The sequence below is a fragment of the Rhinolophus hipposideros genome (genome assembly GCF_964194185.1).
Source record: "Rhinolophus hipposideros genome assembly, chromosome: 11".
Lineage (NCBI taxonomy): Eukaryota > Metazoa > Chordata > Mammalia > Chiroptera > Rhinolophidae > Rhinolophus > Rhinolophus hipposideros.
The window spans coordinates 34,583,193-34,649,832 of NC_138057.1; the positions used below are offsets into that span (position 1 = coordinate 34,583,193).

At 42.9% G+C, this 66,640-nt stretch overlaps 1 protein-coding gene and 1 pseudogene across 2 annotated transcripts; one reads left to right on the plus strand and one right to left on the minus strand.

The window, feature by feature from the left end:
- Window positions 1-19,555: 19,555 nt before the first annotated feature.
- On the plus strand, window positions 19,556-20,523 carry LOC308504981 (14-3-3 protein zeta/delta-like; annotated as a pseudogene). Its single transcript has one exon. The product of its transcript is annotated as a 14-3-3 protein zeta/delta-like (transcript).
- A 26,353-nt stretch (window positions 20,524-46,876) lies between these two features.
- Window positions 46,877-60,587, minus strand: DMRT3 (doublesex and mab-3 related transcription factor 3; the record flags this gene model as incomplete). The annotated part of the gene is made up of 2 exons (XM_081065966.1): window positions 46,877-48,172; window positions 60,134-60,587. The coding sequence occupies 2 exons, from the start codon at window positions 60,585-60,587 to the stop codon at window positions 47,208-47,210; spliced, it is 1,419 nt and encodes a 472-aa protein (XP_080922092.1). The 3' UTR covers window positions 46,877-47,207.
- Window positions 60,588-66,640: the final 6,053 nt, after the last annotated feature.

Here is a 66,640-nt window from a genome sequence, read left to right on the forward strand (position 1 = left end):
CATCTTTGCCTGACATTAACAACTTCCCAAGATCTCAAAGAGCAGAGTTTTTGTTGTTGCTGTTGTTTTCTTTTCCGCAGCTTTTCTTCATCCCTATTTGCACAGTTCATACAGACATCTGTACACTTAACTTTCATCTACTTAAGAATTACAAAGTCGGTAGATTTCACTTATCTCTTCCAAAAGAACTAGATCTGGCCTCAATACACGGTCCAATATATGAAAGCACATAATCAAATTCCAGTTATAGCATTCTCTACAGTATTCCCAGATGCCACGCGTCATTTGGCAAATCTATAATGTAATAAATATTGATGGTTCCCTTACATGTGGTGTCAATATCTGCCCAGCCAAATATTTTTTTCCTGCACTCTCTTTTAAAAATATGTCACTAGAGTTGTTGTCCTGAAATTTGTTTGTACTCTGGCAGTTTTATTTAAATGTCAACCAGATGCAGAGTTTCACTATAATGTTTTTATTATTATTACTATTATTATTATTTGTCCCTATGGATTGTTGGTGTTTTATAACACTTTTTTTAAAAGTCTTTCTAAGATGTCTGTTCCTGACTGAAGATAAAACATTTAAAAAAAAAATGAACTTCCTCGCTTAACATGTTTTAATTTTTCTTTCTGGCTCTGGGATCACAGTTCCTGAATTTCGAATGTTTTTCAATTCAAGACACAAGTAGAGTAACTGCTTAATTGACTGTAGCTGAATATTACTGTAATGGTGACTTTTGCATCACAGAAGGGACCTGTCAATTACAACCTTTTCACCCTTCACTTACAGTTACACACACACACACACACACACACACACACACACACATTCACTCAAAGCTCTGTTTTCACTCTTTTCCAAAATATCCTTCTGAGGTGAAATTTTTCATGCATAAACTCAGCTCAACCAAAAAAAAATATTTTTACAGAAAGTTCGAGAAAACTAATTCTTAGTAATATTTCTTGTGGGTAGCATATATACTTGTTTTTTAAACCTAGACTTGAGCATGTCAATAATTAAAAATTGAAAGAGAAGAATCCATGCATTTAGCCTGTGATAAGCAAGCCTGTTGAGTCTTTTGGAAGTTACCCAATGCTTAGTAAAAGTGGTTTAAAAATCAATGTATATTACAGATTCTATAACACAACAGAATTTTTCCGTTTTCCGAAAGTTCCATAACTATAAGATTCATTGCTGTAGAGATATACATATTTGGTAGGCTCTGATAAATAACTGTAATGTTGTTATCACTACGACAGGAAAGGTTTTTTTTGTTGTTGCTGTTGTTGTTTTTAACAACTCCTCCATTTAAAAAAACAAAGGGAAACAAAAGAAACTGATTTTTCTGTGCCGTACACAGAAAAACAAGATAAAGTATCAGGAAATTTTCGAACATTCACTTAAAAATCCACATTGTGTATAAGGGATATTTTGGGGGAAGATATTAATTCTTAAGTGTGGAATTTTATCTAGAAATTTTGATAAATTTACATCATAATGAAATTACTCTCACATTTTTTTGTCTGTGTGTTTGTAAAGCATTAAAGTTTTACTAACCAAATTTCTCATACTTGATACAAATAAGAAATAGAATTTTTAAAAGCTTTCTAGAAATATAATTACCTTTTACTTTGGCTGTAAAATTAGTTTCTCTAAAAACTATAAAACGAATTAAATTGATATGAAAAATACAAAGTCTGTCATGCCTGGTTTGGAGGATAAGACTTATCTCAGTGGTGCTAAGCATTTCATGTCTATTTCTTATTCATTGTTTGTAAAATTTTAAATGAAAACAGCCAAAATAGGCTACTTTTAAATTATTCAATAATTACAATATTCTAACAAAGGAAGTTGGGAGTGCAATTTATCATGCACACTAGAGTCATTCAGGAGTGACAGGCAAGGGAGTTTCCATGTGAGCCACTTGCTTTATGCCACTGTGTTATTTGATAAGCATCCTCAGGGACCCAGGTCTCAGTCCTACCTTCATTTGAGTCCCATCCAACCAAGAGGTAATTAATCTCCATCCAAGTCAGCCCCACTAAACTTCAGTAAAGTCATGTTGAAATGTTGGGCAGCTGCTCACAGCACAACCAGAAGAGAGGGAAAAGCTACCCATAATACTCGAACATGTATTGCCGCTGCGAAAGCAGATCTCAATGGGTTTTAAGATGCGTTTTTATGAATGCACTTTTTCAATCCTATGTTCTTATTCCCCAATCTGCTTAAGAGTGAAAAACACTAAAGGGGCTTCCTTCCTTTGTCGTCTGCAGTGAGTTGATTGTTTTAATTCAACTGTCTATGAAATTATAAGAAGAATTTTAAGTCCACATTTGATGGTTCTCCAAGATTCCAAAGTTGTAACTAGATCATTCTAATGCGTTTTAGAAGTGAAATGCACATCCATCGCATAGGCTGTTACTAAAAGCACCCCCAGAGTACAGTTGAGGCAACAAGCTAAGTCATCAGAGACGTAAACCACTCTGCCTCTATCACTTGGGTTCGGGGTATAGGGAAGCAGGCCATGTCTCTAAACAGACAGAACAGACAATTCTTACAGGCATAAGCAGTGATCCATTGACCTGATAGGGCCTCAGAGACCAGCAAAACATTTCACTCCATTGTTTCGCCTGGCCAGTGGAGCTGGGTCTGAGCAAAACACACTCGGGAGCATTGGTGTCTGACCGTCAAAACAGTTTACAGAAGGGAGCCCACATCTCCATCCCTGGGCACTTGGGAATGGGAATGGGCAGGTGAAGAGAGCTAATCTTGCTAAACATGCATTCTGATGTAATTAATGTTTATAAAAAATGATGAAACACCAAAATTAATATTTATAATGTTTATATTTTAAATGTTTATAAAAGCCCCGGATTCAAGTCTCCTGCCTCTCTGCAACCCAATTTTAAAACAGGGGTTGAGAAAGGTTTAAAAGACTAGGTTTCACCCTTCTTATCTAGTTTAAAAGTTTAAAAGGGGCTCATGGGCCATGAAATGGCCAAAAAACTAAATGTTAATATAAAAAAGATAAAAAGCAACATTAGGCCTTGATAGTCCTAGGCCAAGGTCTCTAACCAGACTCAGTGTAATCAAGAGTTTATTTTCAAGACCAGCCTTCATCTCTGGTATGTGAGCCAGTCTCCCATGCCCTCAGCCTGGTCTGTCTCCATAGCCTGCTCTGTTGGCAAGCCTCTCCAAACTCAGTGCTCCTACATGTATCAGCAGATAAATCATCACACAACATCACTGTGGTCCACTCTCCAACGCTACCACTCCCCAACACAATGGCCCAGTCCAGTGTCCCCAGCCCTAACTCTTGTCCAGCCTGCAAAGCTATCTGCAACCTCAATTCCCACTCAGAATCCACCTACACGGAGCTACCCAATGCCTTCTACATACCTGCACGTCTTTACTGACACCTCCTCTGTATCTTTCTCTGCTGCCAGCCCCTCAGTTCCCTATTGATCACAATCTGATCACAATCTACCATCGCTTAAGGATTTGTTCCGTCTCAAGTTTTATGGAAAACCTTCTCTGTCCCACCCGATCCAAGAAATACCCTTCTTCATTGACTTCTGATTTATCTCAATGTCTATGGTCTTTATAATCTACTACCTTGCATTTTTAATTATCTCTATATTGTTTTATTTAGTTTTTATCATTTTAGTCTAAGTCGTTTTTCCAAATCTAGGCTATAAGGTCCTTAAGAGTAGCCACCATATCTTAAAAGTCTTCATGTTTCCTAATAGCACCTAGAACGATACCTGAAAGAAAATATGTGGTCAGTGGATATCTGTTGATTAAATGACTAAGTTGTTAATTTGTGAGTGACACATAAAGGTCTTTCCTTCATTAAGTTAACAGACATTTATTTAGTGCTTTTATGTGTTGAACCCAGTTTTAAGATCTGAGAACATAGCATTGAACAAAACAAAATCTCCTGACCTCATGTAAGGGAGACAGACAATAACAAATAAATAAGAAAAGACATAATACGTCAGATGGTGATGAGTGCCATAAAAAAATACCTAAGAAGGAAAAGGAGTGATTGGATAGGGTGCTATTTTATATACAGTGGCCTCACAAATAAGAGACATTTGGGCAGAGACCTGCATGAGGTGTTGCTATCTGATGGAAGAATATTCCAGCCAGAGAATACGACAAGTGCAAAGGCCCTGAGGTAGGAACGTGCTTGGCATGTTTAAGGAACAAGAAGTGGCAGATGCCACTATATCAGAATGAGTAAGGGAGACAGCATGATGAAAGAGTGTTTGAGGGGTGAGGAGGGACACGTCATACAGAGTCTAGAGGACCTGGGTCTTCACTTTGAGGGAAATGGGGAACCTAAGTAAACAAAATTATAAAGCATTAAAGCAGTTTGTATCATTCAGCATGGATACCAGTGTCTAAGATCAGACCAGCACTCAAGCTACTTGTGTAAAATAAAAACACTACTACATTTATAGAACACCCATGTGGGCCAGATTCATGAATAGATTACCGAATTCATTTCTCAACACAGTGGTCCGAGTCAGCATTGTGTCCATTTTTTAGACTTACAGAGTTTAAGAAACTTGCCCAAGGTCATATATCTGATTAATTAGTGACGGGCCTGGAATTAAACCTAGGTAGATCTAACTCTGGAGCCCATTCTCCTAATACTGTCCATGGAAATGGCAAAAATCTCAAATATACGTTAGAGTATATACACTCGAGTACAGATGACTTGTGTATAAAAGTCAATGTCACCTGTATGAGTGTACCCTTTCACTATCCCGAACATTTGAGAATCTGGATATACATTGTTGGCAAGTGGCACTACATAGATAGGTGATAAACAGCTGCCATGAATGTGTTGTTAGCAACTCTCTCATGGCACTAAGTTGTATGGAGGCCTGAGAGCAAGAGCCCTATACATATGTACAACCCCTCAGCATCCAGGCCCCAGCACCCTGTTACTGCAGCCTCTCCACTAGCCTCCACAACACTCAAAGGGGAAAACACTGTACCTACCCCGGGAGCAAAGGTTCTCAACTTCTGTAACAGATGGAAACCATCTGTGAGATTTGGGCTCCCCCTTCCCCCTAGTTTTTATCATTTATGCCCAGGCCAACATCCCGCAGGTGCTGAATCCACAAATGTGAAGTGGAAACCAGGCACTTTGATGCCAATTGTAGATTAAGAACCATTGACCTAGGGACTCAAATAGTTTGTAAGAGACATGATATCCAGGGAATTTTTCCAGCTCTGACTTGGTAACTGAAAGACCCACTAGGTGACAAATTCTTTTTGCTATCCAATAAATTCTCTTTTTTTTCATTTTGGAATCATCAAAAATTCTGTCAGTCAGATAAACGTCTAGACTCAGTGTATCTGGATATGTAAAAAGAGGAGCTATTGATGGGTACTCTCAGAAGCAAAAAATGAGTCCGGGATATTGTCACTGCAAAGAGAGGGACCCACCGGCCAACTGGATCCTTGAATCAATAAGCAGCAGTGGTCAGAGGCAAGATGGCACACGGGTTTCAGTTCCAGTACCAACTCAGATTGGCAGTTATGACTGCCAGTAACACTGCACCATGAAAAGGATTCTGAGGCCAGGCAGGAAAGAGCAGAGTGATCGATTAGTGATGTCTACCACGGGTGTGCAGATGAAACAACATGCTTTACACCAGAGTTAAGTGGGAGAATATCATGTTTAGAAAAAGGCACCTTACCTGATCTAAAAAAAAGAACTGAAATTGCAAGAAACATCAAAATCTATAGTTAGCAGATAAAAATCCTGCTTATTCTCTACTTAACTATAGGAGTATCCAGACTGAGAATCCAATAGAAAGCCCATATAATGCTAATAGTTAAGAGAAGTATAAATTCAATTATTGGGTGGTTTATCAACCACATGACGGTTAATGAAGCTATGTTTTAGTGTAATCCCACAGCTGGATCAAAGCCCTCAACAATTAGCTAATTATCAAATTGTCAATGTGCTTGACACTGCTATTCTTAATCTCATGGTTTATTTATTAAACTGCTGGCTACTGTCTCTATGATGAGTTTTTCTTTTTTTAATTAAATTTTACTGGGGTGACAATGGTTAGTAAAGTTACATAGGTTTCAAGTGTACAATTCTGTAATACATCATCTATACATCACATTAGCTCATGAACCCGACAGTGTGACATAGTTTATTTGCGTTGTTTGTCTTTTTTCCTAAAGTTTATTATTGGCTTGTTTTAATATTCTTTTGAGGTATTTACTTGTTGGATAATTAAATAAACAAATCCATAGGCTAAGAATATGTGAAAAAGAAGCCATTATCTACCAACAACCTTATCTTTAAAAATGCTTAGGCAGGGAGGAACACAAACCATTTTTAGGTCATCTTTCTCTTTCCATGCAACACAACTCTTAAAAGTATTTAAAATTTTTCTCCTACTTTTATGAAACTATTTTTCATATGTAATTTTTTAAATATTATAATATTCTAGATTATGTATAGTTATCATTTTCTATTTCGTGTAACTTCGGTATATGTGGCTTTTAAACAAACACTGCAATATCTTGCATTATACATAACTATTACTTTTTCTACACTATATGTTAGGTATACTTCAACATGAACACATTTGTTGATTCTGGAGAGATAATAAAGAACATCTCACATGAGATGTGTACTCACGCAAACACATCTGATTACGCTGTAGAATGATAGATACATTAAATTGAGACCTGGGAGAGACCTTAGAAGTCATTTTACGCTAGTGATTTTCAAACATATTTTAGCTTAAGAACCCTTTGCCACAAAAGAAAACATCCCAGAAGGCTGCCATGTGAAAGTTAAATTCTGAGCCACCTGATTGAAACAGGAGTGGGGAGCCTAGGCTTCTGGGCTGCACTTCTCTCAGGCCAGCCCAGCCGGTGGTCTTTAAATCATGGAAACTGAGGAAAGAGGGGCTTAGCTGGATGCTGCCTTATGCAGGATTTGTTTGCTAAGCATTTCAACACCAGACTACAAACACTTTATCATGTTTCCCTTGGATCACCCGTTTATGAGAGGCCTCTAAAGCAGGAATTTTTAATATTTTATGTACTAACCACTGCTCGAACAGGAGGCTCCACCAGCAACGGGCTTTAAACATGCCCTTCCTTTTACGTTTTTTCAAATAATTTATTTTATAAGTGTATACTCGGAATCCTTTCAATTAATGAGAATAATGCCCACCATTAGAGAATAATGGCCACCATTAGAGAATAATGGCCACCAGATTGAACAGACAAGGTTATGGGTCCTATTTTCATATTAACCTTAGCATCTGTTTTCTATGTCTTGTTTTGATTGTGAGACACTCAGAAACTCCTAACTCACTCAGACAGGTAACTGCCACGGGTACTGTTTACCACTTTTTTCATTGAGGGAGAAAGTATATACAGTGAAATGCAGAGGCATTAAGTGTACAATTCAATGATTTCTGATAAATGGGTACACCGTGTAACCAACACCCAGTCAAGACAGAGACGCCTTCCTGTTTGGCAGGCTTTAGGTGAGGGATAAATGCTCTCTGCAGTGTGCAGGGGAACCCGCGCTCAGTCAGACAGGAAGTCTTCCTGAGAGGCTACCTTTAGAACGGTGATCCAGGCAAGGCCTGAAATGCCAGTCTGAACAGTAGCCCAGGGTGTTAAAAAAATACTTGTGATGCCCAGTCAGGCATGGCTGGTGAGCTCCACCCCGCTACTCTCTGAACTCGGGTGCCATCCCTGAAGCCAAAATGCCAAGTGGACAGTAGGCACCTCAGTTATAAGGGTGCACAGAAGCATTTTTTATTTGGTGGGGCAGGTCTAGCCAGGGAGAAGGGTCTGGAGCTCCTTTTCCCAACGCATGCTCGTATGGGGTCAATAGTGAGATTGTTCTAAGAGCGTAACCCAAGCCAGGTAATGTGTGTAGGATCTGTGGCTTGATTGTGTCCCTGCTATGTTAATTAGTATTAGGAGCATGATGGATTGGCAACACGTGTGTGCTCTGAGTCTTAAACCAGCCCTGAGAGTTTAGCACTCCATTAGTTACACATCACAGAAACCCAGGGGATGTTTACTCAAAAAGAGGATCGCTTTACAAGAGGGAAACATACTAATTCATTCCTGATACCAGCTGGGGAGAGGGACACCCCATCGGCCTGTGAGTGCTGTAACCTGTCCTCCAAGACAGAGATGGAATGAGAAGCTGGCAGGAAACTACAGAAAGCCCTGGCCCCCTGGCCTGGGAACCCTGAAATCTCAAATCCTCAGTTGTTCCTACATGAATCCCTCTGAGACAGAAGTGCAGAGAAGGCTCTGTGTTGACATTTCAATTCATTACCCTGTCCCAGAAGCAGGGAACCCACAACCACATCTCTCCCACACCCTTGCCAGGCCAGAGAAGGGAATTCCCACTCTGCCCTTCTTCTCACTAAGTTTTCCACCAGCTGCTGCCTCTCAGGCCTGGACCAGCTGTAGGCACACCCGCCTCGGCCCAGTGGGTACCAAAAGGGCCCAGAAATGATGTCTAAAATCCTAGAGCTCCTCCAACACAACTGATTACTCTGACCTTTTTTTTTTTAACTCAGAGAATTGAAAGATAAACTTCAAGTTCCCATGTCATTGTAAGGTTCTAGACTTTTCATGTTGTCAAAGAAACGTTGTAGACATGACAAAATATAGGTATGGCTAAAATACCAATGAATCCACCAATGGTGCTAGCTTTAAATTAACCTGTATAATTGGTATGTAATATTACTAAGAATATATAATTACTAAGAATACACTTAGGCAGTGGAGTGCCAATAAATGTGTAACAACTGGCTGCAGGACTGGGAGTTGGGGAGCCCTGATTTGCAGCACCTGATAGTTTCTATGGTGTAAATATTCCCACTGCGGCCAATTTCAAGCCACCAACTTGACATCACTGAACTCACAGTTGGGAAGAGCAGATGTTCACGATTGGTTCTTGCGAACCAGTAGGGACAGGCTGCAGCACACTGTTACAAGCTGGGAAATGACATTTGAATAAAAATCATCCCGGCTCCTCATTATCTCTCAAGCTTGTCCTCCTCTCCCTTTTTACTATCCACACATCTCAGTGTCGTGGTGAAGATCTTGGGCCCTAAATCAGCATATCTGGTTCAAATCCCAGGTCTGCTGCTGGGAAACACTGGGTGTATTCCTTTGTCTCTTTCCTCCTCTACCAAATTGAGACTTTTTAAAGTAGGTTCTACTGCATAGGGATGCTGTGTGGATTGCTTGACTTACTCAGCACACTCTAAAACAGTGACACTCAAACTTCAGCATGCATCAGGCTCACCAACCCAGCTTGCTAAAACCCCCAAAGTTTCCAAGTTAGTAGGTCTGGGTTGAGTCCTGAGAATGGACATTTCTAACAAGTTGCCAAGAGGGGCCTGAGTGTGAATTTCTAATAAATTCTCAGGTGATGTTGATTCGGTGATTCCAGAGCCCACCTGGAGAACCATCACCCTAAGGGTGTCGATTTCTTTACAAGAATCCATTATCTATTGGCTGTTACACTGTCAGTTCTAACTGCTCAGAGCTGTTGTCTCTAAATAAAGACCATGCCACAAAAACCCCAGGCCCTTCCTAAGGGAACAAATTATCCCAGAAGGGCTCCTCAGAGTCTAAAGGAAACCTCAGTTGCCCTCAAACAAGGAGTAGCAGGGAGAACATCCATTCTTCCCTTGCTGCTTCTTCCATCAGTTAACAAGTCACCCCACCTGAGTGTCCGTGGTGGCCACCTCCACTAGATAATGATCAGGTAGGGTGAAAAGGCACATAAATTAAAGAGGCAGGATCAAAAACAGATTACCTCCTGAGGTCACTAGTTGAAAGGAGCAATCCCCAAAGGGCAGCTATGCTTCTATCACGAAGTTTGCCTGTTTGCTTGTTTTTCAGTAGTTGGTCATATGGATGCCTGCACCAGCACTAATATTTATTGGTGATGACAGGGGCTGATAGGGGCCACTTGTAGCACCAGACATGAATGAATCCTGAGTGAGGCACATAATTCATCTATGTCATTAATAATTCATAAATCTCCCATTTTGAGTGTGGCAATATACTTAAACAGCTCACAATTATGTAACTTCTTATAGTCACCTCTCATTACAATTACTAATTGCTCTACCCTCACTATGTTTGCTACATATCCAAGATGGGAAGTATGAATGGATAAATCTTAATGGCTTTTTAGGTCCATTACGCTAGTATATCAAGTAATTGTTTTTTGCTAAAATACATCACACAAGCCACATGCTGTGGTCAGGCCATAGGGCAATGGTAGCTCATGCTTAAAATAACACAAAAGAAAGTAGGACTCACCAACTGAGAAAGCGAATGTTTATGCCCCCCTCATATTCCCATGTGAACTGCCTGGACAGTAGTTCCCGGTGGCTGGGGCGTGGCACATATGGTTTGTTTGATTATGTAAAAACGAGCATCCTCCCTGCCCTGCACACGACCACCATGGGAAACACAGCAGATATTGAAAATCCAGATGGGAAACCCTGGGAGGAAGGCCCTTTGGACCTAACCTTTTGGAGCCTCTATATTCTGATTTTCAGATATACCCAGATAGGGCCTGGCCTAACATTTCCATCTTCTTTAATGAAGAATTTTCTCCCTTTCATGTAATGCAGTTGCACACCAGAGCCTACAAAGAAAGACCCCCTAACTTCAATCCTAAAAGCCAGCATTGCCCAAGCCAAGAAACACTGACTCCATCCTTCCTCTTTTCATATTTTTCACTTACAAGGTAGTTAGTTGGTTCCTCCAAACATACTTCACAATGATAATCCCCTTCCTTCCTCCAATACTCAAGCCACCTGCCTTTCTCCTCTCCTGCTGTCTTCATAGTTTCGACAAAAGGAGTGTGGAAGAAGGAAGAAGGAAAGTGAGCTTTCTGCATGTTTGTTCCTAAATCTCATAGAACAAAGGCACAACGCCAAAAGTGTTGAAACTATATCATACCCTTCAAACTATGAATGAATCATATGACTCAAAAGTTGCTAAAATAAATATGGAATGAGGTGTAAACTAGCCAGCAACACAAAACGAGAGAAATTTTCCCACCTCATGTATCAGGTGTCTGTCTTTTCCCTCTTACCAGTATTCATATTTTTATGGCTTATAAAGAAAGAAGTCAAAGGAAGAGATCAACACATTTGACTAACAAAACAGTCAAACAATAGAAGGAAAAGGAAGGAAGGAACTAAGGGAGGGAGGAAAGGAGGAAAAAGGAAGAGAAAAGGAAAAAATAACAGACTAGGGAAAACATTTGCAACAAATAAGATAAAGGGTTAATACCCTAATTAGATAAAATGTTATTTAACTGATAATAGAAAATAGGAATGAACAGAATTCACTAAATAAATACAACTAGTAATCAAATACAGAAAAATAGTCAGCCTCACTGGAGATCTAAGAAAAACAAAATTAAAATATCTAGATAACATTATTCACCTAATAAACTAGCAAAAAGGAATTTTATGTTAACACTCAAAGCCAGTAAAGGTAGTGTGAAACTGGCAACCAAACACTGCTGGAAGCATTTGAAATTGGTACAGTCCTTGAGCAAAAAAGTTCAGAAATACATATCAAATGCCATAAAATTGTTCATACCATTTGACCCAGAAATCCCACTTCTAAAAGAGGAAATAATACAAAGATAACGTTATACACACAAATATATTCAAGATAACACTATTCATAATTTTTTAAAAAATAGAATCAACCTAAAAGCCCAACAACAGGGAACAGCCAAGTAAACTATGGTACATCATCTATTCATTTATTCAACAAATATTTATTAATCATCCTCCATAGGCTAGTCATTCCTTCCTTACTGTCAAATTCTAAGAGTAATCAATAACCAGAATATGCATTTAGATTATTTCCCTTTAAATCAAGAAATGTCAACCTTCAGTAGACCATGGACATACTATCACTCCCAAATCATCAGGGAATAAAATGCCAAGTGTACTGTTAGAATGGCTATCGTCAAAAAGACAAAAGATAACAAGTGCTGGAGAGGATGCAGAAAAAAGGAAGCCCTTATACAATGTCAGTGGGGATGTAAATTGATGCAGCTACTATGGAAATGGTATGAGGTGCCTCAAAAAATTAAAAATAGAACTCACATATGACCCAGCAATCCCACTTCGGGGTATTTATCCAAAGGAAATGACAACAGGATCTGGAAGAGATATCCGTACTCCTGTGCTCATGGCAGCATTATTCACAGCAGCCAAGACATGGAAACGATCTAATATCCATCGACAGATGACTGGATAAAGCAGATGTGCTACATATATGCAGTGGAATATTATTTAGCCACAAGAAAGAAGGAAATCCTGCCATTTGCAACAACATGGGTGAACCTTGGTAGAGTTATGTTAACTGAGATAAGTCAAACAGAGAAAGATAAATCCTGTACGATGTCACTTATTTGTGGAATCTAAAAAAGTCAAACTCATAAAAATGGAGACAAGCATAGTGGTTACCAGGGGCTGGGGGTGGGGGAAATAGGGACATGTTGGTCAAAGGGAACAAACTTCCAGTTGAAAGATGAATAATTTCTGGGCATCTACTGTACAGCATGGTGACTGTAGTTAACAGTACTGTATTTTATACTTGAAAGTTGCTAAGAGAGAAGATCTTTAATGTTCTCACCACAGGAAAAAAAATGGTAATTACAGGACACGACGGAGATGTTAGCTAACCCTATGGAAGTAATCATTTTACAATACATAAGTATCAAAGCTACACGTTGTACACCTTACATTTACACAATGTCATATATCAGTTATATCTCAATAAAGACAGAAAAAATAAAAAAAAATTTTTAAATAAAATGTCCAGTGAAAGTCTTAAGGAAATTGATGGCAATCGTCCTTGAGACCCACATAACTGTTTAAGGCATGTGAGTGTGACCTTGGGGAAAATCATGGGGCACAGCTATGCCAAGGGCTCCCAGTAGCCCAGAATTTACAATCCACTACTTTAAGGACTTGAACTTAAGTGTACTGGAGCCGCCAGTCCTGACAACCACTTGCCTTCAAAGAGGCCTATAAATGTTTACGTGAGGCCTGGGTCCTGGGGGCAGCAGAGATGAAAGGCAGAAGCAGGTGATGAAACAGCTTCACTCCCCAAGGGGGCTCCTTTTCTCAAACACATTCCCTTAGTCCTTATTTTGTGCCAGTCACCGCACCTCCAGCTCTCTCGGAGGCCCCCTGACTGTCTAGGAAAACACGGAACACTGAGCACGGTAGGAGGGGAGCAAGCTTACAGCCTTCAGACCCTGGGCTGCTCAGGTTCACCGGGCCAGAGTTCTCTGAGCTGCGCTACCTGCCGCTTACCTCTGGGAGGGGCACCCATCACCCTGGCAGAGAAGGCTGCTCCTGGCGCTAATGATAAACACCTGCCTCCAGTATCGGCTAAGTGTTTTACATATAGTAATTCATTTAATTCTTACAACAAACCTGTGAGGAAATGTTTCGGCCCCACTTTACACATGAGGAAATTTGAGCACCGAGATATCGAGTGACTTCTCGAGTTCACACACCAGTGGGATGCCTTTTGACCCAACGAGCTCACTTCTGGGAATAAATTACCCCACAGGAATGAATCTCTCTCTATAGAAACATACTTGCAGTGGCATTATATACCATGGGGAAAAGATGGAAGTACTCTAAAAAGACTAACAAGTAGTAAATGCATTCATTTACTGTGGGATTTGGACTCAGGCAGACTGGCTCTACTACCACATACACCACTGCACCATTCCCTCACCTTAGAAAGAAACTACCAAACCTTACACTGTGGGTAAATGGCGGATACGCAGAGCCCTTCTTGAAAGCAGTTTAGAAATGAGGGAGAAACCAATGCCTGAAAGATGAGGGACGCAGGGGTGGCAATTAGGATCAGCGCTCAGACAGCACATTTGCTGGCCTCACAATTTTGCCTACACAGGGTCTGCGTGCCCTGATCCTTCCCTCCTTACCTCTCTTTCCTCCTCTTCTGCAAAATCAAAAATAAGCAAGTATAATCTACATACTGACCTACTTCTTTAAAGACAAAACAGTTGTGCTTTTACTCGCCCCAAAAGCCTCAGAACCCCAAAAGCTACTCTGAACCAAAACAAAACTTCTATCCCCTGCTACAGCTGGTCAATGAACGTAGCTGGTGTGGAACTTATGGGTGTGGATATTAATCAAAAGCCTCAAGCTGAGCTTACCCAAGAGCCCAGCAGATTCCCATGATTCCCAGCTACTGAGCAGTGCTCCTGAAGTAGGTTTGCTCATATTTAAAACCCTTTAGGGGCAGCCGGTTGGCACAGTGGTTAGAGCGCAGTGCGCATAACACCAAGGTTCGATTCCTACATGGGCCAGTGAGCTGAGCCCTCCATAACTAGATTGAAAACAATGACTTGACTTGGAGCTGATGGGTCCTAGAAAGACACATGATTCCCCAACATTCCCCAATTAAAAAATTAAAAATTAAAAATTATTTTTAAATAAAGTATAAAACCCTTTCAGTGATGCCAGGGGACAGGCCAGGGCACAGAGCTCTGATAGGACTGATTTGTCATCTGCACACACAAGCACACCACCTCCCAGCACTGCTCATGGTCCTCCCGCCACCAGGCACACTCATGCGTGAACCTGCTCTCACACACACATGCACTTTCCTTCTCCAGTTTGTCTTCCTCTGGCCTCCTCCATGATTCTCACTGCTGAAAAGTGCACCCTCCCCCAGGGTTCTGCAGACAGGTGTCTAGGGACACAAGTAAGGCTTTCCTGAGCGTCTCGTCCCATAGGAACCTGGGTATTTCCACCTTTACGTTTGAAAAAAACCTTCCCTAATCCCTTCTTTAATATCCTAGGATGTGGACACAGTTATTTGGCACCAGAACCAAGGGTTACCTTGGATTATGTAGTGTGGACTCTCAGCATTCTCAGTTTGAACGTGGATGGTTCCCACTCTCTGTGAGCAATCTGAAGGATCAGGACATGTGGATGTGTGTGATTTTTCTGGGGCCCGAACTTGAATGAGACTCACTGCATGGCTGGTGTGGAAGCAAGCTCCTTCCTTACAGTGAGTGAGCCTAACTGAACCCCCAGTGAGTGCATCTCAGCTCACCTCTGTGGCTCTCTTCTCAAAATCTAAACGCATTTGGTGGAAGAAGGAAAGATACTGAGACAGACGGGGCTCTGCAGAGTATGGTGGGTCAGCCTTTTCTCTCACTATCATAAAGAGACCAGGACATATATCCTTAGCATGGGTGGCAATACAATCTGTGTAGATCAGTCAATAGGGCAAAATGTAGATGATGTTCAGCTCCACCCTCCCGACCCCCACAATCAGGAATTCCGCCCTAAGCAATGGGCCCCATCCTCTCCTCTGAGAACTTGTGGGATGAGCAAAGAAAAGGCAGCCAGACAGAAAAAAGCAAATGAAGCTAACAACAAAGACTAACTCCTTGTCTGTGAAAGAAAACGGTTTTTGAGGTAGCTCAAGGCACAGGTTTGGTGTCAGACATGAGTTCATGTCCCAGCCCTGCCATTATTGGTTATATAATCTCCCTGAGGCTCCGTGTCCTTATCTGAAATGGAGATAATAAAAGTACCTTCCTCTTGAGGTTCTGATGAAGATTCAATGAGAAGATCTGAATCTGTGTGAACTGTTTGGCACAGTACCTGGCAACTAGGAAGTGCCCGATGAACATTAGACAGTATTTCTATTATTTTACTATCCATTAGAGAATGATGGAAATTAGGAGCTTTCTGACTACCTAAAACACCACTGTCTTCCTCAGTTGCTTTTAGTTTAGAGGTTTCTTTTTCTGGTCTGATAAATGCCTCCTGTGTCCTACTTCTTTAGGGCTGGAGTGGCTTCCAGAGTCCATCCTCTAAGCCTATAGAGTAGACAGGACCCACCTGCGGGTCTTGGATAACTTCCCTCTGTGCTGAAACAGAAACAAAGAGGCTGAGATGGCCCATCTGGTCAGACTGCTCACTAACAAAAGCTAGAACGCTGCAGAAGAAAGAAACAACTTTTCAGAAATGTGATGACCCCCCTCCTGTGATGGACAAAACATCTGTTTGTCCCATCTTGCAGATTTGAGAATGCTGGGTCTGAGAGTTGTTTTTCCTGACAGCATTAGATGGAACAGTGTTTCTATGCCCACACAGGGTGTCTTTTCAACTTCAAACATAAACATGTAGCTCTAAGAATGGAAGAAATGCCAGGTTACAGGAGCAAGCAATTAGTTGGGTGTTTCTTTTTTCATTGCAGTAAAATTGGCATATAACATTATTTAGTTTCTACTTGGTATTGTTTCTTTAAGGGATCCTCTAGTTTGGGATTACCTGAGGATAAGTTAATGCTTGATCAACATCCAACATAGCTTGGAAAGAGCAAAGGTTTTAAAAATGAGCTTGGAAGAGAATAATCATAATACATATGTTTAACAAAGGACTTCTAATGGAAATATGTAAAGAACTCTTGCAGTTCAATAATAAAAAGGCAAACAATCTATTTTTTTATCGGGTAAAAGATTTTTAACAGACATTTCACCAAAGAAGATATACAAATTCCTAATAAGTACATGAAAAGATCCCTAACACAATTAGTCATCAGGGAAATGCAAAATAAAACCACAACAAAATAGCACTACACACCTATTAGAATAGCTAACTTTTTTAATTTGACAATACCAAGTGTTGGTGATGAGCAACTGGAACTCTCATACATTGCTGGTGTGAATGAATACTGCTATTTGGAAAACATTTTGGAAGTTGCTTGTAAAGGAAAACACATACTGGCCATAAGACTCAGCAATTCCACTCCTAGGTATTTACTCAAGAGAAATGAAAGCATGTGTCTGCATAAGGACTTCTCCATGAATATTCATAGCACCCTTATTCATAACAGCCAACAGTGGAAATAAAACCAATGTCCAACCATAGGTGAATGGATAAACAAATGGAGATACGGCCAAGTCCCTGCCATAGAGTACTACTCAGTCAGCAATAAAAGGAAATGCACTACTATATACAACATAGTTTAACCTGAAAAAAACATGGTGCAGGGCAAAGTCAGACACAAAACACTACATAGACATACTGCCTGCTTCTACTTACATGACACTCTAGAAAAGACAAACCTAATGGACAGTGACAGAAAGCGGGACAGCGGCTGCATCGGGCTGAGGTTGGGGGAGACTGGAGAGGGACAGAAGAAAGTCAGTGATTCTCAATCTGTGTATCTCTTTAGCTGTACGAATATGTATCAATATTCCTTATCCAAACACTTCTTATCAAGTAAGGTAGAGGAAAAAAGTTACTAATGAGAATTTAGTCTAAGAATAGATTTTTTTCTATTATCCAAAGTGAAAGGATAACAGAGACAACTTATATATATTTACTCTGTGCCAGAGCCCTTTCTAGACATTTCAGGTATCTAATCCTCTCAATGGTGTATGAGGTACATTATCCTTATAGTTGGGGAAACTGAGGTACAGAGAGGGTGCCTCAGGTGGTAAGTGTCCCAGTCGTAAGTGGCAGAACTAGGAGTTGAACACAGGCGGTGTGGCTCTAGGAATCTGCTTCCTGAAGCACTTTGCTATATTGCTTCTCAGAGCAGATAATATTTTGGTTCCAGAGACTTTAAATTCCCAGAATCAAGTTCTCCTACGAACTAAGAACAGCTGTAGATGGCAGAGGGATCACTTTCCCAACAGGGATAAATAGCCTTTTCTGGCTGAGAAGGAGGCAGCACAATGGCTTCAAATAACATCTGAAAGGCCCTCCCCACCCCTTGCTTCTGCTAGAGGTTATAAAATGCTGTATTTAGGTGCTGGACAAAGGTGACACACACACCTGGGCCAACACACTGAGTCCCCAACGTGGTAATCCCAGAAGGGAATGGAAAAAAAAAAAAAAAAAGTAAAAAAAGGTCCCCAGGATGAAGAAAACAGCCCGTGTGAGAAAGGTGGCATCTGGCATCTCCTTCATATGCAGAGGAGACCAAGGGAGAAGACAAGAAAATAAAGTCTCAATGCCCACTTTTGCAGGAACATACAAAGCTTCTCCTTGGCTAATTCCTAAGGTCTGGATCAGGGGTGGTTACCCTCAGTGCCCTCAGTTACCCTCAGTGCATCATTACTGTTATGCAAAATAATCACCTGACCAAGGAAACCTTCCTAAACGAGCCACGCATGAGGATGAACCAGGCCCTTCCCAAAGCAAGCGAATAAGTAGGAGCACCTCCCAGGAACCTCTATGCCCGTCAGTCTCGAGTCAGGACGACCTAATCACTCTCAACAGCCTCCTTCCCACCAACCTGGGGTGGTACTCCTCCTCGGAACAACTTTTTTACAGTCCTGGGGTCCTTTCAGATTCTGTCTTGCACACACTGTGTGTTTTTTATTTCCCACTAGAATGAAAACTCTATGAAGGTGGGGACCCTGCTTAAACTTGTGTGTATGCACATCACCATCTACTAAACATTAACGATGGAACATATTTGATGGATGGAAAGTAGGAAGGAAGAAAAGGAAAGAGGGAGGGAGGGAGGAAGGGAGGGAGGGAGGAAAGGAAAGAGAGAGAAAATGAGTGAATAAATGAATGAATCCATATTTTCTTAAAATACTAAAAATAGTAACCAGAAGTGATCGGAAGAAGCAAACTTCCCCAGCCTACTAAGGCCTCCGGCCTCATGATGTTAAATGATGTTAAAACATCCCTGATGGCTCTATGTCTTCTAGTGGCCCATCGCTTCAGAACCAAATGATGACTTCTGCTCCTGCATTGTTATTCTGCCATCTCATCCCTATCTAATAGATAACTCTTTGGATTGTCATCAGTGAATAATATTTTCCAGGTGCCAAATGTTGGATAAATACATTCGTCTTACTAGAAACTTCAGGAGGATTTTTTTTTTATGCTAAACTATAAAACTCCAAATGGATTTGCTTCTGCTGGGTCCATCCTCTTCTCCCATCTTTATCCTGGTTTGAGTAACAAGGTCCAGATGAACTGTAATGCTAGTTAATTTCTCTCTGGGCCCTGATTTCCTATGAGAAAGGAAGGTGAATCACATTTCAAAAGAGCTTTCTGAGATTTATGTTTTTGTATCCGTGGAGGTCTTTCAAGAGCCTGGCATTTTCTCAGAACCTGGGGAAGCTCCTTTTGTCTGCCTTTGAACCTATTTATTAGCTGGACAATTTTTTAGGCAAATTGAAAAAAGAAATAGTCTTCAACAATTTGAAGACTGGGGGGTTAGGAAAAGTAATAAATCATTAATGGATTTCCAGTAGTAAGAAATAGTCTCAATTTTAAAAAATTATACACACACATCTGTGATGTGTGTGTATACAGAGGGTGCCAAAAAAATGTCTACACATTTTAAGAAAGGAAATACTGTATTAAAATTGTAATAATAGGACAGAGGCTCAGCCTCGCCGCCACCGCCCAGAGACTGCTGAGGCCCCGTCTGTCCACCGCCACCCACTCCGTACACAGAACATCCAGTCATGGATAAAAACGAGCTGGTTCAGAAGGCCAAACTGGCCGAGCAGGCTGGGCAATATGATGACATGGCAGCCTGTATGAAGTCTGTAACTGAGCAAAGAGCTGAATTATCCAATGAGGAGAGGAATCTTCTCTCAGTTGCTTATAAAAATGTTGTAGGGGCCCGTAGGTCATCTTGGAGGGTCGTCTCAAGTATTGAGCAAAAGACGGAAAGGCGCTGAGAAAAAGCAGCAGATGTCTCGAGAATACAGAGAGAAAATTGAGACTGAGCTAAGAGATATCTGCAATGATGTGCTGTCTCCCTTGGAAAAATTCTTGATCCCCAATGCTTCACAAACAGAGAGCAAAGTCTTCTATTTGAAAATGAAAGGAGACTACTACAGTTGCTTGGCTGAGGTTACTCCTGGTGATGACGAGAAAGGGATTGTGGATCAGTCACAACAAGCATACCAGGAAGCTTTTGAAATCAGCAAAAAGGAAATGCAACCAACACATCCCATCAGATTGGGTCTGGCCCTTAACTTCTCTGTGTTCTATTACGAGATTCTGAACTCCCCGGAGAAAGCCTGCTCTCTTGCAAAGACAGCTTTTGATGAAGCTATTGCTGAACTTGATACATTAAGTGAAGAGTCATACAAAGACAGCACACTAATAATGCAATTACTGAGAGACAACTTGACACTGTGGACATCGGATACCCAAGGAGATGAAGCTGACGCAGGAGAAGGAGGAGAAAATTAACCTGCCTTCCAACTTTTGTCTGCCTCATTCTAAAATTTACACAGTAGACCATTTGTCATCCATGCTGTCCCACAAATAGTTTTTTGTTTACGATTTATGACAGGTTTATGTTACTTCTATTGAATTTCTATATTTCCCATGTGGTTTTTATGTTTAATATTAGGGGAGCAGAGCCAGTTAACATTTAGGGAGTTATCTGTTTTCATCCTGAGGTGGCCAAGATGGGGATGTGGAATTTTTATACAAGTTATAAATGTTTGGCATAATACTTTTGGTACATTGTGGCTTCACAAAGGCCAGTGTTAAAACTGCTTCCATGTCTAAGCAAAGAAAACTGCCTACATATTGGTTTGTCCTGGTGTGGAATAAAAGGGATAATTGGTTCCAGTCACAGGTGTAGTTATTGTGGGTACTTTAAAGTTTGGAGCACTTACAAAGCTGTAGTAGAAATGGATATCCCACGGATGGCACACATTGAAGCATGTGTGCGTCTGTGGAACACTCAGTCCAGTGTGCACACCTTTGACTACAGCTGCAGAAGTGTCCTTTAGTCGTGACCCAATTTACTCTGGAGAAGAGCAGAAACGATTCACATTCCATTATTTGTAAAGTTACCTGCTGTTTGCTTTCATTATTTTTGCTACACTCATTTTATTTGTATTTAAATGTTTTAGGCAACCTAACAACAAATGTACAAGTAAAGATGCAGTAAAATGAATTGCTTGATTTCCATTACTTCATGTATATCAAGCACAGCAATAAAACAAAAAATCCATGTATTTAACTTTTTTTAGGTTTTTTTGTTTTTGTTTTTGTGATTTTTTTTTTTTTGATACTTGCCTAACATGCATGTGCTGTGAAAATAGTTAACAGGGAAATATCTTGAGATGATGGCTAGCTTTGTTTAATGTCTTATAAAATTTTCATGAGCTATCTAAGTATAATTGTTAAGAACACGTGTATTAAGTTCATGTGAGTGGAATAAAAGTTTTATGAATGAAAAAAAACTTGTAATAATATACACCGATAGTAAAAGATGCATGCAAGTCATGAGTATACATTTGTTGGCACCCCTGGTATACATGTATATATACACATATATATGTGAAGAGAAAGGCGTTTATCCTTTAGTACACTAAAATAACCCTAGTTTTCCCACACTGTGTTACAGAGAACACAGATATTCTGTTTTATCTAGTGCAACTAAACAAACCTTTGAATTAAAGTTAAATACATTCCTAAATGAATTATCATCACAACACACCCTGCGATGTGCACAGCATAATGCTGGTTCTGTGAAGCATAAAGAAACATGAGACCCTGAGACCCTGGCCCTGCTTTAAAGAGTTTACTGTCCTCATGGAGACCCTCAAGATATGTACGCAAAATCGGATTGTAGCATTCCCCTGCTGAAAACCCTAGAATGGTTTCCCACTGCATGTCAGATAGAAAGTGAAAACATTAAGCACGTCCCTTCTAAGCCTTTGAGTCTCATCTCATTGCTCTCTGCATGTGCGGGTACCCAGGCACACTGGCTTCTTCAGTTCCTCAAATGCACCAGGTTTACTCTGACCCCAGGCCCTTAATGCAGGCTGTTTCCTCTCCCTAGATCCTTCTTCCTCCCACTCCCACTATTCCCCCCTCAATTCTGTCACATACTCAGTGTGTTAATCAGAATCAGAGCTCTCCAGAGAAACAGAATTTATATTTATATATATAATTTATATGTATATATATATATATATATATATATATAGAGAGAGAGAGAGAGAGAGAGAGAGAGAGAGAGATTTATTATAGAAATTAGCTCACATGGTTATGAAGGCCAAGAAGTACCATGACCTGCCATCTCTCTGCAAGCTGAAGAGCCAGGAAAGCCAGTGGTGTAATTCAGTCCTTGTTGGAAGACTTGAGAATGGAGCCTTGATGGTATAAACCTGAGTTTGAAAGCCCAAGAACTGTGAGCACCTCTGTCTGAGGTCAGGAGAGAAGGAATGTCTCAGATCAAGCAGGAGGGCACGAATTCACCCTTTCTCTGCCTTTTTATTCAGGCCATCAAGGGACTGGGTGATGCCCATCCATACTGGGGAGGGCCATCTGCTTTGCTCAATTCATCAGTTCAAATAGTCATCTCTTCTCCCTCACAGACACACCCAGAAACAATGTTTTACCAGCTATCTGGGCATTCCTTAGCCCAGTTAAGTTGACACATAAAATTAACTATCACACTCAGAAAACCCTTCCCCCAATTAATCAGGCTCTTTGCTATTATACTTTGTTGTACTCATTAATGTTTTGCTTCATTATAGTTATCAGTTTGTAGTTTATTTTTATCTATATGTATATTTATTTTCAGATTTACATCTATTTCCAGATTTCCCCACTGGACTATAACAGCTCCCTGGCAGCTGAACTCTTTTGTTCCTTGCTATCTCAAGCACTATGCCTGGCACATAGTAGGTGCAATAAATATTGTGGCTTGAATCAATAACTGAATGAATATGAAACTTCACTAGCAGTTCAAGGCAAAATAAAGTAGTAGACACAGAATAATTCAGTGAAAGGTACAGTCAGTGAAAGGTACAGTTCACATTTTCTCAACTTGTTACACATGATTTATCTAAATTTCTTACTGTTTTTCCTTTTGTAGTCTTCAGAGACACAGCATTATGGGATATAGGCTTCACTGCTCAGCTCACATACCCGCTATAGCTGAGCCTTAGACGAACTTTCTGTTTCCCAGAAAGTCTTCCCTCTGGTGGCTAAACACTCCCTCCCAGCACTGGTTCTGCTTTCTGCTGTTTTAACACAGGAAGAGTATAGTAGGAAGATGGATGAGGTCCATCCTTCCTAACCATCAAGTTTTTGTGGATCTTCCAGAGAAAAAGCCACTTACAGTTGTGATTGTTGAACATGGAGCCAGGAAAGAAACTACAGGAATATAGTTCTTCATATTCATCTGGCTATCATCCAAATATCTCTATACACTTCATGAACAATGTCCGGATGTAAGGATTCCATCCCAAATTTCAGGATGGTAGTGGTATTTTTGTCTTTATGCTTAAAGACAGACACTACAAATCCCCACTTTACAGAAGAAGAAATAGATGTGGCATGCTCAAAGTTACATGGAAAGATCGAAAAATATATTTTTTAAAAAGTAGGCCTCCTGGTGGATGGGCGTTAGACACCCAGGAAATCTTCAGGCATTTGGTTACATTCATGATCTTCCTTTTGGGGAAAGACAAGGTCATTTTGCTTTAACAACACTAGTGGAAAGAGTCAGCACCCCATCAGAACCCACAATGAGAGAATAAGCTTGGATGTCAAAACTTCAGCAGAAAGAGCAATGTCGTAGGTGTTGGAATGAGCTGTCTCTGAATGCCAGAACACGCAGTTTCTTCCACCATAGAAAAATGCAGCGCTTGTAGGATGGATCTCTTTCACAGTGTAGTAACCTGACCAATACCCTACCCCCAGCCTTCCATGAAATTATATATATATTTTTAGATAATTTACATAACACCAAACTCTTAACACTCCTTACTCTGTGCTAAGTCCTGAAGATAGCAAGGCCATAATTCTTGAATGAAGTAATCTCTAATCTACTCCAGGTCCTAGGGAAGAAATGGCTAAGAACCAATTGTAGCACGAGGGAAATGTCCCAGGAATCAGCAATCTGTGGGCAAGCACAAAGCCACATAGGATGGAAGGTCCTGGGCTCATTGAGGAGAATGTTATGAAGGAAATACTTAAAAGATGTGGGGCAAATAGTGCTGGGACAACCAATATCCACATGCAAAAGAATGAAGGTGGGCCCCTACATTATACCATACACAAAAATTAACTCAAAATGGATCAGAGACCTAAATGTAAGAGCGAAACTTATAAAACTCTTAGGAGAAAACGGAGTAAACATTAGTGACCTAGCATTAGGCAAAGCCTTCTAAGATACAACACCAAAAGCACAAGCAACGAAAAGAAAAAAAAATTAATTGGACTTCAACACTAAAAACTTTTGTGTTGCAAACAATACCAAAAAAGTATTGAAAAGACAGCCCACAGAATGGGAAAAGATATTTGCAAATTATGTATCTGATAAGAGACTGGTATCTAGAATATATAAAGAACACTTACAATTCAATAATTTTTAAAAAACACAAATTTAAAATAGACAAAGGATCTGAATAAACATTTCTCCACAGGATATTTACAAATGGCTAATAAACACAAGAAAAATGTTCAATATCATTGGCCATTAAATAAATAAAAATCCAACTCACAATGACATACTACTTCACATCTACTAAGATGGCTCTAATTTTTTAAATAATAACAGAAAGGAAGTGGAGATTTCTGAAGTCAAGATCCCAAAAGGAAGAGAGGCATGGAGAGGTGAGTCTGACATTCAGCTCCATTTTTCCCTTTAGGCATTTTCCAATACACGACCAAAAGGCTGAGAAGCTAAGCAGAATTTTTGAAGCTGTGGAGACAAAACTGAGGTTTAAAAGAGGTCTCATGAAACACCCCAGGTTTTGTTAGGACCCCTAAAAGCCTTCACTCTAGGATTAAGGACAATGGAAATAAGTAACCTTTCACAAATACAGAAATTGAGCTTCTAATTAGCTTCTGATTAGCTCAGATTGGATAAAGTAATCTACCCTTAACCCATCTTCCTGACAGAATCAGCTGACATGATTATAGAAGTAAAAACAACAAGAACAAAAACAAAAACCCAGAATACTCAACAGATAAAGTGTTAGGATTAATAAATTAATTTAGCAAAGTACATGGATAAAAGGCCAAGATACAAAAAATAATTGTATTTCTGTATATCAGTAAGAAAATATTTTTGAATAAAATATTTATAACTCTACATTTATAATAGTATTTAAAATCAAATGCCTAGAAATAAATCCATCAAAAGATATGCAAGACTTCCATATAGACAACTACAAACTATTACTGACTCCAATTAGAGAAGACTTGAATAAATGGAGGGGTATATCCTGAGTTAGGAAAAGACAGGGAGGAAACCCAAGATGGTAGAGTAAACATTGTACCTGCTTCCTTCCATGAACACATTAAAATTACAACCAAATTATAAAACAATCAACCTGGAGAACCATCTGAAATCTGGCTGAACAGAAGTTTTATGACAGGGTATAAAGAAGTCAAGACTGGTAGAAGGGGTGGAGACATGAAATGGGCTGGTCCCAAAACTCTGTGTGGCAAATGAAAATTAGAAGGAATACCTCGGCTGCAGACGTTCCCCACCAGGTGAGCAAAGGACCCCCAACCCCACTCCAGGCTCCCCAGCCCAGAGTACTGGTGCCAGGAAAAGGAGTCCCCACAACAACTGGTCATGAAAAACAGTAGGGATTCCAACCATCTGGGTGAGAAGGAAGTCTGCAGGAAACCCAGATGTCCTCTTAAGAGCCGGCAAACAGACACGCTCACTCGCAGGCACTCACCTTGGGTTCCAGCCGAGGGATGGAGATTCAGGATGTCAGTGGCATGTGGGGAGCAGACTGAGGTGTGCGGCTTTGAGGTCAGGGCTAGAGGACAGTCCCATTTTCCCTGTGGGAGGCCCTCTTCCTGTGCAGCCGGCAGGCAGCCGCCATCTTTAATGCGTTGAGCCCTCCCCCTACGCTTACGGCCATCTCTGAATCTGATTGGTCTGGTGAGCTCCTGGACTCTACACTGCTGACTCACTGGGACCCCACTCCACCCAACTCCCCAGTGCTGGAGGCACTTTATCCACAAGCAGCCAGCCCCACCTGCATTGCACTCTTGCTTGGAAAACTATCAGAGTCCACAAGCCCCAGGTGGGGAACAACTGGCCTTGGTGTGCTCTGAAACTTTTGCTGAGTCACTCCAGGCTCAGCACCAACACCAAACCAGAGACCTCATTAACCTGGTGACCGTAACACCTCCCACTTTAGGGACTCCCTGAGACCCTGCCTCATCCAACTTGCATATGGCACGGGGCTTTATCAGTGGCTGAACTTTAAGGGATCCAGCAGGTGGCAGCAGGGCTTGGGGTGTCCTGGCTTTATACATAGCTACCCCAGGCCTGGTACTGGTGGCAGCCATCTGTAGCTTGCAGCGTGGCCTCTCCCACATACCTCCAGGTTTAGCATAGACAGCAAATAACCACAGATTACTTTGTAGCTCCTACCTGGTAGTCCCCGGCTGGTCACAGGCAGAGGCTGACCTGGGTCTGTACTGGAGTCCCTCCCAAGAGGCCCCAGAACCAACATACCTGGAGGTTGATTTCAGACCACAGTAGAGCCCTGCTCAATTAGCCCCACAAGTGGACACATAAGGGCAGTCTCAACAGGCACCAGAACCCACCGGGGTGAATCCCACTCAGTGGGGTAAGCCCCCCACACAGCAGCCCATAAAGGACTTCTTTAAGATAGGAAAAAAATAAAAACTATGAATAATAAAATGGCAATAGTTACATATCTATCAACAATTATTTTCAATGTAAATAGGTCAAATGCTCCAATCAAAGACATAGGAGGACTGAATAGATAAGAAAACAAAACCATTCCATATGCTGCCTACAAGACACTCACTTCCAATTGAAAGACACACACAGATGGAAAGTAAAGGGATGGAAAAAAGTTACTTCATGAAAGTGAAAATAAAAAGTCTGGGGTAGTAGATAAAACAGACTTTAACACAAAGGCTATAACAAGAGACAAAGAAGGACCCAATAATCCCACTTCTGAGTATTTATCCAAAGAAATGTAAAACACTACTTCGAGATGTCATGTGCACCCATATGTTCACTGCAGCACTGTTTATAATGGCCATGATGTTGAGGCAGCCTGGGTGTCTCTCAATGGAAGAATGGATAAAGAGGAAGTGGTACATATATAATGGAATATTGCTCGACCAGGGAAGGGAATGGGTTCTTGCCATCTGTGGCAGCATGGATGGACCTGGAGGTTATTGTGCTGAGTGAACTATGTCAGACAGAGAAAAGTAGATGCAATGTGATTTCACTTATATGGGGAATCTAAAGGACAAAATAAACAAACAAATCAGAAACAAACTCATAGATACAGAGAACATATTGATTGTTGCCAGATGGGAGGGGGGATGGGAGTGTGGGTGAAAAAAAGGGGAAAGGATTAGGAGCACAAATTTGTTGCTACAGTAGTCATGGGGGCTGTAGGGTAGAGCATAAGGAATAAAGTCAATAATATTGTAATAACTACGTCTGGTGTCAGATGGGTACTAGATCTGTTGGGGTGATAGATGGGAGATGGGTAGGGGCAAGGTGAAAAACGTGAGGGGATTAAGAAGTACAAATTGGTAATTACAGAACAGACATGGGGATGTAAAGTAAAGCATAGGAAATATTATCAATGATATGGCAGTAACTATGTATAGTGCCAGACAGTTACCAGACTAGTCAGAGGGATCACTTCTTAAATTATATAAATGTCTAACCACTATGCAGTACACCTGAAATTAATATAAAATAGTATTTAATGTCAACTCTAATTTAAAAATTTTACAAAGCGGGGAAAGGCGAAGGGCAACAAGTGGTCCAAACTTCCAAGTATAAAACAAATACTTCATGGGGATATAACATACAGCATGGGAAATATAGTCAATCATATTGTGATAGCATCGTATGGTGTCAGATGGTTGCTGGACTTATCATAGTGATCACTTCTTTAGCCCTTTGCCGCAATGGTTGGATATATCCAAAAATTTTATATATAAAAATAATGTCATTTATATACAAAGCAGCTCAAATTATTATTATTAAATGCATATAATAGTCAAAATATCAACTTTTTGTTTTTTTGTGGATTTCTGACCTATTTGGGGGGGGGAAACTTGAAATGAATTAATGCAGCAAAAGAGTTAGGTACATAAATGTTGAACAACTATGGTGTATCCCTGAAACTCATATAATACTGTATGTTAGCTATGTTTCTAATAAAAATCTTTAAAACAATACAATAAAATGTGATGAACAATTTAAAAAACTAGAAAAAGATAATCCATTTCTATGGGAAAAAATGTGAACAAACATTACATAAAAGAGACGATCCAAAAGGTTAATAAACATAAAAAATTGCTCAACATCATTAGTTGTCTGGGAAATGCACATAAAATTACAGTGAGATAAGCACTGAATACTCACCACAATGGCTAAAATTAAAGACTGACAGTACCAACTGTTGGCAAGGATATGGAACATCTGCAACTTTCGTGGACTCCTGGGGTGAGTGTAAATTGCTACAGCAACTTTGGATAACTGGCAAAATCTCCTTAAACTGAATATACTGGTATGTATGCTGTGCCCGAGCACCTCCGCTTCTATGAATATACATAACAGACAGAAATGTTCACATGTTCACCAAAAGACACATATACGAATGTTCACAGAAGCACCATTCATAGTAGCCCAAACCCAAAAATATTAATAGCTCAAATGTCTGTTCAGTAGAATGGATAAACTAGGGTATATTCACCCACTGGAAAACTAGGCAAAAATTAAACCACAACCACATGCAACAATATGGGTGAACGTCACAGATGTAATGTTGAGTGAAAGAAGCCAGTCAAAAAGAGGGCACAGCACACTGTATGATTCCATTTTTATGAAGTTCAAACAAGGCAAAACGGATGTAGGGTTAGAAGTCAGACTTGGGGTTACCTTTGTTGGGGGAGCTGATGATCGGAAGGACGAACAAGAGGGGTCTCTGAGGCACTGGCAGGGTTTTAAGTTTTGATCCAGGTGCTGACCGCACCGGGGTGTTCTGTTCATCCTGTGAAAATTCATTTTGCTATACGGTGATCTGTGCTCTTTTCTATATATAGGTTGTACTCAAAATCCATCTTGAAATTGTTGTTGCTAATCTGAATTTTACTGATTTTGTTTGTATTTTCTTCGTGTAAGCACTCCAAGGATATGAAGATAATATTTAGCATGTTAGTACATATTCAAACTGTGTTATAATGAAAATAATCTAAGAAGACATCAGGGGGAAATATTAATACATTAGAATCATTTTTCACACTTTGGTTCGATTTTAGATATTGCTAAATGATGCCAAGTAAAAAACAAATGCAGGAAATTAAATGCCTTAAACTTCCTTTCACCTCCCTCCCACAACCTTCTTATTTTCTTAGTTTTATTTCACTTTCTCGTTTTATAACATTTACATCCTACTCAATAATCACAACCTCATGGTTATTTTATTCATAGTTCTGTTTTGTATTATTCACTTCTCAACACCGATCTCTTTATTTTACTGCAACTTTTTCATTCCTGAATTCATATTCAACATCTGAAATAAAAAGACAAACCTGGAGTATTGCTTTATTAGGTTCTCTCCCAGAAGAGCAGACTATTGATCTCCCTTGGGTTTGGGGGCAGGCGAAGCTTAAAGGCATAGTGGACAATGTCATCTGATGAGACTGTCATTGATTGGCTGGCACTGAGAGGCGGGTTTATTGGAGTAAGTCCTTCCCTGATTGGCCGACTTTCAGAAGGAGGCGCTGAACCGATTGGTTGGCTTATGAAAACCTGTTCATGGAATTCCAGTGTTATTGATCCCTCCACAAGACTTAAAATCAGAGACGTTTGTCTTAAGTCTCTTTAAAGTGTAATGGCACCATTTTCTTGCCATTTTGTCCTCTCATTTCTGAGTTCTTTTCCTTTAAGTATTTTTTTTTCTTTCTGGACTGGATTGTTCGTCTATCTTTGCATGCTCTGTCTCATTCCTTTTCTTTTGTGTAGCATTTTATACATTTACCACGTCATTTCTTTTCATCTTTTTCGTGCTTAACATGGGCAATTTCATCCAGACGTTCCACAACAAACAAACTTGTATTTTGCTTGGTTCACTCGGTATTTTCTACTGTAAATTTTTTATCAACAAATTTAAAAATTGGGAGGTTCCACATGAAATTCCATAATTACAGCTTCTCTTGGGGGAAAAAATCAGAAGAGATGAGAACACCAGACCTACATTCTCAGATAGCAACAATCAGCTAGAGACTTCTTGCATTGGCAATGCTTAGACGTAAGTGAACCATCAGGATTATCTGAAGGTCTTGGGCTCCCTTGTCAACAGGAGACTTTATACATGTCCTGTATAAGGAGACAAAGCTTATTCCCATAAGGGGATAACCTCAGTTGACATTCACCCAGTTCTGGTGGATCACTGAAAAACTGCCAGATCTGTTGGTTTTCTTGCCTGTCCTGTGGTCTCAAGCACTAAAACACTCTTAACTTTTCCGTTAGGCTGCCTCTGTACTCTCAAGGTTTCTTTTTCTTTAGACTGGTAGCTAACAATGAGAATTCTCAGGATTTTGTCACCAGTCTTCTTTCCTTGAAACACTTGTGGTGGGAAGCTTGGGGTTGATAGGTACTTTTCTGTTCCACGCCAGAATCTTCTGTTTATTGTTATGGTGACCATATTTTTAAAGTTTTTAGCAAGAATTTGTACCTCTTTCTTAGATTGTTTGCTACTGGAGCATTTTTGCTGGTGTTTGACAATTTCTTTTGTGAGGTCTTCAGGGAAGAGGGTTATGTGTCCAACTTGCCTGAACCATCATTACGGTGAAGTCCAGCTCTGGATAATTGTATAGTCCTATTCTAAGTGGTCAACCTCTTTCTAAATGTGTCTCCCACCATCAGAGATTCCAAAGAAATCAGTCTGGGGTGAGGCCTGGGCATCAGAATTTTTAAAAGCTCCCAAGTTATTCTAATGTGCAATAAGTGCTGAGAACAGCCGCTATAGCTCAGCGTATTTCAAATGTTAATGTGCATACCAATGGAGGGGGGAAAGTGGGGGGAATCCCGTTAAAATTCAGATTCTGAACCAGAGGGTCTAGGGTGTCACTCAAGAGTCTGCATTACTAACTAGTTCCTGATGCTGCTGCTGCTACTGCTGGTCCCTAGACCACAATTTGTAACAAGGTTCTGGAATTATTAATAACTTAGTGAGTAATCTTGACTGGATACTCTTGGTCCCTCCTGTCCTCAGACTGACACAATGGCCTTGTGTCATCCCCTCAGTGCAGCAGACACTCTGCCTGAAGAAGGATGCAGTCGTGTATCCTTTTCCCAAAGTGCTCCAGACTTGTGTGGCAGTGAGTTCTAATTAGAAAGACTAGAAATTCTCAAATTCTTAGCGTTTGAAGAAGGACATGTAAGAGATAGAAGCATCCTCTCAAGCCTTACTTCAGAAGAGACTTACATTGCTTTTACCTAGGTACCTGGCATTAGTCATCACTTCTCCCAAGTATAAATAGAGCCACACAAGTAGAAATGGTGTTGTCTGTTTGGCACCGCCTGCCTCGATGAAAGGTACAAGAGTAAGGTGAAACCAGAAAGAGAGGAGCAGTGAGCAATGATGTCATCATCTCCGGAGCTGATGGAACCCAGGCACCTGACTGCACTTTCTCTACTAGATGTGAAAGACAAGAAAACATCACCAAAACAGGGATTCTTGGGAACGCTCAGGATAAATCTGAGCAAATGCAAAACCGGGGACTACTGCCACACTGTAGTACAGTAACAACACCACAAGATGGTGCCATTGGCTCGAGGAATATGAAGTGTGGGTAACTGGTGTGGATTTTGTTTCAGCCCTACTTTAGGGAACAATCCTTAGATAGGTGGAATGAAAATGATAGGAGTGAAAAACCAAGGCTGCTAGAAGCTGCTTTTCATCTAGCCGCGAACCTCTGACATTTAGAATAATCTATCAATCTCTAAGGGCGTCCAGCAGTTGGGGGCTGACAAGGTCACTCTTGTTTACATGACAGAAGGATCCCTGGAGAGGTGTGCACTGGATTAGTGAAAAAGGAGTCTTTTTCTACAAACACTTGTAGAATCTTTCTGAGAAGTGAAAAAAACTCTTCCATTTTTTGTTTGTAAATTTTTCCTCAGTCTATTGAGGGCTTGCTTATGTGAATGGAAAAAGTGTTTAGTGCTTTCAGTGCATTTTTCACTTAGTCTTCATAAAAGCCCTGTGGCCTTATTATTATCCCCCTTTTACAGGTGAGGAAACTGAGGGCTGAAGTGATTAAAACAGCTTGCCCAAATCAGGAAGCCAGGACTTGAACCCAGTTTGTCCCCAAAGCCTGTGAATGCTCGTGTCCATACAGTGGTCTTTCTTAGGTATTCTGTGAGTTGCACCAAAAACATCTTACATGATAAGTGTGATAAGGGAAGAATGGGTACTCTAGGTGCCCAGAACAGGGGCACCTACCACATTCCTGAGCAGCAAAAATTTCCTGTAACATCTTTATCTCTTTCTTTTTTTTCTTTATAGCATGAAATGCCCTCAGCTGCCTCTACTACCCCAAATTCAGTCTTCTCACCACCAGTTCCCTGCATACAGGAACTAAACTCCCTCTGTTCAGTGCTTCCTTCCCAGGCCTGTTTGTCCCCACCAACTTCCAAACATATTTATTTTTCCTCAATAAACTAACCTGTGAAATGGAAAGCAAGCTGGTTGCGTTAGTTATCACTAATGTGTATGTGACTAATAGCCACTGCAATGTATTATCTAAGCAAGAGGTGGTTGGCTTTAATCTAAAAGAATATTCAGTAATGGTATTTCGGTCTACATTCTTGCTTATATCTCAATATTCTGCTTATTCAAGGAAATAGACCCTGAGGAGAAGACAAAAGGCAGAGAGAAAGAACAAGACCAGAAGTTAAAAAGAATCAATTGGTAATTATGAAATTATACACTCACTCTGTGCTGAACATTCAATGATCACAAATAAAGCTAAGAAGAAACCTCTCTCCTAGACTAGTTCCATGGTCTGAACATGATATGGTCCTCTTTTCAATGTTTTTTTATTTTTTCTCAGTTGGAAAAGGACAGACTAATTAAGAAGCAAAGAAACCTGAGGAAATCATTGGCCATTCTAAGAAAGGAAGAAACTATTCTAGGGTGAACAAATAGCCCTTATTTTCTTCATATTAAAAACTCTAGCTAATAAATGTGAAAGAATGATAGAACTAGAAAATCTCCATTTTTCAATCCCTAATGAAATAACTGGTTCAGACAACACATTCAGTTGATGCAACCATATGTGAAAAGAGAGGAAAGACTAAAAGAGAAATTTGCAATGGAAGGTCTGACTGATATCACTTGACCCTCCTGATCTTGCTTAGAGTGACCAAAGACCTATTATGTGCCTTCCGAACTGATACAGTAGGAGGTACCCAGTGAGTCCTCTCAAGCCAATATTTGAACCTATATGAAATAAGCTTCTAGAGCTAGCTTCCACTCTACAGGAAATATAAGCGATACAGGAGCAAATTAACTCCACAAGAAAGCAAATACACAAATTCAGAATGGATAGCAATTGCCAAATGGATAGCACAAGAGGAAATTGAATATGTCAGAGAAAACTTTTAGTGGACTCAGTTTCCTCACAAAAGTAGGGGAGGGTCTATTCTGAAATAGAGGCTATGTAAGAAACATTACAACCAGATGCAGTGTGTGGACCCTGACTCATCCAACTGTAAAGGGAAACAGACTTGAGACAGTTGGGGAATTTTTTACAAGGACTAGGTATTTAATGATACCACGGAATTACTATTAATTTTGTCAGATATGATAATGGCATTCTAGTTATGTATGAATACATCTATTTTTTCAGAGATCTTTACTTATGCATAGAAGGGTGAAGTGTCATTTTTTTGCCTTAAAATCCGAATCGAAAGGAAGAAAGAGGAAATGGGACATATGACTCAAGTGTGGCATAATCTTCAGAATGGCTTAATCTTGGTGATGCGTATATTGGGGTTCACTTTACTATTCTCTATATGTGTTTTTTTGTTCCATAATAAAAAGCTTTTTTTAATAATCTAAAAGTAAAAAGGTATGCCTACTTCCATGCTATTCAGAGGGACAAGAGAAAATTCAGTAGGTCAAAGAGAAAATTTTCAGCTTTGAGGGGACACATCCACAGCTAATACCGGAGCTCCATCGGTGTGAAGCCAAGACCCAAAGGTCCCCCTTATCAAACTGCACCCCATTCTGCTTCTCCATCTTGGAAAGACAGATGGCGCCATCAGCCTGGTTCTGATTGGACTCAGTGCTTCCAACTGCTTCCAACTGCTTCCAACGGAACACACTCCAAACAACTGGCTCCCCAAGACATTCACCTATAAATCTCAGTGTCTGGCTGTAGTGGTTTGGGGACCTATTCAAAGCCAAGTGTTCTTCCAGAACTCCAAAAAAGAAATATTCTTTGATGCGGACGGCTCTAAAACATATGAAAGATATTTGCCCTCATTCATAATAAGAGAATGCAAATTAAAACATGCTGACATTTTCAGGTTGTGGAAAACCAGAATAATTGAAAACATATTTGCTGAAGATGTGGGAAAATGGATGTTCTCATACTTTATCAGTGGGAATGTAAACTGGTACAATGCCTACAGGGGGACAATTTGGCACATCTAGTAAAATTACCAATGCATACACCCTTTGGCCCAGGAATTCCTCTTGTACAAATTTATCCAACTTACACTTGCTCCCACTTCACACCACATTGGTCTAAGGTTATTCATTGCCACATTGCTTGTAATAATAGGTAATTTAAAATTTAAACGCCTATTAGAAGGGGACTGCTGAATACATTATGAACAGCCACACACAATGAAATACGATGTAACTTTTTTAAATGAAGAAATCATTTCTATAATCATATCAAACTATCTCTAAGACATATTAACAGAGAAAAAATGCATGATAAAGCAACTATGTATAGAGTATACAATCATTTGTGTAGAAAAGGATAAAAAAGAATACCTCTGCTTGTGCATGCATAAAATATTACTGGAAGGACACCCAACACATTAATAACATAGGTTGTCTTCAGGTAGCTGGGAGGAGGGAGAATTTCTCTTGACTGTCGAACTCTGTAAATGTGTGACCTGTTCAAAAAGCAAAGACAAAAATAATTTCCTAATAACAAAAAAACAAAGAGAAGTCTGTTGACTTTCCAAACCGAGCTTAAAGGGGAAAGGCAGTGATTTGGATTCAGCATGGGGCTGGGGCAGAGAGCTGGAAAATGTACCTGCAGGAACATGGGCCACTATGCAGCAAGTAGAACAAAACAGAGTTCAAGCTCCCTGTAGGAGCAAAATACAATCCATTTTAAATCAAATTAAAGCCAAGTCAGTGTTGCTGGTCAAACTAATCCCAGTTTCATCTTATACTCAGGCTATAGTCTCCTGATGAGATGGCCTCTGGAATCCTGGGGAGGGGACTCTGGAAGCTAACTGGACCTGTCAAAGCGCCAAAGCCTGGTAATCCTAGGGTCAGTGATGGCAGAGCCATCAACTGCCGGGCTCTCAGGGAAGGAAGTCCCGTCCCCACCAACCTGCTGTGTGACCCTAAGGAGGCGACTCAGTGACTCTAGGCCACCTGCTGGGTAAATGCACAAATAAAGAATGAATCCCTGAAATAGTATGTGGTGGAACCAAGTTCATTCATCAACTATGTCAGTTCAAATAGACAGTACCTGTTTTGTTTTGTTTTTAATCTATAAAACATGTACCTGTAAAAACAATAGTAATCAGGAAAAAAAGTAGTGTACACCTGGTAGAGCTGTTATGAAGACAAATGAGTTCATATATGCACAAACAAGAGTTAAAATAAAGATTAGTTATCATTATTAGGAAGAAAAAGATGAGACTTGGAAATACCCGCAGATCAGAACATATGTAGCATCTCTTCTGCCTCATGGCTGTCGGTCATCATAAATCGTGAGCTGGTGTGTCCACAAACCACACCATCTGACCACTCTGAAGACAGACAGGATATACAATCTTGGAGCTGAGAGGGGTCCCATGGACAGTTCCTGGAGTAGTTCCTTTTATGGGGTAGTCCCATATGTTCACTATATGCATTTCTCTGCCCCTTCCTGTATATGAGGCCATGAGTCTGGATCCAGCCAACGAAATGTGAGCAGAGGAGGGGCCATGAAAAGCCCTTCAACAATCTCTTCTCCTGCCACAAATGCCACCGGAAAGAAAGAAACCGAATCCTTGTGTCACTACCTACAGAGCTGCCAAACTCATGGCACATTTTGCATGAGCTTAAACGTATATGTGTTCAGCCATTGAAATTTTGGCTTGTGTTTATTACCACAGCATAGCCTAGACTAGCCTGAGTGATGTGGACCCCAACCTCTCCTGGCTGTAAAGTTAGCAGTGGGGGGAATGTGAACATATTTGCACTAAGGTTACATGAGCTTACAGAATGCTTTTGCTTTTCGAAGGGATTTGACCAATGAGGTGTAGTGACACAGGTTAGCTTCCCGGCTGGCCAGAATTCATAGGCCGTTTGTAATAAATGCCGTTTGCTCGGGTAAACAAGACCTTTCAAAACATTGGGTCCACAGTGGCATGAGGTTGATAAGACAGAACTTCTGGTAAAAAAAAAAAAAAAAAAAAAAAAAACAGTTGGAAAACAAAGATTAGCTTCCCTCTCATTTTAGAGATGAAAACAGATACCCAGAGGGAGGGGTCAGAGATTTGTCCTAGGGTACTCCTAAGCCCTTCCGAGGAGCAAGTTATCAGGTCAAAGTGGAGGAGGAAAGGAAACCAGCCCCCACACCTTAAATCACACTGATCAGGGCCAACAGTCAGTCAGGACCAAAGGAAACTCCTCCTTGCTCTAGGAACAGGTTTAGAAAACTGAATGCTCCAGATGAGTGGGCCCCCAATTCGGCTACAGGAACCAGGCCTAAATAAGCGAGGCCAAGGGCAGGCATCAACCAATGTGTTTCCCCGCGATTCTGTCAGTTCTCCCACTTTTTCCAGAAAAGCCCTGATGTTTATGTGAGATCTCCCAGATTTTAAACATTGGCAATCATTTGAAAATGAAAATTAAAGCTCCCTGCTGGCCAAATTACATCTGAGGTCTGGTGAGGCCGTCAGCCCATGGAGTTCTGATCCCCGCTCTCCTGCTTCCCTGAATACAGTGATATGGCCACGGCCACAGGTAGGCCACAAAAGCATTGTGCTCCTGGTAGGGCTGCCAGATTTAGCAAATAAAAACACAGGACACCCAGTTAAATTGGACTTCAGATAAACAATAAATAATTTTTAATATATGTATAAGCCATACTTATAATGTAAATACAAGTATGTCCCAGGCAATAGTTATATAATATTGCCTAGGATATATTTATATTCTGTAGATAGATAGATAGATAGATAGATAGATAGATAGATAGATAGATAGATAATAGATAGATAGATAGATAGATAGATAGATAGATAGATAGATAGATAGATATTGCTTGGGACACACTTCTACTAAAAATTACTCACTGTTTATCTGATATTCAAGTTTGACTGGTTACATTGTATCTGGCTCTTGACCAAAGCAGCTCCTCGGTGAGCTCTGCTTTCTTTGACCTCAACTGGCCAAGAAAGCTGGAAAACAAAGGTTTGGGGGGCATACTAGGCTCAGAGCAAGTGACCAAAGCGCTGGAGTGTGCATGACTGCCTGTCAGGGCAGGAGGGAGTAAACTTAATCCCACACACAGAGAGAGGTCCTTCCATGAGCAAGAGGGGCTCGTGACCACTGCCCCTGGCTGGCTGGTCAGGCACCCCTAGCAAGATGGCTTCCCTCCAAGTGGTAGCCCTTCAGGCCACAGCAGGAATACATGTTACCCTCCCCATCCCTTCCACCCACTGGAGGCCAGGCCCACTGCCCATGGTTTGATCCTCTGCAGGCTGCCCTGGCTTCCATAGTCCCCATTATTGTCTCTGCCATGAGTTCTGCAGTAGGATGTTCGGAATCCCAGAGCATAGGTTTGCTCACCTCCACCGGTCTCTCCTCATGTCTGCAGGTCCTGGTGGGAAACCTGCAGCATTGCAGGTTGCTCGAGGTGTCTTCCCCCACTTCCTGTGAGAGGGAGGCAAGCTCAGGATCCTCAATCCTCCCTCCTTACTGTGGACTTCACTGTCTGACATTGTCCATTGTCAGGAAAGTGAAACTTTTCCTCTATACTCTTATGTTAAGTAACTGGAGACCTGCAAATTAAACTAACAAGACAGATTAACAGGAGAAACGGCACACACTTTTTATTAACATTTACATGCATGTGGGTTCATGAAAAAGAAGTAAAACTCAAAGAAGTGGTTAGACACAGGGGCTTATAGACCTTGATAGCAAAAGTATAGCTTCAAAAGGTGATAAATTGTGAAGGGAGAGTGACTAGGAATATATGGGGGAACTAATGGAAGGGATGGGCTATGTTAGTAAGGTCTGTTTATGCAAACTCATCTTGGTGTTGACTCCCCATCTTAATGATAAGAGTTGCTCTTCTCTCCCTGGTGCTGGGCAGGCACCTTCTTCAGAGGGAAATGTATGCCTTACTTTCAGGCAGTTATGGGAAGGACAGAGAACATTTCCTGCATCTGTTGATTCTCAGTTGCCTTCAGCTCAAAATAATTCTTATGGCAAAGTGGCATATTTGGAGGTGGCATATTCTGAGCCCCTTCACCACCCTGCTCTCAGGTAGAGCTGTGGTGCATATTCCTGCTGGCCAGGAAGCCAAGCAGAAGTCCCAGGTGCTACCACCACCATCCCCAGACCATGGACTTCCCACAGTTGAGCTGGGTCTGAACTGCACACACAGTGGAAGCTCTGCTCTGCCTGAGAGAATCTCCATCTTTGCGGCCTCCTTCCTCCTCTTCCTCCTGCCTCACAAGGAGCCCCTGGTAAGGCAACTGGGTCCCCCACCTACGCTTCAAAATTCTTACTGACTGGGTCTAACTCCAAGTTTAAGGAGGGAAATTCTCCTTGAGTAATTTTTCTTATAATTTATCAAACCAATCCATAACTATAAAGGATTGGTTTGCCTGGGATTGACTTCTACTAAAATTGGTAAAGCATTGTTTTCTTATCCCAAGCACTGTGGGGTGATTTAATTAATGTCACTAGTTACTCCTGAACACTGGTATTGCCCCTCTCCCCGCCACACACACACACACACATGCACTTCAGGAGCCTTATTACAGGAATTTGGACAGAGTCATGTGTGCCTTTTATCCTGATAAAGCATTTTATTCACCTGGGTTGGTAATTTGAAGATGAGCAATCTATCCTCAAATATAATGACCAGTAGATTTGTCTTTTCTTTCTGGTGGGCTGGGTTGGGCTCTGGAAGGCTGTGCTCCACACAGGAGTGGATTTCAGTTGTTCCCATTGTCATTGTGGATTCCTGGCAGGGAGGGGATGTCTGCTCCCAGAGGTTCCAGCTGAGACAGTTTGGGGGAAAGCCAGGACCTAGATAACAGATATCTCAGGGCATTTCAAATGCAGTGATTTGTAGACAACATTGTGAGAATCTTTGGATTAAATGATCTTCCTGGTTTTCTATTATTTAGCAGGTTTAATAAAGTTGAGACATTATATTTCCTTCCTGGTGGCTTTAGATAATTCATATTTCAGTTTAATCTGGGAGCCATTTTACTGTCAGTTCACTCGAGAGCCCTTCTTCGGGAATCTCTGTGGTCAATAGGCACAACCATCACTGAGACAGAAACTTGCTCCTGGGTAAGTTCTCTCTTCAGTAGGCTGGGGCTTCTCAGGAATCCCCTGCAGCGTCGGGAGGGAGACTGGGGTGTGTGAATGCCTTGGTGTGTAGTCACAGCTGTCCTGGAGGAGAGATCTTACAACTTGAGAAATAGAACATAGCAAAGATGTCTTTGAAATAGCATCCTCACCCCGTTTTTGTTTGGCCAAGGGATTAAGTATGACCAAGGAGCAGAGGGAAAATATTGATTTTTTTCCATTTTACCCTCGCTGACCGCCAGGGGGCAGCAGAGCCAGGAAGATCATTCAGTAACGTGGGCAGCACCTTATGGTCTGTCCATCCGTCTGTACTTTACTGGCTCCCTGATGGAAAAGGAGGACATGAAGGGTTCTGGATGCTTGAATGCCCAGGATTCTGCAACCACAGCCGCACTTCCCACCTTTGATGGCGGCATCTCCACACCCAAGCAAACCAGGAGGCTGGCCAAAGAAGGCCCAGGACCTCTAAAAACCTTGCGAACTCAAAGCCCAAAGAACGGATCCAAACTGCTGAGAATGAAATCCACATCCACCCTTTCCAGACAGTTGTCCTTGGGCAGTTTACTTCTTCACTTCCTCATCTATCAAAGGAGAATAGTAAGACTACGCACCCATGTGGTTGAGAGATGGAATGACTTAATAGAGGTTAATCACGTAGAACAATGGCTGGCACAGAGTAAGTGCTTTCTAAATGATTGCTCCTGAGTCACACATAACTCCAAACCATTTTTGGAAACTGCCAGACTCTGGATAGCATTAGTTTTTTTCAAATACGTTAATTTGCATTTGGATTGGATCTAGACAGATATTTTAAAATAACAACATCTAACTGGTGTTTTGAATTGATAATGTAAATAAATCAATGTTAGAGTAACACGATTTTCTCTACAAGTATGTGCATGGATATATAGAACATGTTTCTGACAGATACATGCAGAGTACTGTAGCAAATCAACCATCCCATTTAATAGGGAGTGATGTATGCATCGTGCCCAATTGCCAATTTTCAAAATTCAAGATATATAATGAAATAAATATCTTTAATACTAAAGCACATTGGACATACTGTTTCTTGAAGATTCAGGGACTGTAAATCATGGACGTTATTGTATTGGAGCTATGCAGACCAGCTGGTTCACAGAGCTCTCTTAGAGATAGAAAACTGCACACATCAGTGTTTGCTGCAGGCATTTTCATTCTTTCGTCAGCTTTGTTTTCCACGTACTGTTATCTATTTAGGCAGCCCCAAATGACATCTGTCTGCCTCGGGGTCTGAAATGGTTTTAGATCAGGGACAATATTTAGAGACACGCTGAGATCAGAATGGAGACCCAAGATAACAAATGCAAGTAGCAGGTGTTCAATACAGGTTAGTTTCCCTACCTCCCTTTCCAACATGTCCCTGCATTTCTAATCTCAACTCCAGTGAGAGATTTTTTTTTTTTTGAAACTCCAAGTGAGCTGAAACTACTTTCCATTTTCTCAGAGGGGCCAAGGGAGAAGGGGGGACAAAGATTTTCAATAGCTCTCAGAGCTAATCCTTTTAATGTTCAAGCTGTTCTCTTGTAAGTCATTCACGCTTTTTTCCTTCTCCCTACCTTTCCCAAGGGTCTCTGCTACCCTTTACTATGCCTCTGTGCATAGCAGAAAGCACATCTCCCAAAACAACAACCTTCTGGTTTGGCAAATTAGAAAAGATCCCTCATTCCGGATTTGAGCCCCTTGGTCCAGCACACAAAATGCACAACCACCCACAACAGCCAATGTCACCCAGTGGTCCCTAAGGCAGAAGCCAATGAGGAAAGCCAGGTTCTGCATGGAGAGCCAGCAGCCAACTGTTGGTGAAGACAGAGCCCACCTGCATTGCCATATAAACCCTGGGGCAGAAAAAGAGCTGGTCCCAAGTCTCATTCACCTGCCCTCCCTTCATGGAAACCATCACACATCTGCTTCCATCTTGGTTGCCTGAGAGACAGATTCCTTCTTTCCCCCACACAACCTTCCACAGACCTTTGGAATCTTTCACATAAATCACAGTGTGAGGTCATGGTCTAAAACCACCAAGCAGTGATTCAAGTCTTCTGGAGGGATCATTTTTCTGAACAACTGCTGGGTTTACATTGGTTAAGTCCAATGGCTTTGCCTGGGCTCTATGAAGCTCTTGATCTACCCACCCCAGCAAACACTCAGAATCCCGTTAGTCAATAAATCCCACTGTAATTTAAGGAAACACCACTACTCTTGCTATTTACCCTTCACACTGAAATAGTAAATGATACTGTGGGAACTTTGAAGCATATCACTGAGTAGACCATCAGCAAAAGGCAAGATTGCCTCTTCCGAGACTCCTCTAAGATTGGAACTTGGGGAGGATGCATTCGGAAATGATTTTTTTCCCAGTAATGACAACGCTCAGTAGCATGTAAGAAATGAAATTGAAGCATTGATCTTATTCTTCAAATATAGGATAGCTTCAATATTAAAATTAACATATAAATTTAGCATCCATCTTATTTTCGACTCACTCCTGCTGAGTAAATGCATATATAAAGAATGAATCACCGAAACAGTATGCGCTGAAATCAAGTTCATTTTTCAAAGATGTCAGTTCAAATGCAGTCAGTGCCTGTTTTCTGGGCACCCAACAAATGTTCCCAAGATACACACACACACACACACACCCATTGCCTCCCACCTGTCCAGCCATAGTACAACCTAGGGACCTTGGAAGACGAGTCCTGAGAAGCAAACCCTGTAATATGTCCTTAGGCTCTTAGAAGCCTGTAATAGCCTGGACCAGAGGGCCAGAATCACTGCCCCTGTTCCCTGGTACCTGTTGCCTCTCCAGGTTGCTCTACTATCAATTTCAACCATCGCCATGTACCTGGCTGACAAATGCCTTGCTTCTTAATATAACTGTGAAACGACTTTTGTTTTTCTCATCATCAAGAGTGATGATATTGCCCAGTAAGAGATCACCTCATACCTGTTAGAATGACTGTTATCAAAAAGGCAAGAGATAAGTGCTGGTGAGAATGTGGAGAAAAGGGAACCCTCTTGCACTGCTGGTGGGCACTGCTGGTGGTGCACCCACGATGGAAAACAGTGATGTTTCCTGAAAAAGATAAAACTAGAACTACTATGTGGTCCAGCAATGCCCCCTCTGGGTGTATATCTGAGTAAAATGAAGTCATTCTCTCACAGAGATTCCTACACCTCCGTGTTCATTGTAACATTATTCACAACGGCCAAGATAATGGAAACAACCTAAGTGTCCATTGATGGATAAAGAAAGAAAATGTTATTTTACTAAGTGAAATAAGCCAGTCACAAAAAAGACAAGTATTGTATGATCTCACTTATACATGGAATTTAAAGAAACCAATCATAGAAACAGAGAATAGGGGGGCCCTAGGCTGAGGGGTGGGGGGAAATGGGGAAGTGTTGGTTAAAGGGTATAGACTTCCAGTTATAAGTAAGTTCTGGAGATCTAATGTACAGCATGGTGACTACAGTTAATAAGACTGTATTATATACTTGAACGTTGCTAAGAGAGATGTTAAATGTTCTCAACACACACAAAAAAATGGTAAATGTGTGAAGTGACGGATATGTTGAATTTATTGCAGTAATCATTTCACTACATATATGTATACCAAATCATCACATTGTACACCTTAAACATATACGATGTTATATGTCAATTATATCCCAATAAAGCTGAGGGAGGGGGAAAGTTGTTGATATTTCTTAAAACTCAAAGCTCCAGGGCAAATTCTATTTCCAGGTGTCACCAGTAAACTGGGAATCATGGAATAAGTAAAAGGTCAACAGCACCAAAAAATCGGAGGATCTTTAAGTGGCACTCCCCTTAGGGGAAATGGTAGCACATTTATGCTGATATCTGGTCCTTTACCAACCAGAAGTTTCCAGAAACAGGCATTTCTGATCCCAAAGGTGCACTCAATCTAATCGTTGACACTAAAGTTATTTGAACTAGATCTAGGGCTTGTACAAAGACTATTTACGTATTGAAGTTTACTCTTGCCACAGAAAAGTAGATGGGCATGGGGGGATTATTAGAAATCTCCAGCATACGAGTTTGTATCCCTCAGTTCTTCTCTCTGGCACAGATCTAAGAAAAACCCAAGGATGTGATGCAGAGTGAGATGGTTCTCAAATCTTAGTGATTTTAAGAATTACCTGGAGAGGGTGATAAAAATGTAGGTGCTTAGGTTACTAAGGATTCTGAACTCAACAAGCAGGGCCCAGGAATCTAAACTAGAAACAAAGCACTGGGGTACCTGGATTGCACTTGGAGACAAATTGCTATGGAACAACATGATGAACCCACAGACACTCACATGTTAGATGAGCAAAGCATTTACTCTAAGAAAAGTAGTGGGCAAGTCCTCACTAGAAGGGGAGGGAGGCACTGGTTTGATATGAATTAACTTCCTATAAGGTTGGCTTGACTCATTTGCAAGTGGACACTCAAGCACCCAGGTATTTTTTTTGTGTGACAGGTGGGATTTAACTACTGTGTTTCCCCAAAAATAAGCCCTAACTGGAAAACAAGCCCTAGCATGATTTTTCAGGATGACATCCCCTGAACATAAGCCCTAATGCATCTTTTGAAGCAAAAATTAATATAAGACCTGGTCTTATTTTCAGGGAAACACGGTAAGAGTTAGCTGACTTTTTTTTCTTTTCATCCAGATGTTCGTTTTCATGTCAAAGAACAACCGGGCAGCTGAGTGCTCATTTCCCTTGAATTCTACATGCCATAGCAGGATGGTCTTTGGGAACCGAGCTAGCATCTCAGAGGTTTTACCACTTTAACCAGAGGGTGCTCAGCTGTTAGGACTACAGAGGAAGCAACACTGAAGGATGGAAGCAGGAGGTAGGATATTAACAACCAGTTTCTTCCTCCGACCCCCGCACCACACTTCACTCACTGAAGTAAACATTTCTTGTTGCAGAAGATTATATTGAAGACCAAACATACCTGCACCAGCCCATGAATAAGCTGTCTTACAGGTAATTCCATTTCGCTGGCCACTGTAAAAAGAAGTCAGTGATTTTGATGATCTGTGGGCGAAATCAAGCAGTAAGGATGCGTGATCTTAAAGCTGAGTTTCAGTTTTGCTCAATGGGGTGATTCAATCTGAAGAAGTAATAGCTGAAGACAGACTTCTAGCACCGTCACTCACGGGGATCTGTTATCATTGTTGCTTGTCAAATAAATGTAGATAAACTTTTGAGGTGAAGATACCTTTGAAACTACATTGATCCTAGGTAGGCCCATTAATCAGTCCATTAATTAGCCCATTACTACCATAGAAAATATCCTGGGCATGTGTCTTTAGAATCAGGGGTCAAATGATTCCTCTCCACTTCTCCCTTTTCATAAACAGTAGTGTTTAAATAGAACCCTAAAAACAAATCATGTTTACTGTTAAACACTCTAGTATGTAACTATCTCAATTAAATGCACATTAATCCAACTAATAATAAGGAATATTTTCTCCCTCCAAGCTTTTTCATTCCCAAAGGGCCTGATAAAAATTTAAATGGGATGTTTTAAATAATCTCTTTTTCTCCTGGGACGCATACAATGGTGTGGGTCAGCTCCTGTCTCCCAGTTGAGGGAGCATTTTAAGCTGAGAGGATTTGTCTTTCTCTCTCCTCGACTGAATTGCCCAAGATTTAGTCTTGCACTGGGAGCTGTCTCTGCGTCCTTCTCATGTAGAGGCTTTTGTTCCTTTGCTTATATACTTTCCTTTCCACATCCGTAAGTTTGTTGTCTGGCCCAAGCAGTCATCTTTCCTTTCAAGCACTCTCAAGAATGGAAAAACAGTAAGAGAAATGACTGGTGTGGCTGCTATTGAATATTATTGTTTGAAAACTCACTTTTAAAAATATCTGAGCAAGAGTTTGCCATATATAGCACCCCCAAAACGTTTGTTAAATGAAGGGGGGGAAAGCGTTGGTTTTCAATGTTTTGTTGTGGTTATCCTTCAAACCAGAATGAAATCTTCTCCAAGTGAGAATGAGATAATTTACTTCTATATCCTGAATGCAAACTACTTAATTAATAGGAGTAATAGTTCTCATATAGTGAGTGTTTTCTCTGTCAGGTGCAGTGCTAAGCACTTTACTTACTTCCCACGCTGTAGACAGTTTCATTTTCACTTTGTTTTTAATGGGATTCTCCATTAGCATCCCTGCTTATCTTGGACTGATGGGCAGGTAACTTGGACAATAACGTACAAGGAGCATTCTCTTACACATAGTAGGGACTCGATAAATATCTGTTGAAGAAATAAATGAATGGATAGAGAGATTGAATTCACTCTATTCTTGAACAATAAATTGTATGTCTTTCTGAATGCAGCCCCAAAACTTTGCCACTCATGTTTCTCAAGGAATGTCTCATTTAACCGACACCTCGATTCCGGATCCATGCACTAGTAAGTAGCTTTTATGTCAAGTTTCTCATTTTAGAGATCACCTGTCCACAAGTAGAAATGACATAAACCAAGATCATCTCCTTAGTTTATTTTTTTTCTAGAGTCCTTAGCATGCTACATTAACCTGACAAAGCTTAATCTTGTGTTCATTTCACAATACATTTCATGCAGTTCACAGCTGTGATTGGTTTTACATTGACATTACACATGTTTCGATTCAGCCATGTGAAAAGAATAATTCTTAATGGAGTTTGTCTCTGAAAACTGTCCAAGCTTAAAATAAGCATGTGAGCAGTTCACTCTATTCTTAAGTGCAGTCTCTCTTTAAAATGCAAGAAGGATTTTCAGCATAAGAATATAATGTCCCTGTTTATAGTCCATTTGAAATCGAACCACTTCCTTTAAGTTTCACATATCCCAAGGAATCCTCTTTTACGAAATCGCATTCAAGTATACTATTTTATTGAACATTCCAGGTTGCGTTTAGAAGCAAGGCTGACCTTCAGCTTTACATCCCCAGATAAATCTTCTGTGGACCCAGCTTTCCCAAGACTATTCTTAGCATTAGACTCTCTTTTACAATAAACATTCAGCACTAAAGCCACAGAGCAGAGCTATTTGGCATTTTCCAATGAAGTGCAAGAAATTAAATAAGTTATGTTTTTATTGCTAAGGTATAGAATCAAGCACAGTCACTTTGTCAAACAGAAGGAAAGGGTATACATAGGATGTGGCCTCTCCTCAGGGGGGACCCCCAGGGTTCAAATGCACAGAGAATGTCACCTGGTCAACTCCCATCTGGTACCACTTTAGGAGGACGTGTTGAGTATCCTGGAGTCTGAGGAGTCGGATCTCTCATCATAGTCATCCTCGGTGTAAATGGACTGCTTTGACACAATTGGACACCCATCTTCAGGGATGGAGATCCGAGGGTCTTCCGGGGTGCGAGAGGGCAGGACAGGTGAGCTTCTGAAGATGCTGGTGGAGTTACTGGGGAAAGGGCTGACGTACTGGGACCTCAGCTGGTACTGCTGCTGCAGCGTCATGGTGTTCCACAGGGTGACATCGTTCGGCAAAAAGGGGCTCGACTGGTTTCTCGCCAAAGTATTCCTCAGCATCAGAGGGTACCGGGGTGGCTGGGGGAAAGGGTGCTGCAGGGGCACCGCCAAGGGGTTGGGGACAACGTTACTAGAGTCGGTGGCAAACCGCAGTGTGTCCGGGACTCGGAAGGCCGACCCCACCGACCACTTGGAGGAGGAGATGGGGTAGGAGCTCAAGGTGTGTTCGAAGATGTGCCCGTTGGACGGTAACACCAGACTCTCGGGCTCTGCTGAAGTTCGGTCCGCTGCGGAGACGGAGGAGCGGCTGGAGAGCAGGACCTCCACGGCGCTCACCAGGTCCCCGCCACAGCCCTTCAGGATCAGCTCAAGCACCGTGGGCTTCTGGGTGGGGAATATTTTTTTTAACACTTCCAGAGGGGGTCTGTTCGCTTTCAAGCTGAAGGGCAGAGACACGGTCCCCGAGGGGCCCTCGATTAGGAGATGATTCTGTTCCCCATGGTACTTGGGACTGTCGGGGCGGCTCTCGGAGTTGCCTCCGTTTTTCTGGACCGCATAGCCTCCTTCATCCACCGACACGATCTCGGGGCTCTCGGGGGTGAAGCAGCCCTTCCTTTTGGCCACATCCGGGGAGCTCCTCTGGTCAGCATCTTTGTCACTGAGGGTCTCTGTGTTGTCTGCCGTGATGCTGTCCCCAAGTCGCTCTTCAGTCAAATCTGAAAAGCAGAGAAGAGCTGGGTTAATCCTCCCCTGGTGTACATAAAGGGGAACAGATGTGCTCAGGAGAGAGCCCTGCACGAGCCTTGTGGAAGGGGAAATGCGTCCCAGTGGGTTATATCATACCGCAAGACTTAAAAAAAAAAACAACCAAAAATGCAAACTATGTCACTGGCAAATGGCAAAAAAGTAAATAAATAAAATGGCACAAACCTGTATATAAGCTCTAAAACCAGAGTGATTTCTCAGAATGATGAGTGCAAGGCAGCCTGCCTTCAACATGAGCAGCAACAGCATACCTAGAGCCATAGAAGATGTTGGCTGTGCAGGGGTACAATCTAAATAGGGACACTATGGGGATGGGGATACACACAGCCCAGGCAAAAACAGGCAAAGGAACTCAGGCTCCTCTTCTGGCTCCTCTTCTGCAAATCTAAAGACATCATTGGCTGGTGCACAACCCATACCCTACGAGAAATTTTAATATTTTAAATCCATTTCCCATATGCAGATGTTGTTAAATGTGTCTTATGAACTAGTCGTCCATATGTTTCAACAGGATACTGTGTACAATAACTAGTTGAAATAATTGCCAGCGTGAAAGAAATAAGCCTCTATCCACTGAAATCTTTCTTATAAAGCCATTGGAGGGACTGGCAGACTTGGTTGTCTGTAATTTGCGTTAGAGGGCAAGCAAAACCAGCTGTGTATTGTGGATGATGGGACAGGTTACGGAAGAGAAAGAAGGAAATGGCTGGACAGGGTTTCTCAAACTGCACAGGGAGTATGACCCATCAATTAGACAACACGTCTATAAATAACTCCAGGACCTGGGGTGCAAGAAAGAGATATGTTTTCCAAAACTGTTTTGTGAGTAAAGTTCATGGAGAAGACTTAAAGAAACCTTCTTGAATTATTTTAAGAGAAGAGAGGAAAAAAAGCTTCCCTAATAAAGCAGAGATTTGCTGTGAAGTAAACCAGTTGCAAATTTAACATTTTGACTTAAGACATTCCCCGCAAAAGGGCTAGTAGTACAGTGCTAAGCAGGCAGAAAGGAGTAGGTAAGACCGGTTTCCTTGCCGAAGTAAGTTCTAACAGACATTTATGATAAAGGAACATATTCTTTATTAACAAGCTATACTCAAGTGGACTTCTATCCTTCTTAAAACATGTACTGGCTGTGTCTATTCACAGCCAATGTAACTGATCTAAAGATGAAAATTATTAATGACCCAGTTGTCAGGGTGTAAACAATCGGTTTGCCTGTGTTTTCTAGTGCCGTGCCTGAATAGCCTTATTGTCGCCTTCTCTGTGGGCACACCTGATTACATGTCGATAGCCAGCCGGTGAAATTTCATCAAAGCAGCTTCTAAAACCCACCTCCCCCTGTTTGTGGCTGTTTATTTTAAAAGCATGAAACAAAGGCCCATTTATGAACATTCTTCTAATATGCGTTGTATCTTCAATATAACTGAAAAATAAAACTTTGGTTCTTCTCAAAGCAATAAATATGTGCTAAGCAGAAATACTTTTTAAGAATATTCTTAAGTTAGATCAGTGCCACTGTCAGTGACAAATCCGATACAAATTCATATTTATCCCAAATTTGCATTTTAACTAAACTGCTTCTTTCTCCCATATAAAATACAAGGTTTCCATACGGGGTTCATGTGCAGCGCACACATGTTAAACCGTCTTAACAACTCTGGGATGCACAAAAACTCTATGAAAGAGAAATGTGACATATTCTCTCCTGCAATTTCCTAGGACTGGGGACCCAGTTTTCAGCGCCTGAGTTAATGTGGTATTTGTCCTTGATCCAAAAGAGAAAAACAGCAACAAAAACAAGTTTCTATAGATTCAGATTCTAGTCAGCTAGACCTATCTAAATTTTCCTGACTCATGACTCACGCATACCTCGTGGCTGTAACTCTATTATTAAATACTTGAAAATGAGTGAACAGTGACATTATATTAACTCAGCACTGAACTGAACACACAAGTGGATTTTGGCCCCTGCTCAATGGCACTTGGGAAAACAAGTCAAATATGGACATAAAATCATGTGTTAAATACTATGTCCCTCTGCACCGTTGTCCTATTTCTTTAACTTTAGCTTTCATTATCTGTTATTATCAGTATGAAGTATTTGTATCCGTGTAATGTACAAGATACTGAGGGACACAGAATAGATGGTGGACGAAGTGTGAGACTTACCCCTAACTTGCGGAACTCATTATCAACTTGGGGAGATAAGATGCACACGCCGGGAAAAAGGAAACACAGCCAGACAGAATTGGCTAAGCAGCAAACATATCACATAGTGTATACAAATGTCCACAGCACCATCATCCACAAGAGCCCAAAGGGGAATGCAACCCAAGTGTTCACACATGGACAAGTATATAAAGAAAACATGGTTTATACACATAATTGCATATCATTCGGCCTCAAAAAAGAATGAAAGTCTGACAAATGCTACAGTATAGATGAACCTTGAAAACATGCTAAACAAAATTAGCCAGTTACAAAAGAAGACATACTCTATGATTCCACTTATATGAGGTACATAGAATAGTCAAATTCATAGAGACAGAAAACAGAGGGGTGGTTACCAGGGGTTGTGGGAAGGGGGATGGGGATTTATCGTTTAATGGGTACAGAGTTTCAGTTTGGGATGATGAAATAGCTCTCAAAATGGATAGTTGCGATAGTTGAACAACATTGGGAATGTAGTTAATGCCCCTATAGTGTACCCTTAAAATGGTTAAAATAGTGAATTTTATGTTATACCTATTTTCCCACAATAAAAAGGAAAAGCATGACATACAGTATCGTAGCAATATAGGGAATGGCAAGATTTCTTTAAGCAAGAGAAACAACTGGTCCTTCTAGGAAATACAGTATAAGTACAGCTAAAAAGCTCAAAACTTAGCTACTTTTAAAAGAAATGTGTGAGCCTAAAAACAGCTTCTTATTTTAAAAGGCATATTTTTCCTCACCCTGAATGACTTCAAACACTGAAAACATTTGAAGAAAATGTGTTGAGGTCTATCAACCAAATCCACTTTTCCACAAAACACTTCAGGCTCTAAAAGAAAGTGATTCAAAGAGAAGTTTAGCCAAAGGGAAACTATGGAATGACATTCTGGCTAATCTGACTTATCTACCATCATGAAAATGTAGTGTTGTTTTTCAAGATGGTAAAGGATATACCGTCCCTATCAATTGGATACGGGATGGCAGGATTGTAAGTCTGACAATACAAACTTCCACTCTTGTGCCTATTTTTCTGTTCTGCAGAACAGGTTACAGTGGATTCCTTGTTCACCAATTGTGAACCCCCAGACTGCAAAAGCCTCTCTCTTATTTTCTCCTGCTACCCTTTACCCCTGCTCCTATGCCATGCCCAATGCAGCATGCACTTCCGGTTACTTCTCAAGGAGTGGTGGTGGACTGTGCTGATTCATCCACTCTCTCTGCAGATTTCTGAACTGATCAGCCTCTCCCTCTGGGAGTTCAGACTATGGCCAAAAAGTGAGAAAAGCTATCAAGATGTCACAGAAATCAAATCGACATATTCAGACAATACCAACCAAGTTGAGCACTATTGATACAGTGTTTACAGAAAAGACACTGAAAGAAGCAATGAGTGAGACGCACCTATGGCATCCATACACCTAAGCAGCACATAAAGTCCTGCTGTGAGGCATTGGGTGGGCAGAATCCTAATCAACATCCAAGGCTATTGGGGTTTCAAAACTGGGCAAGGGAAGACTAGCCTCTCACCTTGCATCAAGAATAACTCCTAGCCCAATATTAATTTCTGAAAGCAGAATATATAGTTCCTGCAATTTTGCGGCACTGTGGTGTCTGGTGTCTAGTACTGGTTGTACTGTTGCACCTAAACTAGATGTATTGTAAATTATTCTATCATAAACACAGACTTTCACAAGTAATTACAGAGGGTGAGTTTTGAGCCCAATGATAAAGTGTAATTTAATAACAGGTGTTTCTTTACATCTCTAGATTTGTTTTCCTAAATGAAGCTTATAAATTGTTCATGTTGGTCTAAAACACAAAAACTTTTCTAGATACAGAAATGTGAAACTGCCAACTAACATAATAAAAAGGGAGCTACTCCCCAAATGCTTTACCTTCTTTCTTCTTGCAGCTGACACCCTAATTCCTAGAACATAAAGAGTAAGAGTATATTTCAACTGATAATATTTTTACCCCTAGTATATGGGTGTAGAAAGCCAACTCTACTAGACAAAAAAAGTAGAAAGAAATCAATTTTATCAGATATTACAAACCACCTATTGAAAGTGATACAATCTGCTGTTTCTAATGCTTAAACATGCAGATATTTTTAAAATCTTACTAAATGTTCACTCTCCAATTTTACATTTTTCATGATGTAGAAACACAGGCACCCCTGAAATAAACTGTTCACTAGGGTAAAGGTTTTTAAAAGATGATATTCAATTAAGAAGGAAACTTTTTTCTATGGATACTGCTACATATGTATGTATGTATGTATGTATGTGTATATGTATATGTACATATATACCATAAGATAGATAGAAGACTTTAAAGAGAGAAAATTAACACTCCCACAAAAGTGACTTCTGACCTAAAATTACAGCTTACAAAATCTAACTTTATTTAGAGGATTTTTTCATATTAAAATGCAGTTAAGTTAAAAAAATTCTAGGTATTTATTTCAAATATTTTGAGAAATCCTACCCTACTATGTGACATAAAATTCTGCTTAAGACACATAAACAGGGAAAATCTTTCTGACTTAAATATGGTGGGTTTTACCCAAGCAAATCTACAAAAACAAAATATATCTTACATCCAGAATGAAAACACAAAAACACTGGCATATAGGGGAAAGTTTCCTAGCGCAAGTCACTGGACTTGTTTTCTATTGAAATCATGTCAGGCCTTTTGAAACATGGATTGTCATGTCATCTGTTCACTTGGATTGGGAGACCACACTTCTAAATAACTGTTCCCTGATGAGTCGTCTTCAAAGCACACAAGTCTTACAGCAATGGCAGGGAAGGAGCCCAGGCAGGATGAGGATGGGCTTCCAGAAGAGACAATTGCACAGTCAGAATTATAACAGGAGACAGGCTTGTCACAATTGCTGTCATCTTTATCTCACACTAGAAGTGCAGAATCATAAAAAAACTGAATGGCTGACAACCTAAACCACAGCAGGGAATAAATGTTGGTCTAAAACCTTTCCTTTTCTTCCTAAGGGGAAAAGAAAACTTGTGAAAAGTAAAAATATATAATCAACCTTTTCTTTAAAACAAATCATTAACAACACTGGCTTCATAACATACAAAAGCATCAAGATAGTTCCTTGAGACCAATATTTTGGGGGGACATTGGTATATAAAGAGCTGGACTTAAGGAAATATGGTTTGCAACTGTGGACTTCATATGTTCTGCACAAATTTAGTTTTGACCTCTTTCTTGACTCAAAAAGGAACACTTTCAAGAAGCAGGAGGGAAATTACCTATAAACCTACATGTTTATTTGGTACTTGTAAAAATACAGCTATCTATTCATTCTTCCATCTATTTAACAAAAATCCTTAAATCCCTCACTATGTGCCCAGGCATTGTACCAGGTAAGATTATACCGAGATGATCGACACGTTACCTCTTAGTCACCGAAAGGCTTAAAATTTACTAACGAATCCTTTGCAGAATTTCCACAGTATCTTCGCAATTGGTCCTATTTTACATTGAAATACAGTAAGTAACTCAAAGGCTAGCAGCTGGACAGACGACGGTGCATTCATTAGAGGGAATATTGTTGTAAACCTTCACATATAAAAACTATGGGTGCAACAGATATTCACACTGAATTTTTAAAAGTTAAAAATCAGTGGGGGAGAAAAGCAGACCTCTAATCCCAGCTTTGTAAAATTTATGTCTGCCTAGTCATTGGAATCAAAAGAGATTAGAGATCTGGTAAAGAAGTGATCTTCTGATATGTAAGTTTTCCATAATATTGTTATTCAGTAGTTGGTTGTGCTTATTTTTACAGCTGTTGAGCTATACAATAAAAAAAAAAAAACTTTTAAAAACCCACCTGCTTCTATTTCAGTTTCCCCTTAGTGCTCAGACAAGGGGATGGCTCACTAAAGCCATGTGGGACTGTTGGGGAGTGACACTCGGGCCTCCACCTGGCCATGGGCACCCACGCATACCCCAGCTCAAGGCCCACTGGGGCATCTCAGTCACATCAAACTAAGCATGGCAGTCCAGGGACTCCAGAGGCTGAGAAGCGCAACAGGTTCAAAAGCCAAAGAAAGGAGGAAAGCAGGAGGAGAGGAGGAGGGGAACAAAGGGAAAGGGAGGCAGGCAGGCAGGCAAGTAGATTTTTACTGGGCTCCGTTCTCCTGCCTGTCAGGAAGAAGTGCAACATTTCCAGAAAGGGGCTCCAAGTCCTCCAGGGACGTTGATTTATGAAGATTTACTCCCTTCCCCTCTGTAAAGCTGTTAGCAGAAAGTGCTGACTGGCTGCAGCGAGGAATTTCTCATCAATGCTCTTTGATTGTATTTTGCAAACAAAATGCCTGTTGCTTGGTAACATTTCACTTGAGCCTGACCTTCCCCGAAAGTTATTGCTATCAGATTCGATTTACACTGTCCTCCTGTGATTACTGTAATCTTTTAAACCCGGGAGTTCATCCATCAGGAAAAGAAAAGTTGGTTGTGTAAGTCAAGAGAAGGGCTATCCGCCAGATTTATAACCCGGAGGAGTGTGTTGTGTGGGGGGAGAGTCTTTCCTGGATGGTAGTTGGAACTGTGGCTCCCAGACGTAAAAAACGCTCTCGTTTTTCCTGCCAACCCTGTCCTCAGATCACAAGACGGACACCAGCTCCTCTCCGATGCCTGCCCCACGCGGGCTGCTAGGGCTCTGAGGAGAGAGAAGCTGGAGACTCCTAGGAGTGACCCCCACCACAAAGGGCACCCTGCGGGTTGCCTGTAACTGGGACGAGACTGCCTGGGCCTAGGGTTGCCAGATAAAACAACAGGATTCCCAGTTAAAGCTGAGCTTCAGATACAGAACGAATCCTTTTTAGTGTAAGTATGCCCCATGTGATATTTGGCATCCTGTCATTTATTTGCATGTCTTTTGCTAAATCTGGCAACCCACTGAAGCTCGAGACGCCCCAGGGAGCCGGCGGGTGGCCCGCGAGGCAGGACTGGGAAAGGCACGGAAAGTCGTGCCCCGCAGGCCGGCTGCTTCGCGGCCCTCCCCGAGTCTCCCGGAGGGAGCTAGGGAGCAGCCTGCCGCAGCAAGGTGCGCAGCAAGGCGCAGGGCAGGCCTGGGGGCCGCACCCGACCCGCCCGACCGAGGTCTGCCGCGACTGGCTGCAAGCGGACAGCGGTCCAGTGCAGTGCCGCCGCCTCCACCACCACCGCTCGCGCCTGTCCCAGGGTTCTCGTACCTCCACCCCGGTCACCGAGGTCCGTCCCGGCTGCTCCCGCAGGCACACCGCCTCGCAATCGCTGCGCTGGGCGGCAAGCGGGGGACCTTGGAGCCCGGGGTGCAATTCGCCTGGTGCCCGCGGGAAAGGCCAGGAATTGTGCATATTCTGGGCGTGCCAACCCCTGGAGCCAGCCCTGGGCTACAATTTGGAAGAGACCAACAGTAAAGTATTGCTTATTCCTTTTCGTTTGGGTGGGTTTTGTTTTCTACAGTGCAACTCTGAGTCCGGGCCCTCACCCCCAATCAAGCCGTCTTAAAACCAGACCTAGTTTTTAAATTTATAGGCACACTTCATGAATGACTGAAATCTTCCCAATTTTTCGGTTTTTTCTAGCCTATAGTTGCAGAGGATTTCCTATCCCCGCCTTGACCAGTAATCTGGTAACACTTATTAAACTTGCAGGTACGTCTGTCTGTCTGTCTCTTTTTTAAATTAAAGCTAAAGTTAAAAATAAGGAAGTAGATAGGACGAGACCCAATCAAGCTGGAGCTGAAAGGCCCAGAGTAAGTATAAAGATGCTAGGAGGTGTGGGGCAGGAGGTAAAATAAAATAACGCCAATTTTCGAAAACTCCTTACTTCTCTTCCTGTAGGTCTCTTGTTTACTCCTTTTCAGGAGACATAAACAGAAAAGGAGACTTTCTATTTGACCCTGCTCTCCTGTGCCTAACCAAATATGTTTTTTTATTTATTTTTCCTTTAAGAACATTTTAAAGAACTTTTGTATTTATTTTGATGACAGATGGAGACCTAGGGGAAATCTATAGCTCCAGATCTTTCTTCTCACAATCAGAGGAGACCCAGGACAGTCTCCTGGAGGAAATGGTGAGGCTGTGAGAAGGAAGCAGCAATACAGGAATGTAACTTTAGCTGTTCACCTTGGTCATGACCCTTAACTTTCCTCAGCTCTTGAGCCCATGTCGTGAAAGGCTGGCTTGGCTGGTTAAGGCTGCTGACTCAGATACCCTAAGAGCTGAAAGATGTTCACACTTCCCATGATATTTTAATGGGGGGAGAGGTGTGAGGAGGTTGAAGAGGGAATTTAGGAGAATAAGTGAATCAATGGTATTTATATAAAGAAGCTTAACTTAGAATTTGGGGCTCGATCTAAATCTAATAATTCCAGGCCAGTCATAGATGATAATCAAGGAGCAAGTGAAATGTACACCAAAAAAGAAAAAAGAATGTTTGACTCCATAGCTAAAAGTAATACTATTAGAATCTGAAAATTCTTCTTGAAACCATCGCCAGATGGAAAGGAACATTCTACAACATTAGATAAAATAACTCCCATTCCTTTAAAGAATCTGAAGCAGAATTTGGAAGAGAGATTTCTTTCAGCCACAAAACCAAATTTTGGTGTTAATGTGTCATTCCCTGACCAGGGCGTTTTTTCCTGCAGCGGTGCCCAGCAAATAGACATTTTGCTAGAGTATATGCTTTTCTCAAGGATTTCTGGAAAGGAAAAAAGACTTTTGTGCACCTGCATTTGTTGCCAACAATAAAAGTTTGTTTCCACAGCTATGGGCTAAAGAAGCTCTTTGCAAAGGACCAACCAACCACATTTTAGAAACAAGAGATCACAAAGAAACAGATCTTCATAATTTGCCAGAAGATATTTAGAGATTCCTAATAGTCTGTGAACTTAATGTACATGTGGACCTACCATTTGAATAGAGTTTCACTTACTTCTCTACATGTAGTGAGCAACTTGTCCAGAAGCATCTGATATATTTCTAAAGATGCATGGTACGTTACATACCAATAGATCACAATAACTGCAGAAAAGTATAATACATACAGTAACTGCCAGTCTCATCCAGGAAGGTTTCTTTTAAATCCCAAATGGGCTTTCTTTCAAAGTAATTCATAGAAATTATCCACTTGTATGCTTCATAATGGAAAACACTATCTGTGCTTTTGCTGCCCTCCCCCACCAATGGATTGACCATTGGCCTTTTAAAAAATGGAATTATGGGATCAAACCAATTTAAAGAAGAAAACAAAAGTTATAAAAATGAACGTGCCAGGTATGAAGCATGAACAGCTAGAAACTGAGCCCTTGGTCCCTAATGGCTTCTCCCACAGCCATCGCTCTAACCTCTCCCTATGGTATTGTGTCTCCCCGAAAATAAGACTTAACTGGAAAACAAGCCCTAGCATGATTTTTCAGGATGACATCCCTTGAACATAAGCCCTAATGCGTCTTTTGGAGCAATTCTTAATATAAGACCCAGTATTATTTTCGGGGAAACACGGTAAATCCTGTTCTCCTTTGCAATTACTTCTTTTCAATTTGGAGGGCTCAGGCTATCTATCCCTGAATACTTAGAGTAAAAGAGAGAGCGTCAGGTCTAATTTGTCCAGGTGAAATCAGTCTCCCTCCTTCATTCTCCCAGACGCTGTATCCTCCTGCTGCTGCAGCTGCAGCTCTACCTTTCTTCCTGCCCGCACTACCCCCTCCCAAGATTGTTTTTGGTTTTGTGACTCTTTAGAAGCCATGAATTTTGGCTATCCTGAAGAATGGTTTGAAGAGCACAGGATGTGAAAGGAATCCTCTCTTAGACTAGGACCCCAAAATCCAAAGTCCTATCACAGGAGTGCGGCTGGGCAGGTGGCCACTGCAAAATGCTACCACTGACAAATTCAGATCACTGCTCTAGTGCTGAGGAAATGGAGATAGGGAAACTGGGAACAGAAAGGTTAAGAAAAATTACTAGCAGGGATCAGCTTCTAGAACTCAGACAAAACTCTCTCTAACCTAAAGAAGAAAAGTAAAATAAGCCTTCTTTCTCTTCCCTCCTCCTATTCCTCTGTGGCTAATCTACAAATATGAAGAGATCAGACTGACAGAAAAGAGACAACTGGGGTAGGGGACATTACCAGAGAAATGCTTATACCCTATATTGGATTAAATATCCACAAAATCCTTGTTCAGCAAATTCTCTTCTGTCCTTAAAATACCCAGTTCTGCTCTTCACATAAGAGGTTCTAAGAGCTTCTAGCCTGGAAAGTATAACTGAGCAACAGGGCAGCAAAACTGTACCTGCTAGGCTGCCTATCAAATCACCGCTAAACCAGTGAGTCTGCACTTCCCCAGCTCCACACAGCAGTTCACTGTTCCTGAAAGCTTCTCTCCAGAAGCCAGAAGCGTTTGCAGACCCCCACAATCTCCTTGGATGTGTGTGAGAGTGGGAGATATAGACAGAAGCTCTACCACAGTTCTACTTACAGGGCTCTGGGCCTTCCAGGGCTTTCGCTCTCAGAATTCCAGCATACCCTTTAACACCCTCCCTGAGAAGATGGGCTTTTTTCCTTTGTACACTTGCCACAATGAAAGGGAAACACCAAACACACGTCCATTGAATTCCAAGAGCCTAAAATTAAAGGAGCACTTGGGCTGGGCAGGACAACAAGCTATAGATTCCTGAGGAGAAAGACTCAACTGGCATCTGCAGACTCCAGAGGCCTGAGTGAGGGAAAGGGATGGCAGCAGGAGTTGGGGGGGAGGGAATCTGCCCACCTTCAGGGCTCAGGGCAGTCCACACTCTATAAAGCAGGACAGCGAGAAGAGGAGAGTTGAGGCAAGAGGACCAGAGAGCCTTTGCTCCAAATCTGAGGTTTAGCAGCTTGAGGTCCAGGCTTACCTAGAACCAGGAAAGGGCTAGCCAGAGGAGGCCTTCCTCACTATAGATCAAGTGTTGTTTGTTTCTTTAAACCACAGAGACAACTGAGGGCGGACCCAGGAAAGGTGTTAAAGGACCTGAGCAGTTTTGCAAAAGGAGTTGACTCTGGGCTCTCTACATTCTGGGTCCTCGCTGTCAGTTTAGAAGTCTTTCTGGCCCTTCTTAGTATTGCTTCTAAATGAGCCTTCTTTCAACCAATTACAAGAGGCTGAAGGCCACAGTGCGCTCTACTACGCAGGCTTCGGGTTCGCTCCAGATCCCCCAGGGCCGAGAAGCACGCCCAGCTAGCAGTCAGCCGTCTTGGGCCTTGGCTCTGTCCCTGCATCTACCTGTCCCAACCTCCAAATGCAAGGTTCTCTAGAAGCCCGTAGCCGGGAATATCCTGCCGCACCATTGTGTGTATGCCCGCGTGGATTTTTAATATGGTCTTGTTTCGACCTCTTTATCCACCGCAACGGCCACGTTCCCCTTTAAACTGGTGGTGACAGTTGGCAGGCCAGTCGCACAGTCCAGCCGTTTGGCTTGCCCACGGAATCTTTCCTGCGCCTGGTTCTACCTGCTGGATCCAGGCTGAAGGCCGGCCTCTGCACGGAGAGTAAGAACCAGCTTGGCGGGGTTTGGGGAGGAAGGCCTGGCCCGGCCCACTTCCTCAAACTTGCCTCGGGGCCTCCCAGGCAGAGCCGCAGCAGGAGCTCCCAAGTGTTTTCACCCTCACGCCCGGCCCGGCTCCCGCCCCGCAGATGCTCTTACCTGGCTTGGCGAGCGGTGCCTGCAGCGCCCCGGGCTGGGGCTCGGAGGCCCAGCGCAGCGCGGCGGCCGCAGCCAACTCGGCGGCGGGGCGCGGCGGCGGTGGCTGAGATGGCTGCGAGGTCTGGGGCTGCTGCGGAGCGGCGGCGGCGTCCCCCGACGGCGGGGGTCCCGGCAGCGCGCGCAGAGAGTCGGGGATGAGACTCTCCAGGCTCTCGTTGGCCTGCTGCCGGCGCAGCGCCACCTGCGCCGCCATGACTCGCTGACGCTCGATGATGAGGATGCACTTCTCACAGGTGCAGTCCTTGAAGCGACAGTAGCGCTTGTGGCCCTTCAGCCAAGACAGCACACCGTGGTTGCGGCAGCGCGCGCACTTGGGCGTGCGTTGCAGGGGCGCCCGCGGCGGCTGCGACACCGGGCCGCCCATGTACAGATAGGGGGAGCCGTAGCCGTTCATGCCCCGGGCTCCCGGAAGAGCTGGCGGGCGGGCGGCGCGAGCGGGCCACGGGACGCTGAACTGCGGGACTGGGAAGCCCGCTCCCGGGAAGCCTCCCGGGGGCGCGGTCCTTGGTCACGCAGCCCTGGTGGCCGCGTGCGTTCAGGGACGGCCGGAGGTGCGGCAGCTGTCTTTATGGCTTCCGCGGCGCTCGCAGCCTCAGCCTCCCGCTGGTACTCCGCCAGTCCCACGCGGGTCGCGTCTCTTCCAGCGGAGGCTTTAGCCCGCACGTCCTCCCTCGCCGAGGCGCTCCGGCGGCTACAAGGAGCCGGCGAGAACTCTGGTTAAGGTCTGAGCCAGCTCGTCTGCAGCTCCCGCGCTCGCTGCCCGGGCCCAGCACCTCCTCCACCGCCCTCCCCCCACTGCTCCTCCCTCCCACTGTCACCCCCACCCCCGGGGTCCCGGACTCCTTGCACTCCCCACTCCACCCCACGCTCTCCTCCTTCCTTGCGCCCCTCGAGTGCCTACACATCACCTTGCCACCTGCAGCCAGGCAGCTCTCGCGGGGGCGCTCACGGCCCCCTCCTCCAAGCTCTCTGCGCTTCCCCGGCCCCTGGCGGGAGGGACTGCAGCGCTCTGGGACGCAGTGATGCACTCCAGGCCGAGAAGGGGAGGGTCAGCGGGGTGAGGGTGGGGGTGCCTACAGGCGAGTGAGCTGGCTGCTCCCCTTCGATCCCTTCTCCTCCCACCAGGCCTGATTTGGCGGCACCGAGCCCGAGGCTGCTTTCATCCCAGCGCCTGGTCGCAGAAACGCGGCTCCGCGAGAACCGAAGCCTTCCGCAGCGTTGCGGATGTACTCGGGACCCGGCACGAGCCCAGAGGGTTTTAAATTGGGGCGAGCCAGGCCCTGAGGCCACTGGGAGTAGAGTAGTGGAATTGGTTCTGGAAATTTGGACTCTTTCTTGATTTCCTTTTGCAACATTAAAAAAAATCTTACTCCTGCCGAAGAAAATGAATGTTTTTGAAAACCTACTAGCCCAAGAATGACAACCTAGTTTGCAGGCACAGTCCTCCCTCTTCCGCGCTGAGTGTATCTCTTTACTCTCCTCCCCATGTTTTAATAATAAAAAAAAAAACCAGCCTCAGTCTTGAAAGGAGGGGGAAGCACTGGTGTGAAGGATTTGCGTTAAGGGCTGGGTCTAAATTTTCAGAGTGGACGAGGAAGCGACGATAGCGCCCCAAAAGTTACTGGATATGACCTCCCCTCTGTCCAACAGCCACTGAACCATCAAACCCAGGTCTCGCGTCACCCAACTCAAATCTCCACGAACTCAGGAACTTAGTCATGGATAAGGGATGGACCCTTTCTTCTGTCTCAGCGCATTGTCTTTGGGTAGGGGTCGGGGGGCTTGCATAAGATGACAGCATCAAACTTTGTTTAAACTGTTATTTGCGTGTTTCTAATTTCATAGAGTACCGGTTTGGCCTAATGCAGACTACGGCCGCAAACGCACAGGGCCGACTAACCTCCTCCCCACCTCTCAATCCAAGAAAACAAAAACAAAACACAGGAGGGTACAGCACAACTGCTCACTGCGAAGCGGGGGAGATGGCAGTCCCGGAGCTGGGTCCCCATGCTCTTGAGAACAAACACTGAGCTCATTTCTGGACGAATCGAATACGAAACGAGAGCGTAGTTGACTCCGCTGCAATAGCCAAACTTTCGGCCATGTAGCGGACCTTGTCACCTCAGGGAGGTCGCTTTTCTCTGCCCTTGAAGCAAACAAGCAACCTGAAAATGTCCTTCTGTGTTTGTTGTGAATTCAAGTAAAGCACCTTCAGGCATTCTAGCAGCCAGCCCTCCTCCTAGAAGGGTAATTCCGGTTGTATGCGTTTCCCCTGAAGCCCTTAGCCGCCCGACCCCGGGTTCAGAGCTGTCCGGGAGTTGGGGATCGCTGGATGCTGCCCTGGTGGAGCATGAACAGGAACACTTGCACGAATGCGAACCCTGGGAGGCCTCCCCTCAAAACCGTGGTGGCACGGACCCCTCAGTCTTTCCCCTTACCTACCCACCCCAACACCCCAACACTACTACCTCAATCCCTCCTCTCCACCTAGTCTTCGCTAGGAAAGCAAGCCCTAAAACACTACAACTGCAAGGAACTTCATAAACTCTCGGGACTGGAGGCAGAGGTCACCCGCAGCCCGGTGGGCCAGAGGCCGAGAGGCCGAGAAGTGGGGAGTTGGCAGCGAGTCGCTTCACGTGACAGAGACAGGGCCTAGAATGACATTGAATCTGGGAACGTTCGCGCTGAAACTTCCGGGTCTCTTGGGAATGCGAGGACCATGGATGTTTTTGAAAGCCAAATTTCTCCTGATTTTGTCCAAATGGTCAGAGAAACTAGGAGTGTAAAAAACTTGAGAGTAAAGCACGTGTTTTTTTTTTTTAAAGGAAAGCAGAAAAGCTCTGCCCCGGGTTTGGAGGGGGGTGGTATTCCCACTAGCAAGACGACCCCCTTTCCTTCCTCGGTCACCTAGCCACGCTATCCCTTTGCTACTCAAACAGCCTGGCATTTTTTGGTCCTGGGGCACCGTTTCACTCCAGTGCACATCGGGGCCTGAGATCTAAATACTCATTTCATATAGAGCAATAATCCTTTTCTCATATTTGATGGGAATGTTTTCCATATCGCAGTATTTGACAACATCCCCCTATAGGGACAGGTTTGTATTTATGTTGGTAAAATGTCCCCTGCCTCAAAGTCTATTGTAACCCAACACCTGACAATCCCGAGTCCCATTTCTGTTTGCAGAAAGGGTTTATTCAAGCACATAATGGGATCCCAGCAGAAAGCCTTTTAGAACAAGGGGCTATGGTAAACTTCACCACATGAACTCCGTTTCCAGGGCTATTAAGCCTTTAATTGGAAAATAGCAGAGGAAATTTCAAGGTGACTATAACGTGTTAGCAGTTAGTGCAGAGAAGAAAAGCTGAAGCGGGGATGAATGTAGAAAGCATATGGTCCGAATCACATTTAGGAGGTGCGGCCTGCTTCTACTAAGTCCCGGCAGCTTATACACTTATGGGAAAAATCATCAAAGACCTTGGAAAGGGAGGGGGGAGGATCACAAATAAATGTAACCTCACTAGACTGGATCCACTCGTGTTCTGCTCAGGGTGGGGTATGTGCATGTGTGCTTTCTAACCACAATTAACTGGGTAGAACTGTGACAGGTATTAACAGCGAAAGGCTGAAAGATCATGTGCATATGTGATTCTCTTTCTCTTGGACGGCACTCAATCCCATGGTGTGTGTACATCTAAAAGCTCGCGGAATGCAGGTATCCTAGCGGAGAAACGGAGCATGTTCTGACTCCAAATCTGGGAGTCCTAGTAGTAGCGGCTTCTCGCCTCAAGAAACAATCAAAAAGACAGTTTCACATTGTCCCGGCTGTATAATACATCAGGCAATTTTCGGCTTTGCTGAAATCTCATGGAGGGGGAGGTCAGAGTTCCTATTTTGTCGTTTTAATCGCGACCACGGTGACGCTGGAAACCAGGGGCGTGCAGAAAGTCCTTTGAATGCAGGAAAACCAGCTCTGTCTCGCGGCGTATGCATTTCTCAGCTCTCACGCTGTCCGTGCCTCTGGGCATCGCTCTTTGGCTTCAAATTGAAAAGCGGGGAACAAATGTCTAGTGATGCGGTGGGGCAACTAGCAATCGATTTCTTGAGGTGACAATAATGCCCTTGTTCTCCCTCAATTAATTCATGAGCACCCACAACCCCCATGCATCCCTGAAGCCGCCCTCTGGGGCGCGGGGCAGAGGCCACGTGAGGCCGGGGCGCCTGAACCTGCGTTTGGCGGTCCTGGGGGACGCTTCTGAGCTGAAATAAGGTCCTGGGAGGTCTTGTCTACATACCATTTTGGCAGTGGGCAGCCCGAGGATCTCCAGAGGCCTAGGTCTTTTGGAGCAAACGAGGGTGGGGAACGGGCTGCAACCCCGTCGGCCCCGCGCAGCCTCAGCAGGTGCTGCTTGTCAGTCCTTCAGATTCTCGAACTTTCGAAGCCAGCGGTTCACGCCCGAGAAAGCGCTCCCACTGGTGCAGATTCATCAGACCCAGCCAGAACACAGGCTGTGCCCGCTCCCAACTTTTGGGGTGGGGTAGGGATGTCGTTCCTGCATTGGGCCCACTGAGTCGGTGGCGACCTTAACTCCACGCTTTCGAAGGGAGGGAATGGAAAAGCGCTTCGGAGCGCTCCCCACGGGGCTGGGGTCCAGGTCCGCATCCCCGGAAGACCCCCGCCCAGTCGCTCACTCCCCATCCTGGCCACGAGCCCCAGATGCCCCCGCGGCCTCGCCTTTCGGCCCACGGGCGGATTGCCCCTCAGACCTGGGATTCGGAGGCAGTGGCCGTGTGCAAAAGAACAAGCTCCGGCCCCGCAGGTAGCAGGAGGGCGTGCGTGGGCCAGGTCCCCACACCATTCTGGAAGAGGAGCGGAGTGGCGGCCTGCAGACCCTGTTTGCCTTCTGTGTAAAGGAAAAGAAAAAACTCCCACCTTCCAAGGTAAAATGAGAGCAACGCTGGCTTTAAAACCGTTCTTTTAAAATTAAAGTTTATTGGGGTGACAATTGTTAGTAAAGTTACGTAGGTTTCAGGTGTATAATTCTATAATACACCATTTATATATCATGTTGTGTGTTCACCACCCAGTCAGTTCTCCTTCCATCACCGTATGTTTGATCTCTTTACCCTCATCTACCACTCCCCGCCCCCTAAAAGTTTTAAGATAATATTTCTCCTCTGACTTTAAAATTCAAAACAAAAAAGGCCGAGGAAATCTTAGCAACAAAGGACATGCCAGTCTCTTTCCCCCGAGTTCTTTCTCAGGGCGCTGGTGCAGTTCTTCCCTAGGACGAGCCCCATTTCCATAACTCGCTGCGGTACACCTCCCCCCTCACCCTGCCGCCCAGTCCTGGAACAAAGCACCGCGGCGGGAAAGTGGGCGGATGTGCGGGCTTCCAGGAAAAAAGTCCCTGCTCGGTTCGAGGGGTCCGGGAATAAAAAGGAGAAACAGCTGGCGCTGCCCTCACCCCAAGGAAAGTGGGTGCGAACTCCAGGCACCGAGGCCAGACCTGCGGGAGAGTAACGCGGTAAGGCCGAGGCGCTGAGCGGTGACGCAAGGGGCGCCCCAACCGGAGGGATCTACACTGAAACTCAAAAGTACTCTACTCAAGACCGAGCCTCCTGGGCGGGGCAACTTCCCGGGCACTCGGTGCTCCGCCCATCCATCCAGCGCCCCGCCCCCAGACCTACTCGCCCCGCCCAAGACCCCTCCCAGTGGCCTGAAGTGCAGCTTTGAACTGTTGAAAAGTTTGCTGGTTGTTTTGTGGAAGACTAAAGGAACAAGTGGCAGAGTGCAGACCGTACGCGTTTCTGTGAGGGGTGGGTGGGGTGGGTGGGGTGGGACGAGGCATCTTTTAAAAGCCAGTCTTTGGTGGCGCGTGGCCCAGGGGGCAGAAGCAGGTCTCAGGCCTTGTCCGCGTATGGGTATGCAGAGGGAGAAAGGGGGGCGAAGGCCTCGCGCAAGTTTCTCCGCCAATCTTCCCACAGGGGCCGCAGCCCCAACCAGCCGGGTGGACAGGGCCAAGCGGAGGGAGCTAAGGAAAATCCCTCTTCTTCAACAGGCTGTCCTCTGGGCTTTTTGGTGGCACGAATTGCGTTCTATAAAGCGCTTTTAATCTCTCTCCGTGCAAAGCGTCGGATGCGGAGCAGTATACGTGCACGTGTGAAACCAGTTCACTGAAGTTCTCGGGAAGAGGGGAGCTCGATTCTATGCGTGGAGGGGCCTTGTTTCCATGAGATGCTAGGGAGACGGCGGGGCCGGCTAGGCAGGTCTGGCTTAACGCCCCTGCCCCGAACTGCGGTTTCATGCGTGGGTTTCAGACCGAGCCCCCACTGCAGACACCGCGACGGTTGTTGCAGGGAGGAAGCGTGTCACCAAGGGCTTTCCCTGAAGCGCTAGTTCCGCGGCGCGGGATCTGCAGCGCTAGTGGGGTGAGAGCCAGGGGC